The 70666-nt window shown below is 54.7% G+C and overlaps 1 protein-coding gene across 1 annotated transcript; it reads right to left on the bottom strand.

Annotated features, from left to right (window-relative positions):
• Positions 1 to 21147: 21147 nt before the first annotated feature.
• Positions 21148 to 63715, bottom strand: HS3ST2 (heparan sulfate-glucosamine 3-sulfotransferase 2). Its single transcript, XM_084640621.1, has 2 exons — positions 62882 to 63715; positions 21148 to 22542 (listed from the first exon to the last, which is right to left on the bottom strand). The coding sequence occupies exons 1-2, from the start codon at positions 63394 to 63396 to the stop codon at positions 21924 to 21926; spliced, it is 1134 nt and encodes a 377-aa protein (XP_084496747.1). The 5' UTR covers positions 63397 to 63715; the 3' UTR covers positions 21148 to 21923.
• Between the last annotated feature and the right edge of the window lie 6951 nt (positions 63716 to 70666).

Below are 70666 nucleotides of genomic sequence, written 5' to 3'. Positions count from 1 at the left end.
TTGGAAAAGGGGGAGCCAGTGAGTCTGTGTCAGGATTTGTACAGGACTCCTGAGCAATGTGTGCTCTGGGGCAGCCGAGTCCCAGTGCTGCCGTGGGGCAGGTCAGGCTCTGGGGCCACACTCACTGGGTGCAGGGGAAGTGAGCGCTTGGCACTACTCTCGGGAACCTCTGTCCCTCACACCCAGCCAAACGGGGAGGGGCAGACCAGGGCTGGGAGAGCGAGTGTGTCTGGCATTGAGCCTTTGAAGAAGAGATGGCGTCCACCTGACCAAGAAGGGGAAGGGCATCTTTGTACACTGATTAGCCAACCTAGAGAGGAGGTTCAATAGGTGGTCAAAGCACAGAGTATAAATGGGTGACCCTAACAGAGGGTTAGATGTTGGGGGTACACATGGGATACTCCAGTAGGGTCAAAGGAACAACAAGAAGATCAGTGGGGGAATCTGATCAACATTTTCGATGTCTGTACACAAATGCAAGGAGAATGGGGAATAGACAGGAAGAGCTGGAAGTACTAGTCCATAAGCTAAGTTATTATTTATTTGGCATCACAGAGACTCGGGGGTGGGGGGGGGAGAGGAAGAAGTCTCATGACTGGAATAGTGGTAGCGAGGGGGATAGCTTGTTTAGAAAGGACAAGCAGGATAACAGGGAGGAGGGGTGCATTGTACATAAAGGATATAGACACTTCTTCTGTGGTCCAGAAGGAGGTGGGAGGCAGACCAGGTGCGAGTCTCTGGGTAAAGATAAAATGATTAAAGATGGGGTGACATCAAGGTGGAGGTCTCCTATGACCACCCAATCAGGAAGAGGAAGTGGATGAGGCATTTCTAAAACAAATAACAGAAATATCCAAAACACAAGACCTGGTACTAATGGGGGACTTGAACTTCCCAGACATCTGTTGGGAAAGAAATATGGCAAAACACAAAATTTCCAATCATTCTTGCAATGTGCCAGGGATGACATTTTGTTGCAGAAAGTGGAGGAAGTAACCAGGGGGACAGCCATTGTAGATGGGATTCTGACCAACAGGGAGGAATTGGTAGCAAATCTGAAGGTGAAAGGCAATTTGGGAGACCGAGATCATGAAATGAGAGATTTCATGATTCCTAAGGCAAGGAAGGAGTGAGAGCAGCAGAACAAGGATAATGGACTCAGCAAATCCGACTTTAACAAAATCGGAGAACTGGTGGGTAAGATCCCATGGGAAGAAAATCTAAGGGAAAAAGGAGTTCAGAGGAGCTGGCAACTCCTCAAGGAGACAATATTAAAGGTGCAACTGCAAACTATTTCAGTGCAAAGGAAAGAGCAGAAGAATAGTAAGAGGCTCATACGGCTCCATCGGGAGCTATTTAATGACCAGGAAATCAAAAAGGAATCCTACAAAAAGTGGAATCATGATCAACTTGCTAAGGAGGAGTGAAAAAGAACAGCGCAAGTATGTAGGGACAAAATCAGAAAGGCTGAGGCACAAAATGAGTTATACCTGGCAGGGGACATAAAGGCAAGATGAGGAAGTTCTTTAAATATATTTGGAGCAAGAGAAAGATGAAAGAAAGTATAGGCCCTCTACTTAGTGGGGAAGGAGAGCTAATAACTGATGACATCGAGAAAGTGGAGATACTTAATGCCTATTTTGCTTCAGTCTTCACTAAAAAGGTTAATGATGACAACACAGTATTAAGCAGGGGGAATAAATGCAAGCTGAAATAGTTTAACCTGTTCCTTCCCTATCTTTAGATAAATTAGAGGTATTTAAGTCAGCCGGCCTGATGAAATTCATTTGAGGGCACTTAAGGAAATAGCTGAAGCAATCTCAGAGCCATTAACAACTCCTGGAGGATGAGAGAAGTCCCAGAAGACTGGAGAAGGACAAACACAGTGCCTATCTTTATAAAGGGGAACAAGGAGGACCTCGGGAATTACAGACCAGTCAGCCATACTTTAACACCTGGAAAGATATTGGAGCAAATTATTAAACACTCAGTTTGTAAGCACCTGGAGGATAATAGGGTTACCAGGAAAAGTCAGCAAGGATTTGTCAAGAACAAATCATGCCAAACCAACTTAATTTCCCTCTTTGGCAGGGTTACTGCCCTAGTGGATAGGGGGGAAGCAGTAGACACGATACACCTTGATTTTAGTCAGGCTTTTGACACAGTCCCCCATGACATTCTCATAAGCAAACCAGGAACTGTGATCTAGATAAAACTACTATAAGGTGGGTGCACAGCTGGTTGAAAGACTGTACTCAGAGAATAGTTATCACTGGTTTGCTGTCAAATTGGGAGGGCATATCTAGTGGGGTTACAGGGGGGTTAATCCTGGGTATTGTACTAGTCAATATTTTCAGTAATGATGTGGATAATGGAGTAGAGAATACGCTTATAAAATTTGCAGCTGACCCCGAGCAAGCACTTATGAAGACCAGGTTTAAAATTCAAAATGACTTTGACAAATTGGAGAATTGGTCTGAATTCGAAAAGCTGAAATTCAATAAAGACAAGTGCAAAGTACTACATTCAGGAAGGAAAAACCAAAGGCACAGGCTGGGGAATGCCAGGCTAGGCCAGGCTGTAGTACTGCTGAACAGGACCTGGGGGTGTTAGTGGATCACAAACTGAATGAGTTCTCAGTGTGCTGCAGCTGTAACAAAGGCTAATATTCCTGGGAGTATGAACAGGAGCGTTGTATGTAAGACACAGGAGGTAATTGTCCTGCTCTGCTCTGCTCTGGGGAGGCCCCAGCAGGAGGATCGGGTCCACTTCTCGGCACCACAGTTTAGGAAGGATGTGGACAAATTACAAAGAGTCCAGAGGAGAGCAACAAAAATGACCAAAGGTTTAGAAAGCCTGACCTATGAGGAAAGGTTAAAACAACCAGGCATGTTTAGTCTTGAGAAAAGAAGTTTGAGGGGTGACCTGATACCAGCCTTCCAATATCATAGGGGCTGTTATGAAGAGGAGAGTGATCAATTGTTCTCCCATCCACTGAAGGCAGGACAAGAAGCAATGGGCTTAATCTTCAGGAAGGGAGAGTTAGGTGAGATATTAGGAAAAACTTTCTACCTCTAAGGGTAGCTAAGCTCTGGAACAGGCTTCCAACAGTGGTTGTGGAGTCCTCATCATTGGAAGTTTTTAATAACAAGTTGACAAACATCTGTCAGGGACGGTCTCGGTTTACTTGGTCCTGCCACAGCGCAGGGGGCTGGGCTTAAGGCCTTCTCGAGGTCCCTTCCAGCCCTGCATTTCTATGATTCTATGAATAAAGGAGACAAAATTGCAGAGGGTTCCAACCCAGCCCTCCCTTCCCTGATCCAGCCAAATGTGAGCATTTCCTTGGCCTTTGCTGCAGTTAAAACGTGGTAAATAAAACCATTCTTGGTCATTTTCTGCCCTTCCTGCAGACAGCAACAATGGGACCTTGACAATAGAAGCAGATGGTTTTGCACAGGATGTCTGTTTCCCATCTAATTGACGATTAGAGCGAAGAGCACCCCGCCTTGTCATTTGCATGTTGAAAAGCAACACCGATGATATGAAATCACACAATTCCTATTCGTCCCAGGGCCTGGATGTTGCTCCCTGGTTGGAGCAGTGCCGTTTGGGCACCGCTCCAGATTCTTTATTTCAAATAAGCCCCTGAAGTTGCAGTGTTTCTTGGTGGCCACCCTCGCTGTGACAGATGTCTTTCCGAGCACTGTTACAATGACGTAGCTCACCTCTTTGCAGTGCAGGCTATTTCTAGCTATCAAAAGAGAGGCCCGTGTTTGTGAGACGTGGGTGCAGATGAGGGCCTCTGTTGGGATCTTGAACTCCAGGGCAAAGCAGGCTGTCTTGGCATCTAACGGTTTCCATTATAAGCCAGCTTTGCAGAGCCTTTGAAGCTGGCTCAGTGTAAAGTGACTCCAGGTAGAATCATGGAGCCAGAGGGTTAGAAGGGCCCGCAAGGGTCACCTGGTCTAACCCCCTGCCAAGATGCAGGATTTGCTGGGTCTAAACCACCCAAGACAGATGATTTCCAGTCTCCTTTTGAAAACCTCCAGTGAAGGAGCTTCAGCAACCTCCCCAGGTGTCTGTTCCATTGTCCGGCTGTTCTTACGGTTTGGGAGTTTTTCCTGAGATTTAATCTAACTCGGCTGTGCTGTAGTTTGAACCCATCACCTCTTGTCCTGCCTTCTGGGCCGGAGAGAACAACTTTTCTCCATCCTTTTTGTGGCAGCCTTTCAAATATCTGAAGACTGCTCTCATATCCCCCCTTAATCTCCTCTTTTCCAAACTAAACATACCCAGTTCCTTCAGTCCTGGCACAGATGGCTGTACCTTCAGGTACAGCCCTGGCTGTCAAGGGCCCACCAGGCAACTTTAGCATGTAGACTCATGGACTTTAAGGCCAGAAGGGACCGTTTTGATCATCTAGTCTGCCCTCCTGCACATTGCAGGCCACAGAACCCCACCTACCCACCCTATAATAGACCCCTAACGTCCGGCTGAGTTACTGACGTCCTCAAATCATGGGTTAAAGACTTCAAGTTACAGAGAATCCGCCATTTACATCAGTTTAAACCTGTACATGACCCAGGCTCCTGGAAGGTGGAAAAACCCCAGGGTCTCTGCCCCTCTGACCTGGGGGAAAATTCCTTCCTGACCCAAATATGATCAGATCAGTTAGGCCCTGAGCATGTGGGCAAACCATGCAAGGCAGATACCAGCATCTCTCTGGTTCCTACAAAACATTTCTCTCTTCCCAGTCAGTATGGGGGTCTGGAGCTTCAGGTGAGAGCGAATCTAAGGGAAGCTCAGCCCAGACCTCAGGGCTCCAGCTGGCTTGGGCTGGAACCATGTGAGCTCAGGGATTTGTATAATGCCAACTCACACATCAAGCCAGGTTTGTCTGAGACTGGGACAGGTTCCAGTGGGAGACCTACTGAGAAAACCTTGGGATAAAAATGGTCCCAGACCCAGATCTGTGATGACCCCTGAAGCCAGGTGAGCTCTGTGAGGCATCGGGCTTGATCTCAAACATTTTGCTACAGCTCAGCATGCCCCTTGTCCCTCTGTTAGAGCCTGGGTGGCCTCATGCCCATAGGTAGCACTCTGAAGGTCGGTCTCTCTTGCAGAAATGACCCATGGAGAGTCTTTGGTGATGGAGGAGTCACAGTCCATGGATCCGGGGTACCAGCCACCAGCTCAGCAGCTGCTGCGAAGTCTTTCTTACAGCTTGAACTGCTTGGTTTTTAAATGGATATTTTCCTCCTCTGTTTAGCACCTATAACTACAGGTCATAATGAACTGGAGGAAATGTTAATCACGTTAAGGGACTGCTCTAACACTGCAGGCGAATTAGCAATGGGGCTTAAACTCTTTGCCCTCCTCCCACCAGTGCCTGGCTACGACGTCTAGCTGTCCGCAAACCCATAGCAGAATGAGCCAGGCTAGGGATGGTGTTTGAGTCTTCACCTCAGACATCCCCACTTTCTGATCAGAGCCTTTACACACACTGTGCATGTGGTTTGCTGAGGTTTAATATAACTCATGGCCAGCGCAAGGCAGCTTTGTCAAATTCCAGCGGAGCATGTGTTCATACCCATGTGTGCACCGGGCAGCCCCGGAGGGAGGTAGCTGGCTAGTCTATATTACAGTTACAAGGGCAGTGCTATTTCACTACAGGCTGAACTTTAGTTCTGACATCCTATTACTGAAATCTCGTCCCCCCTCGCTGTGCAATCGGGCGTTAGCATTTTGGACTTGGCATGCACATTAATCACGTCACCGAAAGGTCTGCCTTGTCACCATCTTTGGACATTTTCATCAAGTCTTCACAGTATATTGGAGCAAAGCGCACTGTCTCCCTTACCAAGTAAATAGATGGCTTCAATTATCAGAATTGTACACTGGCCATTACAATTTATATGCTAGCTTATAAAATCCACACTCAAAGAAAATATTTCCCCGAAACTATCTCAGTAGTTAAACAGCGGGGAAGCTGTTTGGGGCCGCAGTGTCCTACCAGAGGAAATACTGAACAATCAAAAATAATTGGCTTTGAAAAAGGGAAGCCCAGCTCTCACTTAGGGGCAGGACTGAGTCTTGTCTGAGAGAATGCAAATAACCATAGACAAAAGCCCTATTAGCTCAACTAGCCCACCCCCCTCAGAACCTGGATTGGTCCCTACTGCACATTTACTAGCATTTCATCCAGTCCACTTTTACGTCTGCCAAATAACGGGGTTTCTACTGCTTCCCATGGGAAACTGCCCCAGCCTAGCACACCTCACTCTCACCCCCTTTCCTAAACGTCCCCTTCCTTAACTTCATCACAGGATTCCTAGTTCTACCCTGTGTACACGATGCTAAATAAGTCCTTGGTGTTCACCCCCCGTTATCCCCATGCCCTCCTGAGTTGCGGGGCAGCCAAGCTATATAGGGTTAACTCTTTTAAATTTCCACCCAAGTCAATCCCTCTGCCTCCATGGTCCATTTTATTGCTTTTCTGCGAGCTCTCCAGTTTAAGATGTTTCTGGGAATGAGACCCTTGGAGCTGAGCACAGAATTCCAGAAGTGGCCACACCAGAGCCATGTATTCGTGCTACTGCCCAGGGCACCATTATTATTTCTCCCTAGAGCTCACCAAAGCATTCCACTGGAACATGCAAAGACCCATCTAGCCTGGTATCCCGTCTTCCGACAGTGGCCAGTGCCAGGTGCCCCAGAGGGAATGAACAGAACAGGGAGTCACTGTGTGATCCATCCCCCTGTCACCCATTCCCTGCTTCTGGCAAACAGAGGCTAAGGAAATCCAGAGCACAGCGTTGCGTCCCTGACCATCCTGGCTAGTAGCCATTGTTGGACCTATCCCTCTAGGAACTTATCTAGTTCTTTTTTGAACCCCGTTATAGCTATGTAGAGAGGCCAGCATGTTCTAAAGTGGCCACTCTTGTTTGTTGGCTCAGTGTGTGAGTGATCCCATCTGAGACAGAGGGGCCGATGCTCAGAGGTGCTCGGCACCTGCAGCTCCCAGGTACTGTACCGGGATTTGTGGTGCTCAGCGTCTCTGAAAATCGGCTGTATTGACGGTATCTCCCAACAGTAGCTGCCCCTTTTGAAGATATTGGTCACAGTGGCTGTTTTTACCTTCCAAACAGCTCCAAAGCTGCCAGGCAATCTGGAAGAACAGGGATAATTTAGTGGTGTCTGAGGGGGTGGGGGGGGAGCATATTCAGAGTTGAGGGTTCAGAACACGTGGCTTGGGGGCGGGTAGTGAGAACTCAGCCAGAACCCTGCCGTCGTCCCCTGCTAGTGTAAGAACACTGTGATTGTGCGCGTCTCCCCCTGCCCCACCAGTGAAAAGGGCTCCGGTTGGTCCCCCTCCGTATCCCCCTCGCACTGAGAATATTGTTACCATGCCGACGCTGGGGACAAAGAAGCAACCACCTCCTGATTTGAATGACTGAGCTTTTCTGGGTCACCAGTGACTTCACCCACGGGTAATGTGACTATGTAATAAGCAGATGTTTGTGTCCTTTTTAACATCAAACATATAGGAAAGACATAGACCTAATGGCAGCTTCTATGGGCCATGCGGACAGTCCCATTCATTCACTAGAGGTTGTGGTTGCTGGGTTCAGAAGTTGCTCTCTCTGGTGTAGGACGAGTTGTCCCATTCCTGACTAACCCAGGATCCTCTGAGCAGCTCAGTGTTGAGCCCAAACCAATATGGCTCTACCGAGGGCCTTGCAGCGCATGATCTGGGGGAAATGCCCGGGGAGTGGCAGGGGCCAGTGGCCTCGGGGGCTTTATAGCTTTGGAAAGATGTTATTGGCACATCTAGCAAAAGGGAGCAGCCTCTTGATTCGGGGTGGGGGGAAGGGGGTAGGAAACTGTTACCAGACCAGTGAGTCAAGAATGGACGCTGGTGATTTAAGTGCCTCCCGATTCCTTTTAAGTCTCATTCAGCTTCTGAAGCAGCCATCAAAACTAAACAAGATCTCTCTCGAGTGCTAGCTTTGAACAGGTTTAGCTGCTGGGAAGAGATTCGTTTAGCTAATCTAGTCAGTTTAAAACTACGCTCGTCACCAGGGGGCCCAGCTCCTCAAAGGTGTAACACCCATTGATTTCCATTTGGTGTCTGTCACCTTGAGGGCCGTGGCCTGGATTCCTACCAGAAAGTACCAGAGAAGCTTGACAATTGCTCAGGGATCTGTAGGGATCAATAACAAGCCCTTGGTTGGCATGTAATGAGTGCCATATGAGTGCCCCAGTGACTGACTGGTCTAACCCGAGATGTGAAAGGAGCTGAGCCATGGTTAATTCACCTTTCACAGTAAGAGCTGATGTTCAGCATGTCCCAGATCATTAACTGCCTCATTCTTTGGAGTGTAAAACGGAGCCCAGCAGGATCTCTGTGTTCCCGGTGAGCTCCCCTGCTCAGTAGATGCCCCTGGCCTTGTGCCCTCCGGGGAAGGGCTCGCGTGGGAGGGGGAAATGGCTGCTTGCCCTTGAGGCGTGTGTCTGAAGTCCCAGTACCAGCCTGCTACTTCTGGGTTCTGCACAGTGCAGCCTGTGGGGATAGGTAGGTAAGATACAGGTGTGGAGTAAAGCGCTAATGCAAAAGCCAATAGGTCTCAAGCCTGTAAAGAGAATAGCTCAGCCAAGCTCAGGCCCAAGGCCTAAAGTTTTGACATAAGACCCAACCCAGAAATGACCCTACAGGATGGGAAGCTGCAATACACAACCGGACTAAACTGCTGACAGGTTGGCAGAGGATGCCAGTTGATATCCACTTTAGATATTTTAAGTTAGAAACATCAGCAGACTTTTGACCACAAGAATGCCATGGTGACTAATTGACCTATATGCGATAAGTCTGAGGCGAAAGGCTTAGTAACGTAGGGGAGAAGGGTACCCCAGCATTCGCAAGGTGAGGAAATACAGATAAGGGTAAGGGGCTGAAACCCCTGCTGAATCGGCTACGTGCCGTGGGAGGAGCATTGGGGTGGTGACTACTCTGGATTTTTCCCCAGGGAGGATGTGAGTACGTGGATGCTCAGGCGAGGGATGTTTTGACTGTGCTGTACTCTCTCAATCTACTTTGCTGGGTTGGAGAGTTTGTACTTTTGCTAATGGTGCTTATAAAAATATTACAAGAACAGACAGCCTTTCCAAAGTGTAACGGTCTGTCTTGTGCACACTGGGGTCCTCATAATAACTCTAATATTTCTGGCTCTGGTCACGAGGCAGAACCCTGCCAGACTACAGAATGTTAATTGGTTTTGCTAATTAAGCAATAGAACTAATATAAAACCCATAGCTATGCAAATCACCAGTGTTTTAGGGTAGACACCCAGCTGGCTTCCGGAGGTGATGTGGTTTGGAGGAATGAGCACAGGCTGTGGATTCTGGCTGACTTCGGTAAATTGCTTCACCTTTCTGTCTTGATTTCTGCTTCTGTAAAATGGGGGAGGGAGGTTTAATAATTTTCACTCCCCTACCTCACTAGGGGGTTGTGAGGATCAATGAGTTCAGGTCTGTACATGGCTTTGCACATAGAAAACTATATAATACGATAATATTACTCAGCATTTACGGAGTGCTTTCCAAATGGCTCAGCGACCAGAGTGGTGAGTGCAGTGTAACTGGTGTGCAGGACCCCAAGCCTCTGCTGCACTTGGACCATGCACAGAAGAAAGACACTTCTGGGGAAGCCCATTTTGGCAAGCAGGAATCAGGTCTTGTAGCTGAAAACTTCCAGCCATAGTGAAGGGATATTCCAGGCACCTTCTACACATCCAGGCTCAGATGCTCAAGTGGTGTAAACGGGGGCAGCTCCTTTGGGGTCAGTGCGTTTGGAAGGCTTGGGGTGTAGAACCCACTGAAGTCAATGGTGCTGTGCTGATCTGCGTCACCTGGGATCGGGCCATCAGTCTACAATGAGCAATGTGTCAGGAGGTTCCACGCACGCACACAACCTCCAGCGCTTTAATTCCTGTCTGCAGCACTTGGGAAATCCAGCGTGCGTTCCATTTCCATGGCCTCTGTCATCCCAAGCTACCAGCTGCCCAATGTGCCCCTAGTGTCAGGGGAGACTGCAGTGACTGGGTGTGGGAGGTCCCTGGCCCCAGCGAGGGAGGAGCACACAGGGCCGGAGAGCCTCTGCTGATAGACCAAGGGGGCAGTTTGCTACTAAAGTGAGTCCAAGCCTCACTAAACAAACAGCAGGAATGGAAGGGTGAAGCACATCTCATAACAATGCGTCACAAGCTCCCTCTGCCGTGCCCGGAGTAACGAGGACTAGCTGTGTGCATTCTGGGCTTTGCAGACTCGTCCATTTACCAGGCAGTGACGTACTGCATAATAACCACAGCTCTGGAAACATTTACATGCCTGGCCTGGAAGATCTATGGCCAGAGAAGGCACTTTACTGAGGCTGGAACAATCCTGCTTGGACTGCAGCTGATTAACAAGCTGCCGAACAATGGCGGGCACAGGAGGGTCTAGCTCATTGGTGCTACGCACATTATAGGCTTGAGGGCTTTCTGGCTCGCAGAAAGTGCTGTGTGAGGATGTGTTAAGACACAAAATAGCCCAAGCAGATGCTGGGCTGACCTTCACTCACTGCAGCTTTGATTGCCTTTCTCCAACCATCGCAAGCGTCCCTGAAGGTGCAACTTTAACCCTTTGCTTCCGATCCATCCTTGCACTGCATGCCCATGGTCAATAATTTATGACAGACTTCTCTGTGTCTATCAGGTATTCTCTGTCATATGGCATGCAGCCCCACAAAGCCCTGCATGTCTGCACTGTGCCCGATCCCACTGGGGATCTGCCCCCGGACCAGGACATCACAGGCATCAAACAGGAGAGAGCCAAAAAGCAAACACGCAAACAGGTCTGCCCAGATCCACGCTAAGCTCTTTATTTGAGCAAAGGAGGCAGCAAGGCCTGGAGGTTAAACTCTTGGCATGGTAGAAGCACTGGGCAGAGCAGAGTGTCCAGTAGCAACACTGCTTGATCCATGTCAGAGAGAAGAAATAAGTACAGGTTTGGAGCGTGATCCCCCCATGTGGCTTTGGCTCATAGCCTGTCACCCCTCTGCTCCCTTTCTAATCTGGGGCGGTCCTGTGACCCCAGGAGGTTGGAAAAGTTCAGGGAAGTTTCGAAATCGTTGGCTACGTATTCAAACTGAATGTTTGCAATGTGTGAGGTGTTTCAAGATCCTGGCCAGTAAGTCTGACTACACATGTCGCCTAGCAAGAGACTTGCCCAGCTCATCCCGTGTTAGGTCAGTCTCTGCTCTGTCACGTCATCACAAGGGAGTTTCGTCCTAATGCAGTTATGGTTGCTCATAATATGGCAGCGACGCATTAGGCCTGATTCTGAGCCACACCCAGATAACACTCTATTGATTGAGCTGGGTAGAGAAAGGTAATTCCATTTCATGGAAGATTTTGATATTTTGACATCTGATTTCACTCCAATTTAGAACAAAAGGGAATGGAGCCCCGGTTTCAGGGCAGTCTGCCTGCTGGGCTGCCCCAGACCCAAAGACCTTGGAAACTTGCGGGGGGTCCTTGATGCAGAGGCAGTTCAACAGGTGGGCTGTAGAGGAGCTGGGTGGGTGAGCTGCCCGCAAGTTTCTGTCAGAACTTCGTAGAAATCGAACTGTCTCTGAAATAGGTTTTGATTTTGACAAATCAGCAAATTCTGATGACAGAATGTGACATATCCATTGACTGATGTGGCGTTACTCCTGATTACAAAGCATGTGTCAGAATCAGACTCACCTGTATAAACCCCGAGAGAGCTCTCATTTGAATTCCTGTGAGAATAACTGAGGTCCAATGTATAAATCAATGGCTAATTTGAAGGTAAAAAAGGAACAACAGTATAATTTAATGCTTCAACAAAGCCTAAAGGGATTGGAGCACAAAAAACCTAGTCTTCCGTGTTTAGCTTGGCGTGGTACTTTAAAACTCACACGGTACCTCCGCAGGAGCCATTTCATCATTGGGGTGAAATTACAGCGGAGAAGAAATTGCCATTCTGTTCTGTGATATCCCTCAGCCATCTGTATTCGGGCTAAACTAATTGGATCCAACCATCTCTCTCCATCTGGAGAAGGAGCAGTTTCCTTCTAAGGCCTTTTGCATTTGGAACAAGAAAAAACACCAGTAATAATATTTTATGTTGTTCAGTCTGAAGGATCCGTTACAAAGGGTCATATATTCAGAGGAGAGCACGACCCAGTTGTCACTATGCAAACAATAATTCCATCTACAACAAAACTGACATGAACAAGATGTTCAGGCTGCCTGGCTGAGTACTCAGGTTGGGAAATGCTTGATTTAAAGCCGCATGACTAGTTTGTATGCATCACAATAGCGCTTCACTCCCAGGATCTTCTGTTGTGTCTCATGCCCTCTCCTTGTACATGCTTCGTGTAGCACCGCACACCACAGTGTGTCTGCCAAACCAGCTGTGAAAGTCACTCGTATGCATGATGCCAGTGTGGCCATGATCAAAAGCCACGGAGGTCAAGGGGAGTCTTTCCACGGACTTCAGTGTGGTTTGGTGGGGCTCATGTTGCACCCGGCCCCTTTCCCTGTGTGCCTTACAAGACAGGTCTCACCCGGAGGTGGACGACCCTGCATGGTATGATCTAATCAGTATTACTGGACGCGTTCTCTGAGAAGCAGTACCTGGCCATGCACTAGAGCTGGTGTCCTAAGACAGCTAAGGAAAAGAGGCACAATGAACTTGGGCATTTCCTTGTCTTTTGAATCTTTGCCGTCTTCATTTTTTTAAATAAAGGTTTTTGATGGAAATTCCTAGGTGTTTTTCCTTAATCCCCTCCCCCAAATTAGAAAAAAAGGAAGGATGCCTCCCCCGCTGAGGTTCATAGCAGGGAGCACCTGGCCTGTGCATTGTGTGAGTCTATCCTACAAGACACCTTCCCAGGGACAGTAAATTCTGTTCCATGCTGCTTGTTGACTGAACGGCTGGTCCTGCTCCCTGCGCCGCCAGGCAACCTGGGGGCTGTGTCCCTCGACTTGCAATGCTCATAGGTGTGTCAGGCAGAACTGTGGGCCGGTAGAAGTGGGCTGGGCTGGACAGTCTCTTGTTCTGGGCAAGAATGGCTGGGAATGACTGTGTCTGCCAAGTGCCAGCTGCATCCTGCTATGACCCTAACCGGCGGGTAGGGCCTGCTGTGCTCACATCATGCCTTTTCTGAACTACCCCTCTGGGCACGTGGGCAAAGTCTGCATCATATGAGCCAGGCAGGAGCTCTCCTTGGCCCGGCTGGCTGGAGCAGTGCTGAGCTGGTCTCTACTGTGATTCCCCTCTGGCTATGAGGGGCTCGTCCCAGCTGGAAGCCTCGGCATCATCTCACTAGCTTTGCAACAGACTGTTAGCAACCCCGGCTCGCTCTGTGCAAAGGCCTCCGCTTGAGCCTTTTCAATTTCTGGCACAGCTCTCTCGAATGTCTGTCGTCTACACTAATGCTTTGAAGCTGCATTTTAAGAGCCCCTAATGTGATAAACATTTTCCGCTTTACAGCCCTTCTTGAGCCCTCATTTGCTGACCCTCTAGAAATCTAGAAGCACACGTCTGCTCCCTCCCTTTGTAAGGCCAAATGTAAAGTAACCGTCTGATATTGCAGCACGTCCCTCAGCCTCAACAGGGGCCCCGCGGGCAGTTGGGTCCTGTTCCCTGGGAGGTGTTTTCAGTGAGTTCCCACGGAAGGCAGGGAATCACTGGGAGCGGGCAAAGCAGCCTGGGCTGTAACATGCCAACAAGCACGTGGCTCCTGCCTTCCTGCCAACCCTGGCACTGCCATGGGCACTTCATCCAGCCGTGGGCCCAGGAGCAGCGTGAAGTGCTCTTGGCCTCCCCTTGGGCGTAGTGTCTGGGCCGCCTTACAATGCAGCCATCGGCTGTGTTACCGACTGGATCAGTGCCCCTCTGTGTGATGTATCGGCTGGGTCCGGCCCCCCAGCCCGGACACCTACACCCTGACTGACGCGGCCTGGTGAGTCGATGCTGCAGCGCATTAGGGTTCTAGCCCTGGTCTGCAAAGGGGAGGCAGGGAGGGAAACCTCTGAAACCCAGCTGAAGGTGCCCTCAAAATGTCTCCACAGCTTCACGGCAAGAGCTCGTTGGCACGTCCTGCCCTAGAGGGCTGGAGTGTTACAAACTGCTGGCATCGCCGCATGGTGCTGTCACAGCCTGCCAAGGTGTTTTCGCCGCACGAGAGCAAGGTTTGCTCCTTCGGGGGCACGGGGCTGCTAGCTCTCGTTGCGCGAGGGTGGCTCTGGAGGAAGGGAGCTGTGTGGGCAGCAGAGTTTTACAGTTGGTTCTGGGGGCAGAGCTGCTCTCCAGGAGCTTGGCTGAGGCGCCTGGAAGAAGGGACTGCCCTGTGTGCTGTGGGCTCTGGACTGGTGTGTAGGCACTTAAAGCAAGTGACACTTAGAAAGTGCTCAGGCTCTACCTCGCGGGCGGCTTCCCAGTGCTGGAGAAAATCTTCAAGGCCCCAGTTGCCTGCTCCCCCTTGGCAGAGGAGGGGCAACAGGATTCTGTTGCCGTGAGCTGATCTACGGCTGCTGCGTTGAGTGTCGGGGTGGAAGCACTGCAGTGGTGGGTAACTTCGCCTTGTTTGTCTAGTCTAAGATTACGAGGTGCTTCTGAATCCTTTGGGGGTGAAGTGGCCTAGGGCAGCATAAGCTCGTTCTCACGGATTGTCTGTTGTTGCTATTTACGGACCTAGCTGCAGATGGACCCATTGGGGCTCCAGTCCTGTTTTCTAGCCTGCCCCACTCATCCACCAGCTGCCCTCTGACTCCCATCTGACTGGCAGTTCTGGGGAGGGGGCTGCAGGCAACTGGACAAGTACCACTTGCAAGCAGGAATAAGCAGCCTGAGCTGGGCATGGGAAGGCAGCTTTCTCCTCAGCCTCTTGTGCCCTGCTCGGTTCTGGCCTTACAAACGGCAGTTTAACAGCTGGTGGGAGCATCTTGCTCCTACCTGGTTTAGGAGGGGCTGGGGAGCCGAGGTTTATACACGCAGCCGCTGCGATTCCTTTGGCACCAGGAATCAGTTGGGCGTTTCCTGGCCTCCTGTGACTCCCCTGGCCCCCCAGGGGAGAGCAGCTCAGTGGTTTACAAAATGGTACTTTAAACTATTTTTACAGTCACACGGAGGAGGCTGGAAGCAGCAGCCACTCCATTGTGATTTAGATGCGAGTGGTAAATTGTAACCTTTGACAGAAATAGCTGAGATTTACTAGGGAAATCAATAGATGACTCACACAGGCCAGCACTCCACGAGGCAAATAACACTTCACCACCATGCCGGCAGGCGTCCGCCTTGATAGTCAGTGAAGGGGCCACTCGTTCCAGCAGCTGGGCACAGGCTAGTGAGATGGATTGCTGCAGGAGGGGCTTGGGACAGGAGTGTGTAATTACACAAGCCCCTCTCCCTTTGTGGTGCGTGCCTACAGCCTGCCCTACAGCCACATCACCAGGGCAGTCTAGGCTCCAAACCCACCGCCAGCAACCCTTCACTCCAAAGCCAGGCTGGGCCAGCTCCAGCCTCCCTTTCCTGAGCTGCGGCTGGTTCCCAGGGAACACATGCACCATCCCTGCCAGCTGGGCGGAGAAGACTGAAGCCAGCGGTCATACTGCCCAGCGTTTACAGATGGGGGTTTCTATTGCCAAAACATACTCCAGACTTTGACCAGGAGCCCAGATATCCTGGTGACGGGTGTGGTCTAATGACCTGAACAGAATGGACTAGGATACACCACCCCCATGGGCTGGAATTTGTTCTGAATCCCAGTTTTGCAGGTGGGGAAAGCAAGGCATGGGCTTGGTCAAGGCCACCCCAAGGGTGGTGGCAGAGGTGGGGGTTAAAACCGAGGAGCTCCTGGCCCCCCCTCCTGTGCTCAGCCCTCTCCTCTATTGCTGAGTGCCCCATAAAGGAGGTTGGGAGATTCCCTGGGCGTGACTGACTCATACAGGCAGGTGACTAGCTGGAGAGGAGAGGAGAGGTTAGGTTATTTCCATTTGCAAGCTGGGGTGCTGGAAACCCTGCTGCAGTCACCCCAGGTAGTGGTGTAATGTGCTCGTTGTCAAAGAGGCCAAATCAATGAGCCTCTGTGTGATGGGAGGGGCCCCAGGTGTGACTGGGCCCCTTTGCCCTGCTGTGGCTGGCAGGGCGTGGGTGAGGAGTTAAGGTCGGCGTTTGTCCTAGACAGTTAACAATACAGCAGTTCATTTCCAGGGGGCCCGGCAGGGAGCGGGACTGCTCAGCACTCAGCTAGCAGCACGGAGACAAGGCGTGTTACACCCCGGAGAACTGAAAGAAGCAACCCCATGATCACGAGCCCCTTCCCTCAGCCCCAGCCCAGCTGTCCTGGGTCTGGTTCTCTCGAGGGCTCCAGCAGCTGCTTAGTTCATTTACCCCTCATTGCTTTTTGAAACGCCCAGCAGGTCACGGCGCCCACCGCGGAGCAGGTGACCCGTGGCTGGTGGGGCCTTCCCAAGGGGGATTGAGGTATTTCCCTGCCCGATAGGGGGCAGCTCGTGTTGTTTGTGTGCAGGGGTCTGCAGGCTCGTGGAAAGTTGCTCTTTCTTTGGCCATAGCTTTCTGAGCCCCTCTGTGCATCTCCAATTCCTGGGGCATGCAGGGCAGGGCTTGGCTCGGGGGCGAGCGCTGTATCCGGAGGGGTCTAACCCCACTGGCCTAACCCCACTTCCCCGCAGAGGGATGAGGCAGCAATGTGGCTCTTTCTCCTCCCCCGTGAGCTTTTGGGCTGCTCTCTACGCAGAGTGCCTGTGGCCCCCACCACCTCCCCCCACTCTCTGTGTAACATCCACAGACCCCAGGCGTCGGCGGGCAGGATCGAACCTGGGACCTCTGGAGCTAAGTGCATGAGCCATGTGGCTCTTAGCTAAGGCTGTAGCGGACTCATTAATCTCTAGGTGGTCTCGGTACCGCCAGAGGGGACAGAGCACCACACGCAGGAGGTGTGTGGGTTACACCTGCCCTGGCCGTGGTGCAGGGGTGCCTGGGTCTCTGGGAACTCGCGTGAGCCGCCCGGCAGCACAGAACAATGTGGAGCACGCTCTGTCACTGGATTTAGAGCGGGTGGAAGTGCTGCTGAGTGACGGCCCTGGACAGCGGCCTCCTCTCCGACGCAGCCTGGGCAGCGGCTGCACTAGCTTCCCCCGTTTGCTGCCCCTGCCTTGTCCGTGGTTGGGGCTCCATGGCCCATTTGATTGGTGGCCTGAGCTGAGAGGCTGCCAGCCTTGGCACCTAGAGCCCGGGGTGATGGGTGCGTCACAACGGTCAGCCTGTGGAACTCCTTGCCAGGGGATGTTGTGAAGGCCAAAAGTATAACTGAGTTAAAAAAAGAGCTAGATCCATTCATGGAAGACAGGGCCCTCAATGGCTTTTAGCCAGGGGGGTCAGGGATGTGACCCCAGGCTCTGGGTGTCCCTAAACCTCCAACTGCCAGAAGCTGAGAGTGAACAACAGGGAAGGGAATCACTTGATGATGATTCCCTGCTCTGTTCATTCCCTCTGAAGCACCTGGCACTGGCCACGAAGACAGGACACTGGGCTGGATGGCCCCTTGGCTGACCTGGTCTGGCCGTTCTTATGGTCTTAAGGTTTAAAATACAGAGGTGGCCAGCATGCCAATTTACTACCAGTTGGGGTCTGGACCCCGGGCCAAGGCCACCAAGCAGGTCTCACCCAGAGCATCGGAGCCACGGGGCAGTGACGACTGACCTGCTGCCGGGCTGGAAGCAGCGACCCAGGGTGCAGGTGGGAGCTCCTGTCCTGACCTGTCACGTTATAAGTCACAGGTTGCGCATCTTCCTAGTGTCCCTTTGCCCATGGGGGAGGAGAAGGGGCATCTTTCTGGTAGGGGCCGCATTAAGGAAAGGGTTGTCTAGGAGGGGCCTATGCCCAGCACTGACTCTTCCTGGGTAAAACAGAGGGTGTCTGGGGCATTAGCTGGATGGGGAAGGAGGTGCTAAACCAGGGACGTGGCAGGTTTGTTCACTCTTGTGGGGCAGGTTTCTACACCCCATGTGGGTGCTTTTTATCCCTGCCCTGCTCTAGGCCCTGGCACAGGCGCAGCCCTACCAAATTCACGGCCATGGAAAACGTGTCACGGGCTGTGACATCGGGTCTCCCCCATGGCATCTGCCTCTGGTTGGGGGTCGCCCTTACTGCTGTGCGGCCTGAGCTGCGCGGCCGGAGAGCAGCGGCTGCTGGCCGGGAGCCCAGCTCTGAAGGCCGAGCCGCTGTCAGCAGCAGCACAGAAGTCAGGGTGGCAGAACCGGGCCCTTCTTACAATAGCCTTGCAACCCCCCACCCTTTTGGGTCGGGACCCCCAGGGTTACAACGCCGAGATCTGATAACATGAAATTTAAGATTTAAAAAAATCCTATGACTGTGAAATTGATCAAAATGGACTGCGTCTGTGGGAGGGCCCCCGCCACCGGGGCGGTGTTGGGTGCTTTGCCACTTTGGCCCGTGTCTCGCCAGAGCCGAAGGCATCGTGAGCCTCCTCTGTGGGTTCTGCATCCTTCTGACACAGCAGGGCAGGAGCCCGGGGGAGCCGGCCAGACAGTGCTCACTGCAGAGGGAGTTTCTGTGGAGTCCCTCGGGCCATGTTAAATGATCGGGGGGAAAACAAACCATTTGGTCCAGGCTCTAGCTGACAAATTAATTTGGAAAACACAGACATCAGTGTCTGTGCTGCAGCGTCTCCTGAGGAAGAGGATGCTCCGTCACCCACTGCACGTGCTCCCGCCAGGTTGGATCAGCGCATGGGTTGTTTGAATGCACTAATGCAACAATACCTAGGGAGGTGGTGGAATCTCCTTCCTTTGAGGTTTTTAAGGCCCGGCTTGACAAAGCCCTGGCTGGGATGATTTAGTTGGGGATTGGTCCTGCTTTGAGCAGGGGGTTGGACTAGATGACCTCCTGAGGTCCCTTCCAACCCTGATAGTCTATGATTCTAACAACTGCCCAGAGCGGAGCTGTAACTTTCCTCTGTTCCCCCCCACCCCCCAGTGGATAGTTACACACAGCAGCATGTGGGAGATTTGGCTCCGTTTCTCTTTTCAATGAGAGCAAGGGGCCCGGCGCAGCCCAGAACCAGCCCAAATGGGCCACGGGGAGGAGAAGGCGGGGAGGGGATTTGAGTGAAAGAATTAATATGAAAAAATGAACTACGCGGTGTGAATTGTTTGGAGACACCATCCAGCAAGAGTCATGGCACTTGACACAGTTATAACTGTGGGGTCTTATAAAACATCCCATTAAGTGCGGCCATAACTTACTATTGCGTGTGATGCCCTAGTCACTAGCTAGTACCTGGCCTAAGGAGAAGGAGTTACCAATGGGACCTGTGCCTTGGGCTCGTTCTTCAACGACGCATTTAGTCGCTATAGGGCTGACCCTGGACGCCCTGCGGGTAGGAGCAGGGCTCCGGCTGTGGCAAAGGCCTTGTCACCTCTAGTCCTGCATTGGGCTTGGCCTGAGGATGGGGCACAGAGAGACCTGCCTTGACCCAGCGCTGGCTCTGTTCGTCCTAGGCCAGGCAAAGCAAATAATTTCCCTTTGCCGGTGGGGGCCCCCCCCCGATTGTCCATGTCTGAGCTATTCCCGCGCCAGGCTCTGGAGGCGCGTCACGTTCAGCGGGGTGCCGTAGGAAACCAGGAACAGGGAGGGCTGAATGGAGCTGGGTGGGGCTAAGTGTGAGGCAGGTGTGTGCTATGCAACCCCCACCGCTCTGCCAATGCACCTCGACCCCGACCCTTAGCCGCCCCCTGCTATGCCAGGCCTGGGCACTACCCCATCTCCCCCCCGCCCCCAGCCAGCTCTGCTGGTGCCCCTCAATCCTGACCCATGGCTCCCTGCTCTCCCAGCGCCCCCTTGGCCCTTCTGCTGAGCCTCAGTCCCCACCCAACGCCCCCTGCTCGTCCAGTGCTGGGCGCCCCACCACACAGCACCATGAGCCTTGCCAGGCCTGACAAACAGTCACCTTTGGCCACGCCTCAGCTGGGGCCTTTGGGGTTTGGGAGCCTCCCCTCAGACAGGCCTTTCCCTCCCAGCACATGGAAACCCTCTGGCAAACAGGAGCTGCTGGGGCTAGTCATGGCTTGTCCCACTCAAGGAGCAACTTGCCCCCCAAAGTACAAGGAAGGCCTGGGTGAGGCGCTGGGCTGGGAGCGGCTGCCCGGTGCTGCCGTGCGCCCTATGGGGCTGCTTGCATGAGACTCAGCTCTGTCTGGCGCTTGGGTCACTCTCCTGACTGCGGAGGCCAAAGTAAGGGGCCCTTGGGATAGCCCCAGGCGATGTCCCGGGTTCCCTTTTGGGAAATACGGCCACCCCAGGCCAGCAATAATCTCCTCTGCCAGAGCCACACAAGAGCCTTGAACATGCAGATTTCTGCATCAGCCAAGTTCCCCACAAAACCCCCAAACAAGAGCGAGGGACCAGGCTCATAAATGTGCTGGGTGCGCCTGCAGAGCCCATCCGTGATGCTAAGAGCGGGCCAGGCAAAGAGAGGGTCCGGGCCCGACGACAGGAGAGTTTTATACCTGTTATCAGTCGGGCTCAGTCGGTGCCTCATCAGTGTGGAAAACGGCAGCTCCAGCAATATCCCCTGGCCATGGAAACCTGTCACCTTTAAAGCCTGAAAATGCTGACTTTCCTCTGACTCCCTGCCACCTCGGGGTACCTGGGGACTGCTCACCCTGGTGTCCATAGGCTGTGTCAGCCCATCCCATGTGTGTCACGTCTCAATCCACCCTGGGTGGGACGGTTGGGATCTGTCCCCTCCTATGTGCTCTGAGAGCACTGGTCCATATGGCCTGGTTTTCTCTCGCTTGCTTGTTCCTTCTCTGGCCCCCGTCACTGCGGAATCCGGCCGGCGCCTGATGCTTTGGTGGTTTTGCATAGTGTCTGAGGGTGTTTGAACACAGACCCTGTGCGGGGTTCAGGGCCAAACCCGCTGTGGAAAGACCATTCCTAAGAAAAGTACTTTAATAAGGACCAGTTCTCTTCATCTTTATTTCATAGGGAGTCACATGCTGAACAAGAAAACTAGTGGTCCTAGAGTACCCGTACCAGCAGAAATCTGTGCTTTATTCACAGGACAAAGTATCATCACAATGTGTTTGGAAACATTTTTTTTCAAGCATACACATCACCATCTTCATGGGTACATTCTTCGCTCAGGTGACAAAAGGCAAAATGGAGAGGCCCACCCCAGCCTGAGATGCATGGCTTCCTATGGGTCATAGAGCCCCATGTAGGCCCCAGCCCCTGCGGGCGTGGGACATTCATCCTAGTCCTGGTGAACTGGATGAGGAGGCGAGAGGCTGACCCACCCAGAGCCTGGGAAGCTTTAGCCAGGGAATGCTCCAATTGGTGGTTATTTTCGGAACATGCACAAGGTACATGCCAGGTAGACGCTTGAGCCAGTTTGCGCATGGGCAGCAGTGTGTATCGACCAGCCATTATTAAAAATCAGATGGCCTGTGGCCTCCACACAGCCCCTGGGGCCCTTTTCTGGCTGCTCAGGGAGTGCCCGATCACAGTATAAAAACCAAATGCAAAACAAGCCCCCCAGCTGTTGACAGAAGCTGGTGAGGGCTTGGCTGTGTCCAGCGGTCTCTGCCTGGCACATGTTGGGCTGGGGACATAACTCCACATCCTCCTTGGCCTTTGGCCTGGAAAGACCTGGCCTCCCACAGGGTCTGGAAAGCCGCTCTCACCAGCACCCGCGAGAAGGGACAAGTTGGCCGACGGAGGGGGTGGCTCACACGTTGGCCCCCAGTTTACCACCCTCATGGAAGACTGCGGCAAGCTCACCTCACCACCACTCTGGGCCTCGACATTTATTCCCACCTGAAGTCCTGCCCGACGGTTTCATAGAATTTAATATTATATGGTCTATAAAAGTCCCGGAGCTGCTCTATCACCTCAGGGTCTATCTGCACATGAGTTCTCCCTTTGGACTTGCCCAGACAGCGTGGTAAACTGCTGCTCTCTGTTTTCTTCAGGCAAGGAAACCCTTTTGTCTTGTTGAAATAGAAGTGCTTGTCCGTGATCACCCGCTTGATGCCCAGGAAGTCCTGCACTTTGCCCATCTCCCCAGCCGGGTCTGTGATCAGCCTTTCTCCACTGACAAAGTGGATCTGGGAGAGGGGGAAGTACTGGAGCCAGCTGTCCAGGTGCACCACGTACATCCCGATGCGGATGGCGTTCCACGAGGTGTCCACCAGCCCCAGGCTGCGGTTCTGGAAGGACAGCCCTTCGAAGGTGGGGATGTCGGGTTTCTTGGAGAGCGTCTGCGTGTAGTCCGAGATGGCCCTGGTGACTGGGTTCCGCACCACCACGATCAGCTTGGTGTCTCTGGACATGTTGAAGATCCGCCGTGGGGCCTCCTTGGTGACAAAGTAGCTGGGTGTCTTTTCCATTGTGATCTGGCTGCTGAGCGTCCTGGGCATCAAGCTTCTGTAAGCAAAGAAGCGCACAGGTGAGGACAGGAGCTGGGACCCACACAAGGCGCTTGCAAACACAGCCCAGGAGCCCCATTCTCAGAGCCCAGGCAGCTGGGGACTGCCTGGAAGGGCACCGATAGGGGTTTAGCTCCCTAATAGTCAGACTAACACGCACCAGACAAGAGACTCATTCCCATCCAGATGGGACCACGCCACTGAGAGGCCAGGAGAAGACAGGAGCCCCCAACAGTCAGCTGTAGCATGCAATGCCAGATGAGGGACACGGGAAACTTTCCCTGCACTGTAGCTACTGATGGGACAACTGCCATAGTCTGGCAGGTTCAGAGAAGCACCCAAGAGTTCAGGCACCCTTCCTCACCTGACCGAAGGAGTGAAACCGCCATTGCTTAAGTCATCTCACTGACAGGACAAAGCCCCAGGGAAGGCACTCTCGGGATTGCTTTGGCCCCAGGGAGATGGATTATTGTTCTTCTAAGGCTTCCCAGCTCTTGGGCTCAATGAAAAACCCACCCAGGTTTTTCTTCCAACCATCCAAGAATGTTAATCCCACATTCATAAAGTTTCAGCCATTCCCAGCCTCCCTGTTGTGTGCACTTGGGCTTTGTAAGGTGGAAAAGGACTTGAGTTCAGACAGACAGCCGGACATTTAGAACATCTGTCTCAGAAATAGAGAGAGCCCAGCTCAAAGTCCCCACCATGGAGGTGGGCCACAGGGACACTAGCCAGGCTAATGCAGGGACTGAAAACAAGACGGTGCCCGATTGAAACTTCTGGAGGGATTGAGAGAGGCCCAGTGGAATTGGCCAGGACTTGGGTTATCACCCCTACTCCTGTGAAAAGTCTGAAGGGACCTTCAAATGACCAGGCCCTCAGACCTACAGCTCAGCAGCGCACCTCCGGCACGGCAGGGCCCCTAGTACCAAAGCGGGGTATCGGCGTCAGCACTAATGTGACCTACTGACTCACCCACATCATTTCCTGCTGCACCGGCGTGTCGGTGTCCCTGGGAGGGCTCCCACGCAGGCACTGATGCAGCCACGGCAAAACCTGCCCAGCCCACAGCACAAGGTTGTGTTGCTGCCCGAGAACTAACCCCTGAAATGGTAACCTGCCGCTTCGCCCGGGGCGGGTCAGTAGCACGGCGTTCTGGCTAAGGTTGCACAGAGGCGTCGAGGAGAAGCTGGCTTTCCACATTACAGGCAATTATCCCGCTCTGGCAGACTGCAACAGGGAAGCTTATGCACCCTGACATGGAGAGCCCTGGGTTTTGAATACAGAGGAGCTGGCCACACTTGCTCCCTCCCCACCCCCTCAGCTAGGACATGTCGCTGTTCAGACAGCGTAGGCTTCAGACACCGACGATGAGGTGGGATATTCACGCACCCGGGGCTGCTCCCTCTGAGCGGCTCATGGAGACAGACCCAGGCCAGAGCCATGCTGCAGAGTGAGCATCTCCTGCTCTGCTCCTGAGCCAGACAAGCTGGCTGAGGTGCCAGCAGCAATGTGCGAGGGCGTCTCCGAGCCCTTCACACTCACACCAGCTCCAGCCGCAAACAGAGGCTGGGCCGGGGTGCAGAAAACAAACACAGTGGGAGACGGTCATGCCGTTCTGCCACTGGTCTGGGCACCACAAGCCAGACAGTCTCTATGTAAAAGAATAAATGGACACAAATCAGACGTCAAGAATTATAACATTCAAAAACCAGTGGGAGAACACTTCAATCTCTCTGGTCACTCGATTACAGACCTAGAAGTGGCAATTCTTCAACAAAAAAACTTCAAAACCAACTCCAACGAGAGACTGCTGAATTGGAATGAATTTGCAAACTGGATACCATTAACTTTGGCTTGAATAGAGACTGGGAGTGGATGGGCCATTACACAAAGTAAAACTATTTTCCCAGGTTTAATTCCCCCCCCCACCCCCCACTGTTCCTCAGACGTTCTTGTCAACTGCTGGAAATGGCCCACTTTGATTATCACTACAAAAGGTCCCCTCCTCCCCCTGCTCTCCTGCTGGTAATAGCTCACCTTAAGTGATCACTCTTGTTACAGTGTGTATGGTAACACCCATTGTTTCATGTTCTCTATGTATATACATCTCCCCACTGTATTTTCCACTGAATGCATCCGATGAAGTGAGCTGTAGCTCACGAAAGCTCATGCTCAAATAAATTGGTTAGTCTCTAAGGTGCCACAAGTCCTCCTTTTCTTTTTGCGAATACAGACTAACACGGCTGCTCCTCTGAAACCTCTCAGGGACAGTATCTCTGCTGACAATCTCTCTGCTGCAGAACCAGCCCCTCGCAACCACCAGCAGAGTCCCCAGGGGCGTGACGGGGAGATCGCCCCCTTGCTGAGGATTACCACCAGGGCAAGGTCTTGCTGTCTGCTAAAGTCAATCGCCCTGCTGAACAATCAGGGGGTCCGGGGGTTCCTGGATTTATTGGGGCTTGGCTCAGTCACACGACTCCTCGAAGGTCCTTTCAGTCCCTTATAGCCCATAGCATGGGGAGATTGTCGCAGAGGCCTGGGGCTGTGAGAGACGCAGAGCTTCCCAGTGAGACCTCAGCGGTGGCTTGCTGCTACAGGGCCCCATCTGCCCTTGAAATAGTCATGATGGTATTTGTCCTAGTGTCACTGGCCCTGCCTCCAAGCAGCCAGCCGCCCGAGACGGGCATGCAACTGAGATCGTTAAACAGACCCTGAGAACCCGGGCAGGCCCCAGACGTGAGCTGTTAGTGGTGGGGAAAGTCCGGGGCTCAAGCTCAACGACAGCTCTAAGGAGAGGGGCATGTGCTGGGTATCTGGATGTGCCGTAGCACTGTTCACAACTTGGGGCCACAACTGCACTGCTGGGCTGCACCAGGGGCCAGGAGGGTTGGAGACTAGCAGGAGGAGGGCCATGGACATACGCGGACGGGGCGAGTACCCCACTGAGCATCACTGGGCCGGCGGGATGGGGCCAGCTGAGCCTGCCCCCTCAGCCACCAGCCTGGGCTGCTCCTCTAAGCACAGATGCGTCAGCTAGGGCCGGTCCCCATGAGGGCCTCCCAGACCAGCAGGAACCATAGCATGGCAGAACAATGGAGACAGGGACTGGTAACCTCATGGGCTCCAGGCCACCGGTGCAGCCAGTAACTGTGTCAGTGCCTAGGATGCTTGTCTCCATAGCCCCCTGGCTGTGGACTGAGGTCTGGCTCATCCAGGCCCAGGCCCAGGCCCTGGGGCTGGAAAAGCTTTTCCAATAACCCTACAGCGTATCAGGTTCAGTCCTAGCCCAGCGTCCGCCTACTACATGCATCCCACTGGCAGGCAGGAGCCATGGCGCCGGGCAGGAAGCTGTCATTGCTAAAGGCGCCGGATGCACCTCGGCCATGCACTGCAAGCAGGCAGCCTGCCTGCTTCTCCTCTGTGTGGACGTGTGGCCCGCTCCTCCGAGAGGCTCTGCCAGCAACACCCACCTGAGCCGGCACCCAAGCCGGGCTGCGGGGAAAGGATGGTGCAGAATTAAAACCACTGGGGGACGGGGCTTGGTTTAAAGTCACATGGCTTAAAACCCAGCATGCAGTACTAATGCCAATTGCTCTCCATCCTCCCAATGGGCTCTCTCACCCCCAGGCTGCCCTGGCAGCCCCTGGAGAACAGGCACTCAGGAGGAGACGGAGCGGAGCTGCCTGTGCTGCATGTGACCGGGCAGGGGCTAGGCAAGGAAGAGGGCTGGCACCTAGCCCTTCTGTGGCACTGGGGGCCCTCGCTCAGACCTCTGCCCAGCGCCAGCCCCAAGGGCTCTAACATGGAGTCAAGCCCCCCAAAATCTGGAGCCTGGCTTGAAAATCAGACCATTTAAAGCCACGGTCCCTTTGTCTGCTCTGGTCACGTTTTCCAGCCTTCTCCAGAACCACGAGGGCTAGAAATCTTCCTCTGCTGAAAGCCGCGCACCTCCCAGGCACGGGACTCCAGGCCCCAGGGCTTTACCCCAGGGCCTTGGACTAGCGATAAAATCACAAGCGCTCACAACGCTGCATCACAAGCGCTCACAACGCTGCCTCCGTGCCGGAGCAGCACCAGGCGGCACTGGGGTGGGCTGCCCAGGTGGCGGATACCGGTAGCTCCTCTGCGCCCCGCGCATGGACTCAGGGCAGTGGAGCAGGATTAGGCCCTTGCAACAAGACCAGAACCCGGCCTGCCGTGCCGGACCCACATGCCCCCGCTTCCTCACTTGGCCTGCAGCACGGGGCCCTGGCAGAGCCATGGGGCATGCAGAGCGGCAGCAGGAGGGGGCTGCAGGTCAGGCCCGAGGGGCATGGGCAGCGCTGCAGAAGGAAGCCTGCGCTGTGGACTCGAGCCCGGGCCGCTCTCCCTTCACCTTCAAGCAGTAAATTGCTTTGCAGGTTTAAAATAAAGCAGCTTGAACCGAGCCCAGCACAGCGTGCCAGGCGCCCGCGAGCCATTCTGCTCGCAGACCCCGCGCCACTCACCACAAGCCTGGCTCCACAAGCTTTCCCCCTTTGTTACTACAGCACTTCTGGCATTTGCAAAACAAATTGCAGCTGGCGCCATCTGGAATGATTGCCATTGCATGGGTTCACTGCGCCTTGATGGCATTAACGAGCGCTCTGGCCCGCAGCCTGCCCTTCTGTGGAGCACAGTGCCAAAGACGCACCAAGCGGCCTCGAAGGGTCTGAGACCATGGCAGGAGCCACAACCCAGCCACTGAGCTGGGGGCTGCACAGCTGCTAGCCAGCAGTGCAGCCCGGGAACCCCGTGCTAACTCTCAGGGCCCCCCCAGCCCAGCTCTATTGGCCAGATCAGTGCTGCCTAGATCCAGCCCAGCAGCTACTGCATCCCCCTCCGTCCTTGGGCCAGCACGGGCCAGCTGTGCCCGTGGTAGGTGCCTAGCGAGAAGGGGCAGGGCCTGGCCCCAAGGGGCCGCTCCTAGGAACCTAGCAGGGCAGCAAGGCACTACGGACTCTGGCAATAACCCTGCCCCAGGCAGTTCTTCGGGGCAGCCCATTCTCTCCCACCTCCGTGTCATTCGGGTTGTTTCCAGACGGGCCGGCTCCAGGGAGCCGCACTGCTGGAGATGCTTTGTGCGCGTCCCGCGGGCTGTGGTGCCTGGCCCGGTGCTGAGCCTTTTCTGTAGCACGTGTGACCCACAGCACCAGAGCCCTTCAGCCTGGTGCTCGGCTGCCCCTGCCTGTAATGCCCTGGCCTCACCCCTGTCCCCCTGCACGATTCCCAGGCCTGTCTGGCACTCTTCAGGCTGTGACCCGGGGAGGATGCCTGAGCCGAGAGGGGCACTCCTTGCTCCTCTCACACCCCACATTTTCCCTGCTGCAAGCTGATGCTGACTTCTGCATTGGGCCCCAGCTCCCACTTTCTCTGTGAAGCCAGGAACCGGCTTGCTGGGTAAAGGAGAGATTTAATTTCAGCTGCCTTGTGCCCTCAGGCAATGCCCATGCCCCTTCCTCTGCTTCAGAGCAGGAAGTCAGAGCTCACCATGGCCCCTTCTCCCTCGACACACGCGTGTGTAACTCCCTCAGCTTTACTGGGTATGTCTACACTGCAGTACAGACCCATGGCTGCCCCCCACTGGGAGGGGGAGGTCCCACAGCCCAAGCTCAATGTCTACACAGCAATTTGTAGCCCTGCAGCCAAGCCCTGGAAGCCCAAGTCAGCTGTCCCAGGCCAGCGGGTCTCTTATCGCAGTGTAGACGTACCCAGTCTGGCTCCTGCTGCACCCCGAGGAGCGTGTGCACGGCCCCTTCCGACAGAAGGCTGAGGGTCCCCAGCACAGGAGCTGGGCCCTGGGTCTCCTGCTGCAGCTCTTCAGGGAGCGTGGGTTTTGGGACAGGACAGACCAGCTCAGCAGATACACTTCTGTTATCCCAGGGTCTCCGCACAATGGCAGGCTCGCGGTTACGGGCTGGAAAGTATGTTTCGTGCTCAAAAGCAGCTGCTACGTTTCCCACTTGGGGGTGAGCGGGGGACTTTCCTCAGCGAGCAGCTTTGACTTGCGCTGTGCGGCGGACCCACACAAAGGAGCACGGCCACTCAGGGAGCTGCCTGGGGCGGATGCTGCTCTGGGGACCTGGGAAATGTGCCTCCAGGAGGGGCTTGTTTAAACCAGAGTCCGGCCGTGTAACGGAACCTGCTGGCCCGGGCCCTGCACGGAGCCCATGGCAATTCCGGACGGAACTAGAGTGAGGCACAGCACAGTTCCCCTTCCCTGCCCGCACTGGGGCCCTGGCCTCGAGGAGACCAAGTACTGGGGCAGCTTTGGCCCCCATCACCGCTAACTTTCACTCTCTATTACAATTTATTGTGCAATAGCCCTTAGGCCCCCCAGCCGCGGTCAGGGCCCCCCTGGGCAGGGGGCTGCATAACCACAGCCCAAGAGACAGACCATGGCCCCCAAGTGATTAAAATGTAAATAGAGAAGCCAAGCAAAGGGGACCCGGACGTGAAGCGACGTGTCCAGGTTTACGCGGCTGGGAACAGACCTACGGCCCCTGGACCCTGCTATCGGCTCAGGGGACAGAGCTTTAACTGACCCTGGGGACTGCTCCTCGGGGACGGGGCAGCCGCACCCACAGCGCCAGAAGAGCTGGTCACGGGGTGGCAAGTCCAGTGAAGGCTGCAGAGACAGGACGTGCCCGGAGCCAGCATTTTAAAAGCGCAGTTTGCATGTACTCAAGAACTGCTACCGCTCAGGGAAGCTTAACTAGCTGGATTCAATAGCTGTGTCTGTCTGTCATGCTGTCAGTCATCCCCCCACGCCTGGTCCCCCAGCTGAGATCCATCCCATCCCATCACATTGCTGCCGGGTTCACAGCACACAACACTAATTATGGGGACTGCGTCTGCTGCAGGAACACTAGGGTCTGAGGAAGGGACTCCGGCTCCCAGCAATAGGCATAACAACTCATGAACTCCACCCTGACTGAAATGCCCTAGGTGGTAATGGGAAGGAGACAGATCTGGGGAATGGGTGGGGATGGTTCAGAGCTTAATTTGTAATGAGAGAGGTGCTGGGGCTCAAGCAAGTTTTTTACTTTCGTAACTGATGTGGCAGGCCCTTGTTGCCAAGAAGGCCAATGGCATATTGGGCTGTATTAGTTGGAGCATTGCCAGCAGATCGAGGGAAGTGATTATTCCTCTCTATTCGGCACTGGTGAGGCCTCATCTGGTGTATTGTGTCCAGTTCTGGTCCCCCCACTACAGAAGGGATGTGGACAAATTGGAGAGAGTCCAGCGGAGGGCAACAAAAATGATCAGGGGGCTGGAGCACATGACTTACGAGGAGAGGCTGAGGGAACTGGGTTATTTGAAGAGTTGCTGAAGAGAAGACTGAGGGGGGATTTGATAGCTGCTTTCAACTACCTGCAGGGGGGTTCCAAAGCGGATGGAGCTTGGCTGTTCTCAGTGGCGGCAGATGACAGAACAAGGAGTAATGGTCTCAAGTTGCATTGGGGGAGGTTTAGGTTGGATATTAGGAAAAACTTTTTCACTAGGAGGGTGGTGAAACACTGGAATGGGTTACCTAGGGAGGTGGTGGAATCTCCTTCCTTAGAGGTTTAAGACCTGGCTTGACAAAGCCCTGGCTGGGATGATTTAGTTGGTGTTGGGCCTGCTTTGAGCAGGGGGTTGGACTAGATGAGGTCTCTTCCAGTCCTAATATTCTATGATTAACTTATTAAACCCCGACACAGAGAGGGGATTTGGTTCCCCCCAGAGTCCTTCACTTACACCTGGCTGTGGGAGATTGAGCAGGGCTTTGCCGGTCACTCTGTAACCCTGCACTCCGCCAGGCCTGGCCAGGGCAAAGGCTCCTGTAAGCGTCGGTGCCCGTTAGCACAGCACAGAGTGCTGCTCGCACCCACCCTGGCCCCAGCCCTAATGGGCTTATCCCCCACCCAATACCAGTGTAATCCCAATGGGCCCCATGCTTCCCCAGATACCATTGCAAGCCCCGTGCACTGTTTGTATCATCCTCCCCTGGCCCTGGGCGTCACGCACTCGCCGCTCTGATCTGATCTGGCAGCATTCACACAGGCGGTGGCGATGGGACAAGCTGCAGGGCAGGGCGAGCCAGGTCCCTGGGCTCCAGCGAGGTCATTGTGGCAGCCAGGCAAAGGAGGGTCCTGCCCTCCTGAGGAAGCCTTGCACGTTGGCTCCAGCACAGCAAACCTATTCCAAGGCTGCAGCGAGGCAGAATTAGGCAGCCAGGACGCTGCCCTCCGGATTCATTTACACTCCGGCAGCCCCCGTGAAAGTGACAGCCTGGCGGATTTCAGGACATGCGGGGAGCCAGCCGCTCTGGGAGCCGGCTGCATTAATGCTGGCACTAACAGCTCGTGAGGCCGCGAGCGTGCCCTCCCCTGCAACGCTCAGCTCGTGAAGAGTTAATCGAATGGGACAGTTGTCCCAGCTCAGCCGTGCAATGTGCCACGTCCCTTGCAAACGCGGCCTGGCTGGATTGCTGACCAAGGTGAAGTTCTGCAACTGACGTGCACCCCCCTCTCCCCCTGCTTCCCCCCTTGGCCCCAGCGAATCTGCTTTACTCTGCCCCCCTGATCCTCCTCGGCAGCACGGTGCTGGCCTAAGCACCGCCATTTGGACCACCGCTGGGTCAGCTCCAAGAGACTCACAGATTAATTAAACCTAATGATGTGCTCCATGGAAATTCTGCAAGTGCTGGGGAAGAACAGTGGAGGTTCTCAGGCAGTCCTGGCGTGAGATCCCTCTGGGAGGGAGACCACGGAGCAGGGCAGAGAAGGACCCAGAGCACGAGTCATTTTAATAGATGAGCTCTGGTGCTGTGCAGTCTGACCAGGATCAAGGCCAACAGGGAAAGCAACGGCCGCAATGCTGCCTGCGATTATTCGGTGGGAGAGGGCCACACACTGATCTCTTTGTGGGGATAAGCCCCAGCCAAACTCTTACAGCCATGGCCCGCAGATAGAAAGAAAAGCATTTCTAGGGGCTACACCCCAGGGTTGGGGTTAAGGGCTTGATCCTGGGAGGTGCTGAGGGCTCCTGGGACAGGTCAGGCACCATCAGCGCCCACTGAATGGATGGGAGTTAAGAACACTGAGAACATCGCAGAACTTGGCTCTCCGCGGACAGACCCATGGGCACTGGGTTTGCACAAGGGGCATCTCAGCAAAGAGTCCAGGGAAACTCAGGTTTAGAAAAGGCTTCTGCTAGAGGGACCAAAATCCCCCAAGGGGAAAATGGGGCCCCGCCTGGAACTGGCCAGAGCCCTCCTCCTGCCCGGGCGGGGCCGGCCCGACCCGCTAACCCAACCCCTGCCTGCCCCCTGCGCGAAACTGGGGTCACAGGTCACTTGAGCCCGACCCGAGCCTGATCTCCCCTGCTGCACGGGGCTGGCTTCACTGCTCGCCCTCGGACACCTCCACACGTTCCTCCACACACCACTTGTTTGACGAAAGTGGGCACGTGTCCCGTTTGCTCTTGTCAGCTGACCAAGTCAGCAAGAGCAAATGGGCCAATGCCTGCTTCGGTCAAAAAAGTCAGGGAGGCGGGGACGAGGCTTAGAAAAAGGACTCTCCTGCGAACATGGGACCTATGGTCACCCGAGCTTCTGCCCGGAACCTGCCCCGCTACCTGGCTCTGCCCTGGGGTGTCCTCCTGTGAGCAGTCCCGCCACAGGACAGCAGCACTAGGGTCACATGGAATTACTGCCAATAAACCAGCCTGCCCCTCGTGCACAGCTGGAACGTTCTCACCGCTGGGCCAGGAAGGGCCATTTAATCTTGTTTGCAAAATTCTGCAGAAAACGTAAATTGCTCAAACCCTGAGTCGGTTTTGGCGGATATGGACCCGTTACCTACCCAACTGGGCAAAGCGGAGCATAGCAAGCTGGGTGCTCCCACCCGGACCCCACCCCAGCACCCCATGCAGACATGTGGTTGCAGGGGCTTTTGGGGAAGAAACACCAGTTGGTGAAAACATGACATTTTGCAGATGGGGGAACTGCCCAGAATTAAAAGGTGCAAATTTCTGTGAGAAAAGTCCCTCTTTGAGCCAGCTCCATTCACTGCTCTCTGGGCCTTTCTCTCCTGCGATCCCCCATGCATTGCAGCCATTATTGCAGCTTGGAGGGGCCAGACACGCAGCAGCCATTAACCGTTTACAAATAAGTGGATGGGGGACAGCATACCAACTGAGCAATCTCTGCCATAGGCTCCCCTCTAATCCCCTGATGCAGGGTTCTCAGGCACCTGGCGAGGGGGGGTCTAAGCACTGCCCACATCTATCTGGTTTTCACTAAGCATGTCCCGGTGACTGCATCTCCTTCAAGCAGCCTGCAGCCACGTGGCCAGCATGCTCAAAAAGCCGACCGCCACCGTCAGCAATTACTGGCCCCCAGTAGTGCAGACACCCCTCCTCCTTCCTGCACCAGAGGGCTAAGGCCCGGGGACAGCCGCAGCAGTGTGGGGACCTGCCATGCCACCGCTTGTGGGGCTCTGGCTGCTGCACTGTTGCATTCAAGCATCTTTCACGAACACTGAAAAGGAAACAGCCGCGTGGGTTGCTGCAGTGCCCACAGGGCCCCTTTGCATCAGGGACAGCTAAAGGGCTGGCATAACCTGCACAAGCCCCTCTTTGGCCGACCCATTTACTTCAGATATTAGCCCCACAGACACGGTCAGCACTTCCATCAGCCCCTAGGGTTGCCTTTGCCATGCGCCAGGCCGGTCACCATAGGCTCCAGCCAGCACCCCCCAGCAGGGATTTGCAGTATTTCTATTGGTCTGTGCAGTGCCCATTCGCTCTACCAAATTTCTCATTAGAAAGAGACCCAAGTAATTAGTTTGCATAAATTAATAGGCCTGTTCTACATAGGTACCAGAGCATGGGCCTGGCTTAATTGGCCTTTCCCACTGCCCAGCTTTAGACCCCATAAATCCAGGTTATGAGTCCTATTGTTTAATGACTGTCAGAAAATGCTAATTTACTGCCAGGCCCCACTGCTGCTCTCTCTAGATCACAAACAAGTTTTTGTCATAAATCAGTGCAGGGCAGCTTGATAAGCAATTCACCATTACAATCTATGGGCAGAGAATCATAAAACTGCTGTTTCGTTAATGGCCCATCTTCAGGGATGTTAGAGTTTCATTACGTGAGCTATTAGGTCTATGTATTTAAAAATGAAATTACACGTTCTAATCAATTATGAAAAATACAAAATAACAGCATAGTAAATTACTGAAATGAGACAAGAGGATTAAAAAAAAAAACAAAAAAAAACGGACTCCTAGTTCTTGCTGCAACGGAGCAATGGAGATTGCTGAGACAACAAAACACACCCTGACTGGAGGCATAAATCACTCTGAAAGCAGGCAAGGGGGAGAAGTGTCATCCAGACTTCATCTTTAGGGTAACGGTGGGATCCCAGGCCTGCAGGGGCTGGAACATGCATTGCAAATGTAATGACAGTTTACTTTAAAATGAGAGTTCTGGACTTCTGCATTGGCAGAGTTATTTGCATGCAAGTAGCAAGTCATAGTCTTCAGCTTTATTTTTCATGGATGGTTTAGATTTGAAACCTTTCAGTGTCCTGCTCCTTGTGCAACACACTGAGGACTCACAGCAGAGATCCAGCTTTTGGTGCTTGTGTGTGGTGGGAACGTGCTACCGTGTCAACGATCCCCGGTGCGTTACACAAGGCTACCCGGGCTCATGCTAAATGAGCCCCTCCCAGGAGCGGGTCCGAGTTAAGGGCAAACATGGGTAAGTCTTAATGATACTGAAGGGAGTAATGATCGGGGTCAGGGAGATGCATTAGCCAGCCAGTGGGCCGTGCAAGGGACGGTGAGGAGGAGGGGCTGACCCTGCGGTTTGGGAGCAGCTGTAGAGAGGAAGCAGGCTGGCCAGTGGAGTTGCTTTCCTCTTCATATTGCTCCGCACTGAGGCTGGAGCGCAGGGAGAATGTTCAGAAGACACTGCTCCTGCCAGATACTTCAGACCAGGGCAGCCCAAGGGAAAGCCAGGTTTCTCATGGTTCTCACTCGGGTCGACACATGGGCCAAGAGCAACGGGTCCAATCCTGCTCTGGCTGCCCTCCCTGCGCCGCTGGAGACTGAAGGCAGGATGGTGCAGCACGCCGGCCGATGCAAGCTCCTAAGGAGTTCAGAACAGGCCTGGGAGGGCGGAGAGCCTGATTTCAGCTGGACCTGCGGGTGCTCAGCCTTGCGGGACATTCGGCCCGAGTACAATTATGCCTCAATTGTGGAGCTGTTCATAACCGTCATCATGGAAATGTCCAGGTCCAATCAGACTCCTCTCCAGGATCCTCAGACCCCCCAAAGCTCTGGGACAGCAGGTGCACAAACGTCCTGGGGATGGGCCTGGAAGAGGAAGGACTGAAAAATAAACCAACATATCAAGCAGCTCAGCAGCACCTTGAGCCACCTTGGAGCCGATCTGACAAGCACTAGGCCATTGTACAGCCCCAGCACTGCCTCCGGGAAAGGGCAACGACACCTCGGAGAGGAGCCACAGGGCGTGCGCTGTAGGATGAAATGGTTCGCCTGTGGCCCAAGTGCCCCGCCAAGAGATCTGAGCCATTTAGACGCCTCTAGTCCTGGCCCCTCCCGAATGAATAGCTTGTTCTCTTCATCTGAGCTTTTCTTCTTGCCCGTGCACAGTCTCAGATTTTCTTCCGTTATAATGCACCAAGCTGTGCCAGTGAATCGACACCTGGATCACACTGGTAGTTACAAGTATTCGCGGTCCAAGTTCTGGGCTGTGAACGGACCCACTGGTCACACGATGCCGCCTCTCTGCCCCGACTGCATTAGCAGAACTGCCACCATTCAGCTTCTGCATCAAACACCCGATTTAGGCAATCCGGCGGGGCTCTCCGGGAGCATTCTCTACACCCTGCTGTGTCCTGGACGGCTCCTGACAGTAAACGCCTTCGCTTGAGTGCTCAGGGAAAGTGAACATGCAGGGCCATGAACACAGCACAAGTCGCTGCATTGTTTTAATGGCGTGAATATTCGTGGAACGTTTCTGTGTATTTCCCCAGCATTGGTGCTGGGAACGCAGTTTATCTGCCGCTCCTGGCACCTGCTTTTCAGCATCTCAGACTCTCCGCTTCATTTGTTTCTCCTCATTCTTCCCAAGAGGCTAAAACACAGATCACCAGAGGTGTTTTAACTGTCGGAAGTACCGGCGCTGTCCAGGCCAATCAAACTCTCTGGCTAGGCTCCTGTGAATCCACCCAGAGAAAACTGTGTCCAATAGCACGAGTGTCACACACGGTTAGAACACATGTGGCGTGCGTGCGATGCCGGCCTGTGCAGAGACATCCCAGGTCTGCACACGTTGGGGCCTGGCAGGGGAAACAGCGGGCTCCGGGTCTCACAGGGTGCATTCTCCCACCAGCTCAATGTTGTGTCTGGCATTTAAATCCAGCCAGACTCATTTCCCGTTCCCTGCCACAACAAGAGAATTTTAGGCAGGAAAAGGAGAGTACTGAGAGCAGAATTTGGCTCACCTTTATCGAGTTCTCTTTTGGCTCAGAAGTTGGGAGGACTGGAGCTGGGAATAAGGCACAGCACAACACACCGGGGTATCACCCGAGATCTCCCGGGGACAGCCGGACAGGCCTCCTCCAGAGAGATGCTAGGTTCTCAATGAGCAGAGGCAGGGACCAGCTGCCTGATGGGCTCCTCTCCAGCCGGAACGTGTCAGCTTCCTGAAAACCACATCGAATCAAACATGGCCCACTTGCTGGCGCTGCCCAGCACTGCCCCCGCCTTTGCTTTGGCCTCTCTTTGCCAACGTGCTCTGCCTTCCTCCTAGCATGGCCACAGATGGGCCTCCAGCCCCAGCGCTCAATGACACCAACCCACGGACTGCAGGGGGCACATGGGGAAGAGCCCAAGGAGTTTCCCTCTGGGGTTTGTGTCTAACTTGGGGAGGGGGGATTTTCTGACACAGTAAAGCTCTTCAAACTTTGAGATTTCAGGACTGCGTTTGGCCATGCTACTGGAATGAGCAGAACAGACATGTCCTCCAGCCCAACGAAGAGTAATCAGAGAGAAGCTGCCCATGGTAAAAATTCCTGGGGTGGATGGGAGTCTCCACTGAACTCACTGGGGCCAAGATTTCACCCTAGGTGGCCCCAAATCAGCTGTCAGGAGCCGAGCCTCCCCCCCGCCCGCCCTGACTGTACTGCACAACCCAACAAAACCCGACACATTCCACGGACAAGCCAGACCTGGGGCTTGTGGGCAGGCACCTTCCCAACCTGCTCTAGATCAAAGTCACACGCTGCACAGAGTGCAGGGCTCAACCCTCTTCCTGGGACATGGCTTTATGAACAAACAAATTAAGTCAGCTCACACTCCTCCCCAGGCTGGGCTGCTCCTAGGGTTTCTTGCCAGGAATGCTCAGCCTGCCCCTTGGTCCTCTACCTCTAGAGAGAGACTCCCACCTCCCCTTTACAGCCAGGTGGGGTAAGAGCCACCTGCCTTAAAGAGTCCACACAGGATCAACACCTGCTAACAGGCCTGAAGTGTCTCAGGTTAACTTGCTAGCCTGGAACAGGCCTACTTCACCGCACGGCACAGATGACAACACAGGTTCACAAGTAGATTCTATTTATTACCTTCTGCAGCAAGCAGAGACACCGTAAAGCTGGTCTGTTCTATCACGCGTGCTAAGCAGTGTTCACGCAGCTCTGCCTCCTGCATGGCAGCGCGCGGGAAAGGAGGCTGAAGGAATGAAAAGCCGGACAGGTGGCTCGGCCGGCCGGGATAATTCCCTATGCAGTCACTGCCTGGCAATTCTCCGCAATCTCTGGGCCTCAGTCAAGGCAGCTGCTCTGTCCCGGGTCTCTCTCAAGCAAGTCCACAGGCAGGGGCTGGAGTAGCATGGAGAGGACCCGGCCCAGTACACGTGTTCGCTACAGAGTCCCCTGCAAAGTGGGTTCCTCAGCAAGGGGCTCTGGATCCACCCAGAGGGGTGCCGGGGTGAGGTGGGGGGTCACTACTGCAGTATCCCCAGCTCTGCACAGACATCGTGTCTGCCTGGCGGGGGCTGGTGGAGAAGCAGGAAGGGGGGGCGGGGATGGATCTAGGCTACAGAAGAGCTGGGTAAAGGGCCCAGTCTTTCTTGGTACCTGGCTTTCCTGTGCCCTCAGGTTGAGCTAAAGAGAGCTGCTTCTAGCCAGAGAAGGGGCCAGGGCTTCAAAGGCTCCTACCTGACTTCTAAGCGGGAACACACACACACCCCACACCCTGCCCCCCCAACCCTTTCCTGGGCTTCGCTAGCAGAGGGAATGCTGCATTCCCTGCCGATCCCAGGGAGTAAGATCCCACATCTGCCTGTTGGCAGCAAGCCTGGCTCATCGGCCTCCCCATGCGCATTACGGCCAAGCTGGCATTCCATCAGCGCACGGCTGGAGCCGCCCATACAGCGGGCAGACTGCCTCCCACGGCGCCCTGCCAACTTCCGTTGTGCTCAGGGGCACTGCTGAGCCATGGACGCCCCAAGACGGAGGCTGCCGTTTGTATAATCACACCCCATGTCTGCATTGTCAGGAGAACACATAAAACATGGACACAGAACCATCCTTAGGAACCACCTTACCAGAAATCACGAAGCCAGGCCACGTGCACGGGCCAGACCTGGCACTGCGGCTCAGGGACTTCTCGTTTATACCCTTCGGCCTCGTCTACGTGTAAAAGCGCGGTCGACCCAGCGGTGGCGCTCGGGCTGTGAAAAATTCCCCCCCCGCCCCGAGAACCACAGCGAGGCTGACCTAACCCCCGGGGCAGACACAGCTGGGTCAACGGACGAATGGTTCCAGCTGCCTAGCTGCTGGCGCTCGGGGGCAATGGAGAGCTCCCCGCCATCGCTGTGGGAACGTTGACACTCGGCGCGGCCGAGGCATAGCTAAGGCACCGTGCCTAGGCCATGGCCTGACACCGTTATCGAGCACAGCACCACAGCAAGCTTCGCTGATGGGAAGTCAGAGACTCAGGCAGGATTAACAATGCCCTGCACCTTCTGCCATGGGGCCTGGTCTTTCACACACCAGCCAACGCTGATTCCTAGTGTGTCTAAGGCCACCAGAACGCGAGCTCCTGCCTGCTGTTCTCCAGCACTCGGGGGAGCCCCTTGGACCGAGGCATGGCCCGTCTCCAGCTATTTAGTCTCGTGCTCACACAGCCTGTAGCATCAGTCCCTGAAGGGCTGGGGAAAGCAGAGGTGGCCTTGGGAGGAGCAGCTGCCTACCTTTCCCTCCCAAACCTGCATCTTGAGTCACACGCTGCTAACCTGGCCAAGCTGCTCTGAGCAAGGCTTTTGCAGCCTGCCTATCGTGTGGCTTTTGCTGGGCACATGGTGTTGCAGCCCAGTGCGTGCTGTCACTCAGGCACTGTCAGGGCTGGGGTGCCAGGGTCCTGGTCACTTTGCCAGGCTGCCTACATGCCAGTGAATATTGCCCTTCACCCACAGGTAGCCCACTGGGCTGGGTGGTCGTCTTTCAGCAGCCCCACAGCCAGGCTGCAGCTGCAAAGGATCCGAACACAACACGGTTCGGACAAGGCCCTTTACCCTTCCTGGCAGCAGAGCACGGCTGTCCGGCTCACTCGCTGCAGGCAGACGAGGGGGGCGGGCGGGGGGAGGTGGAACCAGGACTGCTTTCTTTCAGCTGGTCTCGTCGGAGCACGCTGCTTTGTGCTACTGGGGAGAGCTGGGCCAAGAGAGGGCAAGGTGCAGGTCAGGTGGCTGGGAACCCAGGCCCTTGAGGGAGCGTCCCACAAGATGAAGGCTGTTGTTTCGGTCAGTGACTCGGAAAACACGTACCCATCAGGCTCCCCTCACGGGGTAACGTTCCCTGCCTAACAGTCACTGCTCCACCCGGCTAGGTCACCCAGGCTGGGGGTGATGTGCCAGAACGTGACCACCTGTGTCTCAGGCCTGTCTCTGGCAGATCCTCCTGTGAACTGCCAACTCCTCCAAGTGGGCAAGGGGCACCCGCTATGGGCACCGCGATCACTGCCCCGTGCTGCAGACCCACACTCCTGCCCTGCAGCAGCAGGACACACCCTTTTGCCAGCTGCAGTCACACGGCTCAATGGCCATATTCCACCTCCCCCCCGCAGGCGTGACACTGGGATTTGCGAGGGGGAAGAGAGGAGGCATTCACTACAGGTATTGAAAGTCAGCCCCATGTTTGTTAAACTGGTTCAGCCCTCAGGAAGAGTTAATTCCCCAGCAGCACCCTTCTGAGACCCTGAATTATTAATTTCTTTATCATTTGTCTTCAGGCACCCTATGGCCTGTACAACACTCCCACACAAAGAAACATACGCTCCCTCCCTGGCTGCATTGCTTTGATGTCGAACATGCGCGAAACACCCTCCCAGGAATCAACTTGTACAAAAATGCATCAGCTGATGGAGCTATTGCTGATAAGCATGTGTGTGTCACGACAACCTGCATAATCCCATTACATCTCGGCTTCCTTCGGTGCAGAATGGAGTTCGGGGGGAGGCTCTTCAGTAAATATTTGCTCCTGCAGCTCATTGTGTACAGAGGATTCACAGGGCTGACAGTTGACTCTTCTCAGAGGCGATAGACTGAAGTGTGTGTGATCCTAGCCACATGCAGGCATAAAAACAAACTGTTTAGTTTAGCAAAACACCGAAGGTGAGCTCCCCTGGTGATGACCTGCCTCCTCCAGCTGCTGGCACAGCTCCGTTGCTCGTGTTTAAGAGATCTTCCAGGACAGTGGAGCTGGGGAACAGAGGGACAGCCAGGGCTAGTACTGAAGAGACAAATTTCTTCCCAATACAAGATGAGGAATGTGCTGATATCGCCTTGAGACCTGCACCATGGGGTGCTGGGCCTCTGAACGCCAAGGCTGGGAGGCAGCAGGACTGAGGTGGAGCTTGCAAAACCTGCATGGAAAAGGGAATCTACAAAACACAAAATATGAACTCTGGAGAGTTTTAAACGTCAGAGACGACAACAAACACCTTCTGAAATGCACCTGCGCCTCACAGCTATTAACGCTGCTCAGGGTTGCACCCAGCGGGAGAAGAGACAGACAGCTGGAGTGAACTGTAGATCATTCCCTATTGCAAGTGTGAGAACAGCGCCCCTGGCCCAGACTATTCCATAGGCCAGAGCGTGCCCGTTCCCACACTCCAGGCAGCAGCTTGTGCTGGTACAAAGCAATAGTGATGGACGGCTTGCACAGAGAGAGATCCCAGTGAACAAGCCAGCGGTCACTGCAAACAGCCTCCCTCCTGCTCATCGCCCTTGGCTCTCCAGTGCTTCAGGACAGGGGCGGTCTTCGCATTGGGCCGTGCTGGGGCCTCAGCACTGCTTCCCAGCTGGTGCCGTTCCCCGTGACACCGGCTGCCCCCTCCCACAGCAGCTAAGGCGGGTCACAGCAGCCAGGCAATGCCCATGTGTTCAGTCATTCAGAACCAACTGGGACTCAAGTCGACAGTTCCCATACTTGGCCTGCCCAAGGGAGAAGTGTTTGGCTTTTTAAATGAAAGTTTGAGCAACACTGGGCCAGGCTTCTGGAAGTCTGCGCTGTATGTGTGTGGGGGGGACTTTCCCTTGCAGAACCCTTCGATACAGGAATTGATAAATAATTAGCAAGCGTTCATGCAGTTAAAGACTAATTGTGATGTGTTCACACATGCAACCTTACCAGACTCCTGGGCACGGACCTGTGCTGTCTTAGTGCCCTCCCATTGGGCATGGGGTGGGTTTATAGTGGAATAAAGTGATTCAGGTTTCATCCACCTGGAGGTTGGAGGTTTTGGGGACTGTGATTTTGGTTTGGCCCATGGGGGTCATAAGGCCTATCTGTGGAGCTGAGGCCCAGATCCAGGTTTGTGCAGGGAGGTTCTGATCCAGGGCTTTGCTGTGGCTCTGATTCTAGATTCAGAATCTCCGGCCTCAGTGCTAAGAGAGGCTGGAGTAGTTACCAAAGGATTAACTCCCTTTAATAAATGTTTATGTTCAAAGAATTTACGAGGGTGCTCACAGACAGATAATTAGGGACATTTCGATGCATGCCAGCAGTGCGAGCACAGTAATTAACTTTGTTGCCGATTCATTTTTAATCATTTCAGTGCTCTGGAGACGTTAAGTGTCCTTTGAGCCCATAACTTCTCTTTGGTGGGGCCCACGTCCTTCATGCCATGCACACATGCTCCTAATTCCTCTCCTTCTAAACAGCTGGTCACTGCGAAATTAAACCGAACCTGGCACAACGGAGCAGCAGCGAGAGGAACCTGGCAGGCAGAACCAGCCTGGAAATGGGGTGGCTACAGGCAGCTGTGATTGCCTTACATCACACTGCACAAGCTGTACTGACAGCGTTCCAAGGACAGGCATTGCTAACACCCCCCATCGGGGAAATCACAGGCCTGCAAACAAACGGCTAATCTGCATATTTTGAGCGGCCGTCACAGCAGCCATGGGGTGACACGTGGGTGTAGGGCTGCAAACCCAGCAGGGCTTACAGGAGGAAAGGTTCAGGCCCTGAGTTGACCACAGGGGTGCGCAGGGAGGGACACTCATTGAAAGACCTGATTCACATCAGAATCGAGTCAAGAAGAAAGAGTCAAGTACCAAGAGTAGAGGAACCCTCCTACCTGCCACACGCTGGGGACGTCCCTCACCAAAGACGCCCTGGAAAACGTGGACAAGTCAGGCTTCATCTGAAGGCCAAGCAGGGCAGCAGAAGGGGGAGCCAGGGCTGGGACATGTTCCCTTGGCTCAGCACCATCCTCTTATTCAGTTTCATTCCCTGTTGCCGTCAGCGGCTCTCTCAAGCCTTCATCTCCAGCCTTCTCAGGGACAGCTCTAGCTAGCCAGGCTGGGGAGATGAGCCTGGCTGGTGCAGGCCCTGCTTTGGGGAGTACCAGGTTACACAAGAACCTACGGTTTTGTTGCTGATGGACTCCAAGTGACGCACAGGCAGTCACGTGGCTGAGCAGCCCCTTGGAAAGGGCAGTGTTTGCCTTCTGAAGCTCCCTGGGAACGTTTCCTTGCCTGCCAATCTGACTCCCCCAGAATTGCTCCATTTTTGCCAGCGGGGAAGGTTTTGGTCTCCCAAAGTCACGACTGCAATCGCTGTCCAGCTGTTGCGCTGATCCGTACGCTGCTCCCTGGGGAGCTCCTGGCCCTGCTGCCTTCAGGGCACTGCTGCTGCTCAGTGCCACAGCGGGACGATTTGCCTTCCCCGTGCTGTGCCAGCACCGAATCAGAGGCCCCTCCTGCTGGGAGCCTCTGCACCGATACAGCTGGGACTTGCTGAGAGCTGCCCTGTTCCATCAATCCCACCAAGCCCCCAAGCAAACCAGGGGCCTGCATCTCAGCTCCAGCAGCTCCCACATCCTGCTCACTGCTAATACAGCCTGACTTGATATTCTACTCCTGGGGGTATTCTGCGCCACTGCGCATGCACAGAATTCATGTCTTCTGCAGAAAATACATTCTGCCCGAGAGGCGATGCAGTTACGCCTTTTGTCCACCAGGGGCTTCTGTGGCACCCGGACAGAGGGCAGCCGGCTCAGCCAGCCATGGCAACGAGCAGCCAATAGGGAGGAAGAGAGGGAGTTCTTCCCAGTGCCCTGCCAGGTGGGGAGGCACAGGATGAGGGGGATGGACAGAGGGGGGCTATGACGAACCGGGACTGTTCTTAATGTTTCCTATGAATAGTGTGGGGGTGCCTCAGTTTCCCCTAGGCAGTTCTTAAGTCTCTAGGGGGTGGGGTAAGGGTGTATGATCGTTGCAGAGCCCTAGAGGGCAGGTGTGTGCAGGGGTCTGGACACAGAGAATGGCCGACACCCTGTTTCCTGGAACTGATGGCCTGGGCCCTTCCCCCCTGCAAGGTGAGAGCTAAAGGGTTGGAGAACAAAGGAATCCGGTGACCTCCTGGCCCGGGAAAGGGACAGAGCCCAGAGGAGGAGGGGCTGGAGGGAGTTTCAGTTTGGGGCTGGCTGGGGACATGACGTGAAGGGCAGACGGGGTTGTCTGGCTCACTGCCCCCCAAAATGGACCCAGCTGAGGGGTCCCGTTCTCTGCACCTGCAAACTCTGTTTTAGACCATGTTCCTGTCGTCTAATAAACCTCTGTTTTACTGGCTGGCTGAGAGTCACATCTGACTGCGGAGTTGGGGGGCAGGACCCAACTTCCCCAAGACCCCTCCTGGGTGGACTCGCTGTGGGAAGGGCACGGAGGGGCAGAGGATGCTGAATGCTCTGAGGTCAGACCCAGGAAGGTGGAAGCTGGGTGAGCTGTGTGTCCTGCAGACAGGCTGCTCACAGGAAGGCGACTGCCCCAGAGTCCTGCCTGGCTTCATGGGGAGCAGTTCCAGAGCATCACCCGGGGACTCTGTGACAGGGGCACAGGGGGCTGCTGGGGGAGGGTCACCGATGGGTTCAGAAGGGCTAATGGGGAGGACAGATTTGGGAATGAATGGGAATGACAGGGGCTGAATGGGAGTGGGGTGCAGGACCACATAGGGCCAGGGCAGATGTGACTGAATGAATGGGTGAGGCTAGGGGTCAGCCAGGGTCTGCATGGGGGAAGTTCCCCAACAATACCTCCCACAAAAAAACCCACAACAGTTCCACATCTCTCCCACCCACACCCAACATCCCTCCGGGTTCACTCCCAGGCTCCTTCCCAGCAATTACTTCCCTCTCCCTCAGCTCCTCCATTAGCCCTGGCCCCCCCAAGCCTTTGTGCTGCTTCTGAGGGGTGCAGGAAATAGGTTTCTGTAGTGCAGTTTAAATGAATTATTACGCAAAGTTCTGTATTAATATGCCTAGTAAGGAATTTGTCAAAAAAACATTTCCTGAATCTTTTTTGTTGTCTGTTGAAATAAATGACCAAAATAATTGAAACTGGTGTGAGTATATTGTGTTATTTTGATAAATAAACTATGCAAAATTTTAAAATATTGTACGTAGAATTTGGAATTTTTTGCACAGAATTCCCCGAGGAGTAAGACTCCCCTTGTGGGGACTCAGGCTTGTCTCATGCCCCAGCGTGGGCCTGGCACAGCCTCCTGGACCCCGCACCACACACCCTCCCAGTGCACTGCTTCTGGTCAGCCCCTGGCCCCTGTCGCCTTCCCTAGCCCTGGCCTCCCCTTGCTAATGCCCCCACCACCGAGGTCTCTCTTTTCAGACTTCCTATCCCAGCCTTCCCCAACCTGACCTCTCCTCACTGAGCCTCCGCTACCCACCCTGACCCCAACTCTGGCCTCAAGTCACACATTTAAATCCAGAGAGTGACTTCAGGTAGCAGGCGGGATCGGAGGCAGGGTACTGAAGGTGAGCGATGAACAGAGGGGCCCCATCTACGGCGCTCTCCCTGTTGTACTTTCCCCTGCCCCTCCCCTGACTTAGGTGCCTTTGCTGCGTTGAGCCTCATGGAGACTAGGAGCTCCTTGGGACATAGCCTTGCCATGCACCTTGCACAGCCCCTCGCACACATCTGCCTCCATGGGAGCAGCACGGAGCACGCGTCACCCCCTGTGGGGAAAGGAGACCCACTGACGCCAGACCCATGGGCATGGGCAGAGAGCTGCAATTCCACCCCTTGAGTGGCCCAGGCCGCACGCCCGCATTGCCGCTCCCCCAGGCAGCGCCCCAGTCCCTCATTGCTCGGGGTTTGCTCAGAGACCAGGGAAGCTCTCGGGAGGGTAAATCGATGCTGGGCTGTTGCCAAGAAGCTTCTTCTGAAGCGGCTGCAAGGCTGCAGCCTTGTGCTCCTGACCAGCGCCACGGTAGATGCTGACGGGAGACAGCCAAGCAGCCCTTGCCAGGCCCCCCAGGCTAAGCCGTCCCAGGGCTCCCAGGCAGGTGCACCGGGGTGAGCTACGCTCTGCTGGAAACGTTCACCAGACACATGGACAACAGGGAGCTGGCTGCAGCAGCGGGCAGGTCTGGGTCCAATCTCCTGGGGGGAGGAAAGAACTGGGCCAGCTGGGGGAATTGGGCCAGAAGGCTACAGCATGGCAGAGAATAGCAGAAACCTCTGGATTTGGGAAGCACCAACACAAAGCCTCAAATTGCCAGCGGGCTCCTGGCACCTGGCTGCTGGGGTGGCGGGGGACGGCTGCTGCAGAGCAGGCTGGGTGGGTGGGATGGAGCAGCGCCGGGCTTTCTGCCCTCGTTTTGTAGGTCAGCTGAGCGGTCGCCCGTGTGTTCCCGGCTGCCTTGCCAGCCCAGCGATGGGCCAGCTCCTGAGGCGGTGATGAGCCACGCCGCTCCCCGCCCCCCCTCAGGAGACGCCACCAGACGGCTAGACACGGAAAGCTACACCCCAGGCTCCCCAGCACGGCCGTCGCTCTTGGTCACAGGCTCAGCGCTGGCCTCCTGGCCCCAGGCAGCGCTCCCTGGGCATGGGGGGGGGGCAGCAATCGGGACCCGGGCACCGTTGCTGCCGGCACCTGGGGTGCATCTCTAGGGCTGGCTGGCACCATGACCGCCCGGGGTCTGGTTTCTCTTAGCAGCGTTTCCTAGTGGTGGGCCCAAGCCCTGGCATAAGGAAACGTCCTATCCCTGCGTGGCTTCCCACATCGTCACGGCTTCCCAGCAAGGAGGAGGAAAACAATTCCCGGCTGGCAGTTGACACTCATGGAAGAGCTGTTCTTGACAACACACAGAGCGCTGCAGCCAAGAGCTGGCGCCTGGGGCAGAGGAGAGAATTCAAACCCAGCCCAGGTGGGCAGGCAGAGCGCTGGTCTGAGTAATGGTTTCAAAGCGAGCTGCCAGGCGTAGCTTGTCGTGGGGCATCCACTCTCTGCGCTGTGCGGAGGGCTGGCCCTGGCAGACTTCCTTCGTTAACCAAACAGCCCAATGACAATAGCGAGGGGCGTTCCCATCCCCTGAGGGATCTGCTCGGCTGGGAGGCCACGTGCTCCTCATTAGGCTACTGCCAGATTTGAAGCACTAAAAACCAGGAATCAATTTGAGCTCACAAGGTCAGTGTTGGAATGAATTTCCCTGAGCCCTCCAGATGTCAGAGCTGCCAGCCAAAGGATGGGCAGTTCCCAAGGGCAGCCAGCAGGTCTGTGCATGGCTATGGGACCCCTATGGCCAGGATGCCCTTGGGCTCACTGTTTGCCAGAGCAGCCCTTGGCTTAGCATGCTGCTGCTGTGTATGCTCCCAGCAGCTAAGCTGGGCGAGCACTGGAGTGAGACTTAACCCCTGGAGTACGACAGACAGACGCCGACTTTAGCTTCTGGAAGGCACGGCCTCATCTGCAGGTGTGAGAAGAGGAGCCACCAGCCTCAGCAATTGGACTGTGCAGTCGACACGTCTCTCTGCCCCCTTTCGATCTGCCAAGAGGCCCAGTAAACTCTACAGCAATTTGTCCCCTTTCTGCTCCGCAGGCTCTGTACAATCCCCCTCTCCTAAACCCTGGTCTACCGGCCTATGACTTGCCCTCACCCAAAGAGCCGTTCCCACCTTCGCTGCTGAGCAGCACCTGCACCTGGCTGGAGAAGTCTGGCCAAGACATTCCCAGGTGTGAATAGGCTATAAACAAAACCACCGAAGTGCTTCCCGGGCATGCGCCGCCCCCGTTCGCTCGAAGGCTGGAGCGGGTGAGCTTCATTCCCAACCAGACTTGGCAGAAGCCAACAGGAGCTGCACCAACACGGGCTCCCAGCGGGGGCTGAAAAGCTTTTTACCTGTCACACAAACACTCACCAGACAAAGGGTCATGGACACTTTACAAGTAGACGTCCCTTTTCCAGTTCACAAAGGTCATCCGCCAGGGAGCAGGGACAACGCCACAGGATCGACCAATCGTGTGGTGCAAACAATAGCAAATACTCCTGGTCACTAGGCTGCAAACAATCTATTGGCTCCAAGGGGCCCATGCAAAATATTTACGGCAGAGCAAACGGAAGAGTAAAACTCACGACCAGTCTGTGGGTTGTTTTTGGGACCAGGGTGAAATGAGCGGAACGAAAAACTTTTCACTACAGATCTGACCTGCTCTTTCCCTCAGGCCTGGTCCACACTATGAGTTGAGGTCGAATTTAGCAGCGTTATCTCAATTTAACCCTGCACCCGTCCACATGACGAAGCCCTTTTTTTCGACTTAACAGGCTCTTAAAATAGATTTCTTTACTCCATCCCCGACGAGAGGATTAGCGCTGAAATTGGCCTTGCCGGGTCGAATTTGGGGTAGTGTGGATGCAATTCGACCGTATTGGCCTCCGGGAGCTATCCCAGAGTGCTCAGTTGTGACCGCTCTGGACAGTGCTCTCAACTCAGATGCACTGGCCAGGTAGACAGGAAAAGGCCCGCAAACTTTTGAATCTCATTTCCTGTTTGGCCAGCATGGCGAGCTCACCTGCACAGGTCACCATGCAGAGCTCATCATCACAGGAGACCATGCAGTCCCAGAATCGCCGAAGAGCTCCAGCATGGACCCAATGGGAGGTACGGGATCTGATCGCTGTATGGGGAGACAAATCCGTGCTGGCAGAACTCCGTTCCAAAAGACGAAATACCAAAATATTTGAAAAAAAATCTCCAATGGCACAAAGGACAGAGGCTATAACAGGGACCCACAGCAGTGCCGCTTGCAACTTAAGGAGCTCAGGCAAGCCTACCAAAAGCCTACCATTCATGGTCACCTGGTTGAAATAGGGTGCTTTTCTTAAGGGGACATTCAGAGGTGCCTGTTCCTGTGGTTGAACGGAAATCTCCCCTGCTGTTAGCCACGTGGTGGGGGGAGGGGTGAAGCCATCATCCCAGAGAATTGGGCGTGTGCGCGGGGGGGTTAGTTGGGTTTCTGCTGCACGTGAATCTGGAAACCGCAGCCCCTCCTTTTAAATTGCCAGCCCATTTTTAATGGGCAGCCCAACGGCTACTTCATATGGGAAATGAGGGCGTTGCTGTTTGAAACCATTCCCACGTTAGGAAGGTTAAAGAAGCCAAACGACTGTGGCTTACCATGGCTGCCTGCAAGCCGAATTCTGCTGCCCGGCTTTGTGTGAGTGATCTCTCACACCAAACTGGCAGATCCTCAATAACGGGCAAAATGTGACCTTGTAATGACAGCACATGTGCTATGCAGTGTTAACAGCAAGGTTTACCGTGAAAGAGTCTACCCCTTGTTCTATAAAATGTGTCTTTTTAACTACCACTCTCTCTTTTTTCCCCCTCCACCAGCTGCATGTGTTTCTCCTTCCCAGAGGCTAGTGAAGATTAGAAGACGAAAAACGCACTCGCGATGAAATATTCTCTGACCTCATGCTGTCTTCCCACACTGACAGAGCACAGCAAAATACGTGGAGGCAGACAGTCTCAGAGTGCAGGAAAACACAATATGACCGCAAGGAGAGGTGGCAGGCTGAAGATAGTAGGTGGCGTCAGCTTGCTGAAAGAAGGCAGGAGTCAATGCTCAGGCTCAAACTCACATACTCCAGCATATGGCTGAGCTGCAGAAAAGGCAGCAGGAGCACAGACCGCCGCTACAGCCCCTGTGTAACCAACCACCCTCCTCCAAGTTCCGTAGCCGACACCCAAGAACGCGGTGGGGGAGCCTCCGGCCACCCAGCCACTCCACCCCAGAGGATTGCCCAAGCAACAGAAGGCTGGCATTCAATAAGTTTTAAAGTGCTGTGTGGCCTTGTCCTTCCCTCCACCCCCACCCCTCCCAGGCTACCTTGGCAGTTATCCCCCTATTTGTGTGATGAATAAAGAAAGAATGCATGAATGTGAAGCAACAATGACTTTATTGCCTCGGCAAACGGTGATCGAAGGGGGGAGGGGAGGGTGTTTAGCTTACAGGAACGAAGAGTGAAACTGGGGGCGGGGGGATATTCCATCAAGGAGAAACCATAGCCTGGCCAGTCATGAAACTGGTCTTCAAAGCTTCTCTGATGCACACCGTGCCCTCCTGTACTCTTCTAACCGCCCTGGTGTCTGGCTACGTGTAATCAGCTGCCAAGCGATTTACCTCAACCTTCCACCCTGCCGTAAACATCTCCCCCTTACTGTCACAGATATTGTGGAGCACACAGCAAGCTGTAATAACAATGGGAATATTGGTTTCGCTGAGGTCTAACCAAGTCAGTAAACTGCGCCAGCATGCTTTTAAATGCCTAAATGCACATTCTACCACCATTCTGCACTTGCTCAGCCTATAGTTGAACAGCTCCTGACTACCGTCCAGGCTGCCTGTGTATGGCTTCATGAGCTATGGTGTCACAGAGTCCCTGGGCGATGCTTTGGAATTGCTCCCCATGAAGCCAGTCAGGACTCTGGGGAAGTCTCCTCTCTGTGAGCAGACTGTCTGCAGGACACACAGCTCACACAGCTTCCACCTTCCTGCGTCTGACCTCAGAGCCTTCCGCATCCTCTGCCCCTCTGTGCGCTTCCCTCAGCGAGTCCGCCCAGGCAGGGTCTTGGGGAAGCCAGAGCGTCCTGCACTCCAACTTCGCAGTCAGACGTGACTCTCAGCCAGCCAGTAAAACAGAAGGTTTATTAGATGACTGTAACATGATCTAAACCAGAGCTTGTAGGTGCAGAGAACAGGACCCCTCAACTGGGTCCATTTTGGGGGGCAGTGAGCCAGACAACCATGTCTGCACTTCACTCCATGTCCCAGCCAGCCCCAAACTGAAACTCCCTCCAGCCCCTCCTCCCCTGGCCTTCCCCTTTCCCAGACCAGGAGGTCACCAGATTCCTTTGTTCTCCAACCCTTTAGCTCTCACTTTGCAGGGGGGAAGGGCCCAGGCCATCAGTTGCCAGGAAACAGGGTGGTGGCTATTCTCTGTGTCCAGACCCTTGCACACACCTGCCCTCTAGGGCTCTGCAAGGATCATGCACCCTTACCCCACCACCTAGATACTTAAGAACTGCATTGGGGAAACTGAGGCACCCCCACACTATTCAGAGGAAACATTAAGAACAGTCCCACTTCGTCACACATGGCATTAAAGGGTAGAGGCTGGGTCCCCAAGGATAACTATAGGCATTTCAACATCCCCAATGGTTATTTTTTGGTCTGGTAAGTAAGTCCCTTGCTGCAGCTGTTGAAACAGACCAGAGTTCCTGAAGATGCAAGCGTCATGCACCTTTCCCGGCCATCCCATGTTGATGTTGGTGAAACATCCCTTGTGATCCACCAGAGCTTGCAGCACTATTGAAAAGTACCCGTTGCGGTTTATGTACTCGGCGGCTTGGTGCTCCGGTGCCAAGACAGACGGAACCCATAGCCCTATCGCCCCACCACAGTTAGGGAATCCCATTGCAGCAAAGCCATCCATTATGACCTGCACATTTCCCAGAGTCACTACCCCCGATATCAGCAGATCTTTGATTGCGTGGGCTACTTGCATCACAGCAGCCCCCACAGTAGATTTGGCCACTCCAAATTGATTCCCAACTGACCGGCGCTGCAAGCTTCCACAGGGCTATTGCCACTCGCTTCTCAGCTGTGAGGGCTGCTCTCATCTTGGTATTCTTGCGCTTCGGGGCAGGGGAAAGCAAGTCACAAAGTTCCATGAAAGTGCCCTTACACATGCGAAAGTTTCGCAACCACTGGGAATCGTCCCAGACCTGCAACACTATGCGGTCCCACCACTCTGTGCTTGTTTCCCGAGCCCAGAATCGGCGTTCCACGCCATGAACCTGCCCAACTGACACCATGATGTGCACATTGCGGGGGCCCGTCCCTTGTGAGAAGTCTGTGTCCATGTCCTCATCACTCTCGTCACCGCGCTGACGTCGCATCCTCCTTGCCCGGTTTCACTTTTCTTGCAGGTTATGGTTCTGCGTATCCTGCTAGATAACGCGCGCGGTGTTTATAGGCTCATAATTGCCGCGGTGATCTGAGCGGGCTCCATGTTCCCAGCGCTATGGCATCTGCGCTGAAAAAAGGCACAAAACGATTGTCTGCTCCCTCTGACGGAGGGAGGGGTGACTGACAACTTGGCTTACAGGGAACTAAAATCAACAAAAGGGGTGGCTTTGCATCAGAGAAACAGAATGGCCCCCTCAAGGATAGAACTCAAAACCCTGGCTTTAGCAGGCCGTTGATTTCACAGAGGAAGGGAGGAGAAAATGAATACAAAACAAATCTGGTCTATTTCTTGTTTTGATCCACTTCATCTATCTTTATACATCTTGCTGGCAGCAGACGGTGCAGTACGACTGCTGGCCATCGTCATCGCCTGGGTGCTCGGCAGCAGACGGTGCAGTACGACTGCTGGCCATCGTCATCTCCTGGGTGCTCGGCAGCAGACGGTGCAGTACGACTGCTGGCCATCGTCATCGCCTGGGTGCTCGGCAGCAGACGGTGCGGTAGGACTGCCGGCAGGACTGAATTGCCATGAGACGAAACTTAAAAGGGAAAGGACCTGGCTGAGTCACTCCCATGTCTGCCCAGGCGCCCCTGACCGACCTCACTGAGGTCGGCTAAACGAGCACCCTGGAGTATGGCGACGATGGCTACCAGCCACATTGCACCGTCTGCTGCCAACAGGCAATGAGCTTCTGCTGTGTAGCAATGCAGTACCATGTCTGCCAGCACCCAGGAGACATACGGTGACAGTGAGCTGAGTGAGCTCCATGCTTGCCGTGGTATGGCGTCTGCACAGGTAACCCAGGAAAAAAGGCGTGAAACGATTGTCTGCCCTTGCTTTCACAGAGGGAGGGAGGGAGGGAATGGGGGACCTGACTAAATGTACCCAGAACCACCCGCGACAATGTTTTTGCCCCATCAGGCATTGGGATTTCTACCCAGAATTCCAATGGGCGGCGGAGACTGCAGGAACTGCAGGATAGCTACCTACAGTGCAACGCTCCAGGTGTCGACGGTTGCCTCGGTCCTGTGGACACACTCTGCCGAGTTAATGCCAACTAAATGCACTTAGAGCATTTGTGTGGGGACACACACACAATTGACTGTATAAAAATGCTTTCTACAAAACCGACTTCTATAAATTCGACCTAATTTCGTAGTGTAGATATAGGAGACGCCAGATTACAACAGTCCCAGCCACCCATCGCCTGTCATACAAAACCGTGGAAATCAAGGAGAAGAAAAGACTCATGAAATCTCCTTCCTCCCCAGCTCCTGTTCCATCCTGCCAGTGCACACTGGTCTCTACAGCACATGCTCCCCAGGAATAAGAAACCGGGCACAACACGAGCCCTCAGGACACGATGGGAATCCCCTGAGTGCTGGACAAGGCCCACAGGCACTTTGCCCAACCAGAGCCCCATGGCGTGCAGTAGGGCTCAGCGACAGAACTCATGGGATGTGGAGATGTGGCAGCCAACAAGGAGGGTCTCTACTTCCCAGTGGTTTGGGCGCTGGGGATAGGAGAGCAGCAGCTGTTTGCCTTGTCGTCATTAGGCCAACATCTGCGAGATTCCCTTTGTCCTCAGCCCCATCAGGATCTGACAGATCTGGGCACCAATCCCCCAGGGTAGTCTGCTCAGTTACAGGGAAAGAGGGATGATGAGGCCACGTGTTGGGGGGCATCCTGGAACTCCCCCCTTGCTTGCCCCCACCCCATCTTGAAGGGCCAACTGCCCCCCCATTTCTGAGCAATTTTTTGTAGGTGAAACAAACATGGAAAATTAGAATTAAAAACCACATAAGCAGCTACAGCTGCTGTAACTATTCCCTAATTAAAAGCGCATTTAAGAGATAAGTTAAGTTATCTACTCAATGTAATGTTCCAGCACATGCAAATGCACATGGTAGTGGTTGGCAAGGGGTTGTACAGAGGAAAGTCCCCAGACAAGTCTGTCACCAAGAACACAGAGCTTTCGATGTTAAACGTGCCTTGCCCAGACAGCAATGGGAGGGGAGTGCCTTGCCCACCCCAAAGGGCAGCTGCAGCTCCGATCTTCCTAATAGCGGCCAAGAGTCCTGTGGCACCGTATAGACTAACAGACGTGTTGGAGCGTGAGCTTTCGTGGGTGACCACCCACTTCGTCGGATGCATGCATGTATTCGCCTACGAAAGCTCGTGCTCCAATACGTCTGCCAGTCTATACAGTGCCACCGGTCTCTTTGCCGCTTTTACAGATCCGGACTAACACGGCGACCCCTCTGATACTATCTTCCTCACGTGGCCGTCAGGACAGAATCCCCTGCCCCACGCGTACAGGAGCATCCTGCAGTTTGCTGAGGCCTGTGGACGTGGTCATTAGCACAGCTGAGGCAGACCTCCAGACACATCTGCACCCGCCATGGGTACTCGTCTGCTCGGTGCGTTCCTGAGGGAGGACAGGTATTCGCCCATCAGCCAGTAAGCGTCCAAGGAGGAGTTCTTGTGAGGGAGAGGCTGCTGGCCCAGGGGCACCATGGATACAGGGCTTGAGGGCCCGCTGGTCTATTCTGGTGCGGCAACTCCTGAAGTCAGAACATACACGGTTGAATAAAATCTCTAGACGGAATCTGCTGGCAGGAACAGGATGACGACGATGTTCTGCAGCTCTGGGTAGTGCCAACTGGTTATAGTTCAAAAGGTGACCACGTACCAATGGCACCTTCTGACTCAACAGCCCGGCTCCCTGCCTGGATTCAGAGCCACATCTGCTGGCACAAGCAGGAAACCCAAGCACTTTGCCCGACAGAGCCAATGCAGTCACCCGGCTTCTACTCTGACTCGCACACCATCCACAGAACATTGCATCAAGTCCTAATCGTGCAGGCCTTGTTACTGGGAATGCTGAAGCCAGAAAGCACACAGCTCGCCTTTCAGAAGCGGGGTGCGCATGCAGCCTAGGCTGCTAGGAAACCCATCTCCTAACACACACATCAGCTGGAGCATCTTGCATGTTCAGGAGTCACAGAGAGGCAGACTTTGAACCCCATAATGCCAGAATTAAGAGTCTCTGCTCCAAGTATAACTGCAAATTAAATGGCACTATCTTCCTTGTGTTCTGGGAAGTACTGAAGGTTATTGGCCTGCTACACTTGCGGCAGGGAAATAGATATTTTGACCAGGATTGGTAATGAATCAATATTCCCCAGTCACTGGCTATTTGGTTTCTGCTGTCTTAACACTGATCTTTCAAAAATACCGCTCTGGTATTGGATTTCTGGCTAATGAGGTGGATTAAAGAGGCTGATGGGAATTGGGAAGGGCGTGGGTGCAGCAGATACGGAGTCATTAGATAGACAGCTCTGGTGCATGTTAATACAGCGTGGAGATTTGGGGCCACAGGAGAAGGGCAAGATCTGGATCAGGGTCAAGTCGACCTTACATCCATTCACTGAAAAAGACACAGAGAAAAGGCTGCCTTTTGTGAAACAGGCCGCAACGTGGAACTAGCTGGTTTGGAGAAGCAAGATTTCTGGTGCCCTCTGGGAGAGAAATATCAGGAGTCTAATCCACCACACAGATTTTGATACCTCCATCTCAGACTGCACTAGGCGGAGGCAGAAGGTGGATGGAAATGAAAAAACAACTGACCCTTTAGGGGTCTCATGGAAGGTCCCATGTCTGGTTCTTGTTTTCATTAGAGCCATCTGCTCCTCCTTATCAAACCCCATTCTGGGTCATTTACACCAGAGGGCCTGAAACCCAAAACAAATGCTTAGGCACCACTGTGGCGAGTGTCATGGAAATGCCTTTAGAAAGACAAACCTGTTAAGTAACCTATAAAACATGCTGGGTGTGTGGATGAGAACCTGACATCATCTACTTTGCTATGAACAGTGTTGTGCTAAATAGAGAGTAGCCCAGGGAAGGGAAATCAGACACTCCTGTTAACCCTTCTCATAATAAAAGAACAAGGGAGTCAATTCAATTGAAAGGCAACCAAAGAATAGATTGAAAATGTGTTTGTTTCTAAACATGGCACAATTAGTTTATGGAACTCATTGCCCCAAGATATCAAGAGGCCAAGATCTTATCAGGATTCAAAGAAACGGATTAGAGTTTTATATGGACAGCAAAAACATCCACAATTATACCACATAAGATGAAAAGAGATAAGGCATTTAAAGCTTCATTTTTCAGGGCACAAACGAACCCACTAAGTGCCCAGGGTCATGGTGAAATTTCCCCTATGGACACAAGGGTCCTGTGGCTGCTGCTGGCCACTGCTGGGCTAGATGGATGCAGATCGAGGGGTCCCTCCATTCTGTTGCAATGACTTGGTCAAAAGGACGCAACTTCTGGCCAAGACCTGAACAGTCCAGCTTCCGCCAGCAGGGATGACATCCAGCTCAGCCAGCATGGCCAGCCAAGACCTGCTCAGTGCAGCTCCTAATGATGGAGCAAGGGGGGAGACTCCCAGCTGAGACCTAGCCAGTGCAGCTCATGCAGCGGGAGGCAAGGCTTGGCTACCGATCAAGCCCCGGAAGAGCCAGCTGGGGTCTCAACTGTGGTTAGATGCATGAGACGCACCTGGCCTGGCTGCGCCAGATGGGAACCCTGCTGGCTAGTGAAGCCTGCTCTAGCCCCCTTCTGACAGTCATGATGTGTGTGGTCCCCACAGTCTAGATTGTAACAGAGGCTTCTCCAGACCCTCCCCCACCCCACGTAGCACCCTAGCCTAGGTGCTACGAGTCACACTCACAAGGCTGTGCCAAGAGGGGCATTATTTCTCAGGGACGAGGCAGCAGGCTAGCAGCTGGTGTATTCCAAGAGTCTGGGAGGAGCAGCCTCCTCCATCCCCAGCCCCTTTGTGCTGGATCAGCACAGCCCGCCGGGGCTCCCAGGTGAGGAGAGCTGCAATATCCAAGGTAATAAAGGACGCTGGACTGGTTAATTATATTAGCGCTGTGCTTCTCTGGAATCCAGCCGTCAATATGAAATGTCCTATTAGCTTCCCTGGGTTTACTGGCAGAGGAAGGGGAGCTAATCATGTCGCTGAGGTTACAGAGCTCACCGAATGGGCCTACTTAATTGCTTCACTTTGAGAGAGTAAAATCAATCCAGCATTTTATACTTTAGCGAGCTGTGCTCTTACGTTTTGGCACATATGTAAGATACAAAAAGAATCTAATAAAACCCGGGAAGTGTCATTTAATTGTTTTATCTGGCGAGATCTCTGCATTGATCCGAGCACAAACCCAGACCTCTGGGCAGCAGTTCAGCCGCTCTCCCTGCACAGTTAAGTCACATTCCTCAGGCAGGCACAGAGTTGGCACTGCCCGGCTCAGCAAGTCATAGAATCATAGAATATCAGGGTTGGAAAGGACCTCAGGAGGTCATCTAGTCCAACCCCCTGCTCAAAGCAGGACCAATCCCCAACTAAATCAGCCCAGCCAGGGCTTTGTCAAGCCTGACCTTAAAAACCTCTAAGGAAGGAGATTCTACCACCTCCCTAGGTAACGCATTCCAGTGTTTCACCACCCTCCTAGTGAAAAAGTTTTTCCTAATATCCAAACTAAACCTCCCCTACTGCAACTTGAGACCATTACTCCTTGTCCTGTCCTCTTCCACCACTGAGAATAGTCTAGAACCATCCTCTCTGGAACCACCTCTCAGGTAGTTGAAAGCAGCTATCAAATCCCCCCTCATTCTTCTCTTCTGCAGACTAAACAATCCCAGTTCCCTCAGCCTCTCCTCATAACTCATGTGTTCCAGACCCCTCATTTAATTAATTAAGTGCCCATCACCATCCTCAGAGATGGTGGTGCTAAATTATTAACACGAGTCTGTTCCCTCTGTGACAGGCTGGATCACAGAAACCCCCTTGGGGCTGCCAACTGATGCACTGAGACTACCTTTGAGCCAGTTTTCTTTGTTAGCTTGGGACATTAGAACCCTACCTTGTTTGAGCCAGACACGCTCGCCTGCTGCAAACACAGACCCAGGTCTGAACCACGTTTCACAAACTGCAGGTTTAACTGAAAACAGCTTAAGAAGTGTTCCTGCCTCCAGCACTTAGATGCCCAGCTTTCAATGGGGTTCAAACCCTAAATAAATCCGTTTTACCCTGTATAAAGCTTATACAGGATAAATTCAAATTGTTCGCCCTCTATAACACTGATAGAGAGATATGCCCAGCTGTTTCTCCCCCCAGGTATTAATGCGTACTTTGGGTTAAATAATAAGTAAAAAGTTATTTTGTTAACTACAAAAAGTAGATTTTAAGTGGTTCCAAGTAATAACAGACAGAACAAAGTGAATTACCAAGTAAAATAAAATAAAACTCAAGTCACTGACAGATTCCCTCATCACTCGGATACAGAAGCAGACACATGCAGACAGTGGCTTCCAGCCTGATAGGAACATGGATCTGCAGGTGGATTTAGGAACACAGGCCATAAAGCTGGAAAGGACCTGCTGGGCCATTGAGTACAGTCCCTGGCTATTTCAGACAATCCCATCATATAATCCCTTTAATAAATTTACCAAGCTCCAGCTTCAAACTATGTAGGGTATTTGCTCCCCACTACTCCTGTTGGGCAGTTGGTCCAGAACTTCACTCCTCTGAGGTCAGAAACTTTCTTAGCATCTCCAGCCTAAACATATTCCTGTGTTCTTGTGCCAACACGGTCTTCTAGCTTCAGCAGCTCTTCTCACTCCCTGGTGCATTTATCGAGAGCAAGCAGATCCCCTCTCAGCCTGCGTAGGGCAAACAAGCCAAGATCTTTTACTCTCCATTCCTAAAACACGCTCTTCCTTCCCCGATCCTCTTAGCAACTGTCCTTAGCACCTGCTCCAGTCTGAATTAATCTGTCTTGAACGTGAGTGACTAGAACTGTGCACACGATTCCAGAAGAGGTCTCACCAGTGCCTGATACAATGGCATTAATACCTGCCTATGGCTACTGGAAATAGCTCGCTTGATACATCCTTGGATCACACTTGTTTTTGACTTGAGACAGGCCCTATTTTCTTACCATCCCGTCCCTTGTGTTGCAGGGCAACACTCATTTCCTGCAGTGTTAGAGCTGGGCAGGAAACGGTTTCCCCACCTTGTGAAAATGTTATTTCAAAACTAGCCTGTTCTTCACCAGGATGGAACAGAGACCTTTTGAACTTTGCACTAAGAGAGATCAAGATCCCAGAATAGCCAACAGCCATTGTGTGAATGTCTCCCATTTTGACCAGAAATTCCATCCTGGGCCTCAAATCGTTCTCTACAAAATCATCATCAAAACTGGTACGTTTCCCACACTAAAAAGAAAAGGAGGACTTGTGGCACCTTAGAGACTAACCAATTTATTTGAGCATGAGCTTTCGGGAGCTACAGCTCACTTCATCGGATGCACACCGTGGAAACTGCAGCAGACTTTATATACACACAGAGAGCATGAAACAATACCTCCTCCCACCCCACTGTCCTCCTGGTAATAGCTTATCTAAAGTGATCATGAAGTTGGGCCATTTCCAGCACAAATCCAGGTTTTCTCACCCTCCGCCGCCCCGCACACAAACTCACTCTCCTGCTGGTAATAGCCCATCCAAAGTGACCACTCTCCCTACGATGTGCATGGTAATCAAGGTGGGCCATTTCCAGCACAAATCCAGACTCTCCCATTCCCCCCCCCCCCCCCCGGAACACACACCACACACAAACTCACTCTCCTGCTGGCAATAGCTCATCCAAACTGACCACTCTCCAAGTTTAAATCCAAGTTTAACCAGAACGTCGGGGGGGGGGGGAAACAAGGGGAAATAGGCTACCTTGCATAATGACTTAGCCACTCCCAGTCTCTATTTAAGCCTAAATTAATAGTATCCAATTTGCAAATGAATTCCAATTCAGCAGTTTCTTGCTGGAGTCTGGATTTGAAGTTTTTTTGTTGTAAGATAGCAACCTTCATGTCTGTGATTGCATGACCAGAGAGATTGAAGTGTTCTCCGACTGGTTTATGAATGTTATAATTCTTGACATCTGATTGTGTCCATTTATTCTTTTACGTAGAGACTGTCCAGTTTGACCAATGTACATGGCAGAGGGGCATTGCTGGCACATGATGGCATAGATCACATTGGTGGATGTGCAGGTGAACGAGCCTCTGATAGTGTGGCTGATGTTATATAATGTCTTCTGCAGTTTCCACAGTATGCATCCGATGAAGTGAGCTGTAGCTCACGAAAGCTCATGCTCAAATAAATTGGTTAGTCTCTAAGGTGCCACAAGTCCTCCTTTTCTTTTTGCGAATACAGACTAACACAGCTGTTACTCTGATCCCCATACTAAGAGCCACTTTCAACAAATCTGCATTTTCTAATGAAAAACAATGTCAAGAAACTCCTGAGCAGCTGTACACAGTATATCACCCCTGCGGCCAATCTTCCAGACTCGGAATGGGAGGGTGTGGCAATGCTCATCCTGTGCTCCAGGATGAGCTTTCACTGGAAAAGACAGAGCGCATCTCCAGCCCCTAGGGCTGTGGAGAAACCCTTCAGAACCTGGCCTAAGTACAACCTAATGCAGCAATGCCTGGCCGAAGCTGCAGAGAGCCTGGAATAGCTCTGAGGGTGAACCGCCCCATTCACCCCATGGGGCATTAATTCAGCTGCCCAATATAAGTTTCCACTCAGCAATTAGTTGTTTCACTGCTGATCAATACCCATACGGAAGGAGCGGGTTTGGTTATGAAGCTCTAGCTACACAAATGACTGTGTGAGACCGCTCATGCTGGCATGGTGAGCGCGTGGGAGACAGCCCTACTTATCCTTCCCCCCAAGCCCGGAGCCCAGCAGAGCCCATGTGACCATATTTTAAATGTCAACACTATCTCCTGAGAGAGGCATATCATTTTGGTACCACAAATGGGTGGGCCGTGGAAGAATACCAATAGCTCCAGGCCCCCATGCGACACCCGAGCCGTGCCTGACAGCTCCTGGGGGCTTCTTTCCATTAGTGACTTGCTGGTAGGGCAGGCGTGTGGGACTGGAGCGGGGCTGCCCGCCCACAGGGCCATTGCAAAGGCGGCTTCCAGCCACCTGGCTCCTGTAGGCACCAACTAGTGCAGGGAGCTCTTCCCTTCTGCATGATTCGTTAGCGGACACGGAGACCACAGGCATAGCCCTCCCCACAGAGCCAGAGAGAAGACTGCAGGGGCTACGTGAACACAGCCCCACCGCAGTGACCCCCTGCGGGGTCTCAGAAAGGGACGCCCTGTGCAGCAGGTACACGACACGGAGCTCCCATCAAAGACGCTCACCCCCGAAAGCATGAACAGCAGCCTGGCAACCGTCCAACTGAACGGCAGGGGCCTGTGCTGGCCTCTGAACGCAGAGGAGAGGGGTCGCACCCACACACAGGCTGTTCTTATCCAACACCCAGAAACCGAACTGCTTGGTATCTCTTAGAGCCTCCACATTTTACAAGAAAGCCTTTTATTTAAATTACATTTCCCGCCCCCCCGTCTCTTCCTGGAGATGCAGGGACTACCCTCTAAGGGTTGATTTATTAGAGATCTCAGCTATTTTACATGCGTTTGATTTCAGAAAGCGGACACAGCACCCGAGAGGCTGCACTTCTGTGGCACCAGCAGCAGCTGGTTTCAGGGCAGCTCGAGGGCAAGTGACGGGTGGTAGACCGGTGGCCACCGAGGCGGTGGAGTGGTCACCTGGAGGGCAGTCTGTCCGAGAACAGCCATACAGGTTGTGAAGGCCCCTTCCCCTTAGCACGAGTTTACAGAATGAGCTGGGCATTCCATGTTTGCTGGCTGGCGAGGGCCCCAGCCTCCCCACACAGCCACGGGGTGTTCACCCAGACAAAACCGTCAGGCGCCTGGGGGTGTGGCTGGTGTACCTCACGGCTGGAAACAGACATAAGCACAGTGGGACTTTCTGATCCTCCAACAGGCAGCAAAAAGAGTGTTACCCCTAGCCAGGGTCAGCGCTTCTTCCTGACACCACCACCTCAGGGAAGTCAAGCAACAGACCGATCAATTATTAGCACAAAAACCGGGCCAGGGCAGCCGCTTGCATGGCTGTACATCCTGTTGCTCTGCCAGTCTACGGGGGGCAAGTCTTATAAAGAAAGCCCACAGGCAGTGATCCATGTGCTAGGCAGAGTCCCCCCCCAAGGATAAACCACCCCCCCACCCTCCTGGCTACATGACAGCCCTCCCAGGGTCTCAGAGGCAGGGAGAGGCACTGGCCGGGAGCGGGGGGCAAGGGAAATGAATCGGGTGCAGACTGGCCCTAGGGAGGCCGCTGTGAGGAGCAGGAGCGGGGCAGCAGCTGATGGTCTGTGGGGTAGGCAGACACGCCCCAGCTAGGAACCCAGGGGCCAGCCCCTCACGTTCGAACATGGGCCTGAGGGACCCAGCCCGACCCCCACTCCAAGCCCCCTGGGCTGCCCAGCGCTGTATCTCCTGCGGGCTCCCTGGGGGCGACAGGGTCACTCAGGCCAGGCCCCCGGCCGTGCTGCGCACCCCCCTGAGAGCCCAGCCTGAGCCCCCCGCCTCTGGCAAGGGGCAGCACTCTGCGCTGGCTGCTGGGGAAGGGTGGGCCAGGACTGGGCTCTCCCAGCGGGCGCCCAGCAGGATTTGCCCCCTGCCCCCCCCCAGCCTGGGGAACCGGCGGGGGGCTAGGGGCAGCGGGGCTGGGATGGGGAGAGTGCGGGGGACAGGGCCGGGTCCCCCCGTCTCAATCCAGCACACGCGGGGCCCCAGTACAACGCCCCCCCGCCGCCTGAAGCCCACCCCCGGGCTCGTCCCGCAGGGGGTCCAAGGGATCCAGCCCTCGCCCAGCTCCAGGAGCTGCACGGACCCCGTTTTCCACGGCCACGGCTCCCGAGCCCCGCGGCTCCCGGTGCAGTGGGCCCAGAGGCACCCCGGGCTCGGCCCTTTCCGCGCCGACCCGGGGTGCTGGAGGGCAGGGCGGGTCGGCCAGAGGGGCTACTCCTCCAGCTACCCCGGGTCTGGGCAGGGGGCACCGGGAGCCCAAGGGCCGTTCCCCGGGGACCGAGCAGGACACCCGGGCCGGAGCGAGCGGACCCGTGGCCACAGGGGTCGCTGGGCTCCAGCGGGGCGGTCACAGGCTTGGCCCGGGACCAGGCTCCCTGCTCCGTCCGCGGGTCCGGCCCCGGGGGGGGGGGAAGAGTCCGCGGAGCCACCAACTCAGACCTTGGGGGGAAAGGGGCGCCCGGCAGCCGGCCCCGCAGGGCCCCTCCGCCGCCCCTGCGCGCAGCCCCAGTCCTGCCGCTAAGCCGCTGGCTGGACACCTCCGTCTGCCCTGCGCCCCGGGGCCCTTCTCCGCCGGCCCCCTGCCCTGCGCCCCGGGGCCCTTCTCCGCCGGCCCCCTGCCCTGCGCCCCGGGGCCCTTCTCCGCCGGCCCCCTGCCCTGCGCCCCAGCCAGCGCCCCCCGAGCCGGGCAGGCGCCGCTCACCTGTACCACTCCAGCCCGCGCCCGTAGTGCCGGTCGAAGAAGTGGGGCTCGGTGCCCACGGCGCGCACCTCGGGGTGCACCCGGATAAACTCCAGCACGGCGCGGGTGCCGCCCTTCTTCACCCCCACGACGAGGGCCTGCGGGAGCCGCTTGCTGCCCAGCTTGGCGGGGCCGGAGCCGTTCCCAGCCGGCGGCGCCTCCTGGCCCGCGCCCCGGGGGCCGCTCCACGCCGGCTCGCCGCTCCGGTCGCGCCCCCAGGGGCTGGCGGCCGCGCCCCCCGGCTCGCCGGGCCCCCGGCCGCAGGAGCGGGACTTCTGCAGAAGTTTCTTGGCGCCGGCGCTGCGGGCGGCGGGGCAGCGGCGCTCGGGGCCGGGCAGCGGCCCCCCGGCGCAGCGGAGCAGGCTATAGCACAGGTAGGTGCCGGACAGGGACAGCGTGAAGAAGAAGAAGAGGAAGCGGCGCGTCAGCCTGGGGGAGGGTGGCCCGGCCCGGCCGCTCAGCGCCCGGCACGCCATGGCTCCATGGGGCCGGGGAGCGCGGCGCTGCGCTGCCGGCGGCGCATGGGGCTGGGGCCGGGCGGCGCGCAGCGCACCGAGGCTGAGGCAGGCTCCGTGCCCGGCTCCCCGCGGCTCCGGGGAAGCGGCGGCGGCTGCCCTGGCATGTCCCGCTCCTAGGAAGAGGGGCGGCCCGGGGGGCTCCGCACGCTGCCCCTGCCTGCGGGCGCCGCCCCGAGCTCCGGCTCCGCAGCTCCCATGGCCGGCTCCTGCAGCCCGGCAATCCGCAGCGGGCGCGACTCCGAATCCGGGGCCCCGCGGCCGGCTCCGGCTTCCTCTGTCCCCGGGAAATGCCGGGGCAGCGCCGGTGCCGCTGCTATTTAAGGGGCCGCCTGACGTCAGCGGCTCCCGGAGCCCCCACGAACCGCCGGAGCCCGAGCCGCCGGGAACCCGCACCCCCTGCCCGGACCCCAACCTCGCACCCCCACCGCAACACCAGCCCGGAGCCCGGACCCGGACCCTGTCAGCCCAGAGCCCGAAGCCCCCTCCCAGAGCCCCCTCTTGCACCCCTCAACCCTGGCCCCGCCCCAGAGCCCACACCCGAACCTTTCACCCCCAGCCTCACCCCAGAGCTGTCACCCCCCGCCCACACCCTCAGCCAGGAGTCCGCACCCAAAACTTCCTCCTGGACCCACCCCAGAGCCCACATCCCACCCCAAACCTTTCACCCTGACCTCATACCAGAGCCTGCACCCCCTACCCCAGAGCCCCCCGTGAACCCCTCAATCCTGGCCCCACCCCAGAGCCTGCACCCCCTACCCCAGAGCCCCCCTGTGAACCCCTCAATCCTGGCCCCACCCCAGAGCCTGCACCCCCTACCCCAGAGCCCCCTGTGAACCCCTCAATCCTGGCCCCACCCCAGAGCCTGCACCCCCTACCCCAGAGCCCCCCCGTGAACCCCTCAATCCTGGCCCCAGCCCAGAGTCTGCATCCAAACCTTCCACCCCGGCTAGGGTGACCAGATGACCCGATTTTCTAGGGACTGTCCCGATTTTCAGGTCTTTTTCTTATATAGGCTCCTATTACCCCCCACCCCGTCCCGGTTTTTCACATTTGCTGTCTGGTCCCCTACCCCTGGCCTCACCCTAAAGCCGTCACTCTCAGCCCCTCACCCTCTCCCATACCCCCAGCCCAGAGCCCACAGCCCAAACTCCCTCCTACACTGCAACACCCTGCCCTACCCTGGAGTCCTCTCCTGTACGCTGAGCCTCTCACCTGGCTCCACCCCAGAGCTTGCACCCGAAGCCTGCACTCTGAACCCCCTCCTGCACCTCAAGCCCCCCACCCCAGGGCCTGTACGCTCCTCCCACACCCCCAGCCCTTCCTCCCCCCCAACACCTCCTGCAGCTCTTCCTAGGCTGCCCCAGCTAGGTGGCCCTGCTCCCCACAAGCCACCTGCAGCTCCTTGGGGAGGAGGGGTCAGGTGAAGATGCTCCCAATTTGGCTCCCTTCTCCGGGCAGTCCTGGACCCCAGGAGCCTCCACTTCAGCCTCTCTGAACCCTCTGGGGTGTGTCTACACTGCAGTTAACCCCCCTGCTGGCCTGGCTCAGCGGACCTGGGCTGTAACATTGCTGTGTAGACGTCTGGGCTTTCTAGGGCCCTCCCCCCGTGAGGTCCAAGGGCTTGGGGTTCAGCCAGCCCAAACGGAGCAATGCTCTTGCTCCACACCCAGCCCCGATCAGGCCCAGGAGACAGCCTGGGTTTAACTGCAGTGTAGACACACCCACCCACACCTTCTCCAGCAAGTGGGACACAGCAGCTGCTAGCCTTGGTGGCTGTCTGTGCAGGCCAGTCCCTCTGCAGGAGGTGCATGCAGGGCTAGTGTGGTTTTGGGTGTGTCTCTGTCAGGGGGTTGGCATGGTCCGGTCTGGCCAGGCAAGGACACACTGTGCCTCAAGGTCTGTTGCCGCTGTAACGTTAGCCCAGGGTTAATAACACTCCAGCTGGCAGACCTGGGTTTGTTAACCTGGGGCTTCAGTGTCTACACAGCGCTCTGCAGGCTGAGCGAAATCATCCCTATTCCAGACCTCCGAGCGCGCTCCCAAAACAGGGCTGCTCTAGCACTTGGTTCGCTGTGCGGCGTGGGGAAACTTGACTGTCCAGAGGAAAAGGAAGGTGTCCCATGGGATTGTGGGGTCCCAGAGCATGAGTCCACTGGGGCTGCATCCACACCACAGAGCAATAGGGCTTGACTCCTGGGCCCGGCTTGACCCATTGTGGGTCCTGGGACTATGGGTCTGAGCCGTGGGTTAGCATGATTTGTGAGTAGATGGAAGAGGGGCTAGGCTTGAACGTGAGCTCAAACCCTGGCTTTTCTGTGCAGTGTAGACACACCCTGAGGGTTGCAAGCAGCCTGTCACCAAAACACACCCTGTTCTGCTTTGCTCAGGCGCCCTCTCGTGGTGGATCCGGGCTCCTGGGGAGTCTGAAGGAGGGAGCCCGGAAAGCCTCCTGCAGAATGCACGGACAAGCGGGGGGCTCCTCAGCCTGTGCCAGGCACAGGGCCTCCCTCCAGGGAGCAGCGGCCCTGCTGCAGGTTCAGGGCCAGGGTTGCTTAACAACTTGGTTTTCTCCCCCGTGCGTCTGGAGTTGCTTTCCCAGAGACAGCCCGGCAAGGCCTCTGCCCAGCGCTCCCGCTGCCCTGTGTGGGGAGATTGGGGGTGTGGTGCCATCGGGGCAGACGCAGCAGAATGCCCATGGGCCCCCTGGAAACTAGCACTCGGCACATCTGCCTCGCCCTGCACCAGCTCCAGGGGAGCCTCGTGGCAGCTCCCAGCCTCCAGAGCTGCCGCCCAAGCTGCCCGCTCCGGAATGGGCAGCGCGTGTCGGGCGCGGGGTTGGCGAGCGCGCCGTGCACACAGCTCACGCTCTGAAGAGGGGTTTTGGCTGTGTTAAGTGACCCTGAGCCTCTTTCCACCTGGCTGTCCCTGCCTTCCAGCCTGCTATCTCTGCCCCTGCCCAACTGTCGGCGGGAGATTCCCTGGCAGCCAGAGTAGCAGAGGGGCTGGAGAGAAGGGGGAGGCCAAGGGAAGATGACCACGGTGCTGAGAAGTGAGAACAAGTTTGCTCCGTAAATACCCATGTCAGGGAGCAGGTGGTAGCCGTTAGACTGGCAGCTAGAAAGCCTGCAGCCACTCAGACTAGATGGCACAGCAAATGCGGGATGGTTTGTGGAGCCTCTCTCCTGTGTCTGTATGAATCTAGTCCATGCCCCATGTCATGTGGGGGCGGGGGCAGCTGTTCAGTGGCTTATCTGTGATGAGTTTGAGAGGTCTCAGTCTAGTTCCCAGGGGACAGGTCTCTGCATCAAAAAAGTCATCACTACAATTCCCTCTTGCTGGACCTCTTGGAGGGGCTCGGTTTGAACGGATAACGCAGTCCCCTGGATCTGTGGAGCCTGGGTGGCAGCGTGCTAGCAGGTCAATGCACGCGATGCTGCGTGGGCTCTGTGCATAAAGAGAGGGCTGTCAATCCAGCACCTTTCACCAGCAATACGATCACTGCAATGAAGATGAGGCAAGCCGTGAGTAGAGGGGTGTGTGAATGAAGCTCTCACGCTGTGTTTAGACATTGTGTGCTACAGACCTGCTCTCCCAGCACTTTCCTGTTGGGCGTCACGATTAGGAGATTAATTGAGTGGAATAGATCCCCGCTGACAGGGATTTTATAAGCCAAGATGGAGCCAGGCTGCGTCCTGGCAGATGTTTGTCACTGTAACTGGCTTTGATTTCCTGGACGCAAAGCCAGTTTTGTAGACGGCAAAATGGAGACTTCAGACATCATGAATGGCAGGGCCAGGTGGGCTGGCGGGGGCACTATGCCATGCCCTGCCCCACAGGCGTGCTGGGCAGGCTGTGAACACTGCAGAGGCCCTGGCGAAGGGCTGGCCTGCTGAGACAGCTGGAGGTCAGTGCTGTAGGGGTAGTTTGCAGCCTTCTGCAGCTGCATGTGCCCTTCTCAGTTAGGGCCGTATATCCTGGAGTGAGTGGGGCTGGCTCCTGGGCATTTCTTGATTTAGTGTCCTGATCTTTCCTCCCATGTAACATAAGGCAAAAATAATGCCTGCAGTGAGAGTACTCTGGAAAGCAATCTGTCCCTCCCATCCACTTTCCATCCCGACAGAGCTTAGCCAGGGTAGGTGCAGGCCTAAGCAGGGTTGACATAAATGGGTGACCCGGGAATAACGGTGTCCCAGGAACGTCACAAGTAGCTGGACTGGCTGATGTCTTGCTACAGAAGCTGAGAAGCTCCCCACTGGACTGCGTTACACGTGCTGGGCCCCTGTGTCAGCTGCCACCACACAGCTCCGGAGCGCCGAGGAGCAGCCCCACGGACCCATTTCTGAGTTCTACACTCACCGTAACAGCTCACACCAGAGACCCAGACATCACTGTGGGCAGCTCCCTGGAAGCCTCTGCGCAGTCTGCAGAAAAGCAAATGAAATGAAAGTGGATGGGAAATGATTTCCCATCCCTGCAATGCTTTCCATCCCCCTCCAGCACACAAGTAGCCTGTGGAACTCATTGCCACTAGATATCATAGAATCATAGAATCATAGAATATCAGGGTTGGAAGGGACCCCTGAAGGTCATCTAGTCCAACCCCCTGCTCGAAGCAGGACCAATTCCCAGTTAAATCATCCCAGCCAGGGCTTTATCAAGCCTGACCTTAAAAACCTCTAAGGAAGGAGATTCTACCACCTCCCTAGGTAACGCATTCCAGTGTTTCACCACCCTCTTAGTGAAAAAGTTTTTCCTAATATCCAATCTAAACCTCCCCCACTGCAACTTGAGACCATTACTCCTCGTTCTGTCATCTGCTACCACTGAGAACAGTCTAGAGCCATCCTCTTTGGAACCCCCTTTCAGGTAGTTGAAAGCAGCTATCAAATCCCCCCTCATTCTTCTCTTCTGCAGGCTAAACAATCCCAGCTCCCTCAGCCTCTCCTCATAAGTCATGTGTTCTAGACCCCTAATCATTTTTGTTGCCCTTCGCTGGACTCTCTCCAATTTATCCACATCCTTCTTGTAGTGTGGGGCCCAAAACTGGACACAGTACTCCAGATGAGGCCTCACCAATGTCGAGGCCAATATCACTGAGGCCAATACCCTTAGCAGGATTCAATAGAGGATTGGACATGACTGTGTGTAATTAGAATTTCCAGAGTTACATTAGTATGGATTAAAAATCCCCAAAAGGCAACACACACAAAAAGGCCTTCTGTTTCAGGGCATAACCAGTCACTAACTAATGAGGGGTAGAGAAAGCTGTCCCTGGGGCAGGTTGCTCTATACCGCCCATAATGGGGTTTCTGAGGCAGTTGGCATGGCCGCTGTTGGTGCCATGAGGTTGAATTAGAGGGATCCCTGCTCTGACCCAGCCTGGCCATTCCTATGTTCCCTGAAGGCAAAGATGATTCCGCTAGAGATGAGCCTGAACGAAAGACCCAGATTTTAACATTGAATCTGAATCCAGAGCTTGCAATCTTTTCATGTGACCCAGTTCCAAACCACCCCAAATTCCTGAAACCCAGAGCTGATTCCTAGTTTTGCAGGTTGATCCATCTCTGTTTAATGGGTATTCAATGCTGCTTCTGTCTTCACACTCGAGGACGTGGCTCTGAGGGTGTGTTTCTGTAAACGCTGTTCCTGTTCTGTGCAGAGACCTTGTACTGAAGAGAAATCTGTTGTGTGCCTTCCAAAGTGTGAAAACCAACCCAGTTCCTTAGCAAGCTCCCAGGCAGCCTTTCCTCCCCGTTCATTTACAGGTAGCAAATGGATGAATATCCAAGGTTGTGCCTGTTGTGATAAGAGACGTGAGTGCGCACAGCCATAGCTAATGTGAATGGACACAGAGGGGCAGTGGAGCAAAGGTCTGGCAGCTCCAGGTTGAAGTGGGGTTCTGGGCAGATGAGTGAGAGCTCTGCCTCTGTTCGGAGAAAGGGGCTTGATGCGGCACTAGGGAGAAGCCTTGGAAAAGGAGTGCACTCTAATGACGGTACAAATGGGCATTTTGGGCCTCTCTTGCCCTGGCCTGCTTGTGTACGGTGCCTGGAAAACACTCTGAGCCAATGCAACTGCAAAGTTATTGATTGTCCTGAGATTGCCCACTGTAGGCCTGGCTTGACCTGGGTACCTGGACATGGGGAAGGCTGCACTTCTTGGGAGACAGGATTAGGGAGGTGGATGGACCAGCAGGCTGATCACAGAATGGCTGCACTAGCTAAGCTAAGTGGGACACCCAGGGAAGCATTTACAATGGCGAAGGGCAGTCCGGAATGGAAAGATGAGGTAGTGAGTAAGTCGGCCGTGGACCGAGCGTGCTGTGCAGGGGTTGGTTCCTGCAGTGGAATCAAGCCAATCCCCAAATGTGGCCTGCAGTGGAGCACGAACATGTGTAGAGTGGCAGAGATGGACTGTGTGATGTGTGGCATGCCCTATGCCCACTGACACCCCCCCCCCGTCTGACCGCCTCCCTTCCACACACCTGCGGGGTTGTTTCTCTGGCTGCTGATGCTCAGCTTGCTCCTGCTAGACCGGGACGGTGTGCAGAGCCAGTTTATCAATAATCGTTATTGCCTCGGCTTTCTCAGCACAGAGAGCTGCTCAAAACTACCTGCCCTGTTACCTGAGAAGAGGGATGATAACAGGACAAGATAGGGCAAAATATGCCAGCCCAACACAACGGGATGCTGCCAGCTCCTTGCCAGCCCGTTGTGGGCTGGACGCTGCAGCTTTGTTTTATGGAACGTTGTCGAGTTCAAATTTAAAGAAAAAATGTTTCCTGAAAAGCACCATTCTGTCCCTGTGTTCGGATGCAAGGAGTGACCCAGGAATTTGATGGGGATTTTGCAAAGCGGTTATTGAGGAATAAGAATCCACTCGCTCAGAAGAGTCCTGGACCATAGGACAGGAGCCCGAGTCCCTGTGGGACAGGTGTCCTCATGTGATCATTAGGATCCCCAAAGAGCACTCGGGTCTGGGCCATTTGGTCCATTTTTGTTTTGTGCATTCTCAGCTGTTGGTGACTGGAAGAGGGCCGGGGTGGCTGGTGAGAGCTGCCGAGTGTGAACGTGGTGGTGACGTGTAAGAACAGACCCACTGTGAAGCTGTGCTCGCTTCAGAGCGGCTGATCACCTGTGCTGTCAGGCAACTGTGTCCGAGTCTGGGTGTGGCAGTGGGGGGTGGAGGGGGTGGGGGGCAAGAGGAATTAGACCTCTGGGACAGGTGC

This window comes from Lepidochelys olivacea, assembly GCF_965140295.1.
Source record: "Lepidochelys olivacea isolate rLepOli2 genome assembly, chromosome: 10".
Taxonomy (NCBI): Eukaryota; Metazoa; Chordata; order Testudines; family Cheloniidae; genus Lepidochelys; species Lepidochelys olivacea.
The sequence above is the reverse complement of the archived record's forward strand: the minus strand, read 5'-3'. Positions and strand labels throughout refer to the sequence as shown.

What these genes read in the sequence shown, in the direction of transcription:
- HS3ST2 (XM_084640621.1), bottom strand. Translation starts at nt 63,396, where the DNA reads ATGGCGTGCCGGGCGCTGAGCGGCCGGGCCGGGCCACCCTCCCCCAGG. An exon ending in CGCGGGCTGGAGTGGTACAG is followed by an intron (nt 22,543 to 62,881) that starts GTGAGCGGCGCC and finishes CTTTGCTTACAG; the next exon opens with AAGCTTGATGCCCAGGACGC.